Source organism: Papaver somniferum, chromosome 1, assembly GCF_003573695.1.
Source record: "Papaver somniferum cultivar HN1 chromosome 1, ASM357369v1, whole genome shotgun sequence".
Taxonomy (NCBI): Eukaryota; Viridiplantae; Streptophyta; class Magnoliopsida; order Ranunculales; family Papaveraceae; genus Papaver; species Papaver somniferum.
In genome coordinates this window covers 186,483,179-186,555,267 of record NC_039358.1, presented here as the reverse complement: position 1 = coordinate 186,555,267, position 72,089 = coordinate 186,483,179, and the positions used below count along the sequence as shown (strand labels likewise).

Genomic DNA, 72,089 nt, shown 5'->3' with positions numbered 1-72,089 from the left:
TAGTTCATCCTCGAAGGGACGGAAAACTTAAACCAACTTGTTTTCGAGGTCGTGGCCAAGTAATAGTGGTAATGGCCTAGTCCATATAGGTCGTTCCGTCTTAATATATCCCAGTGATGCATGTTTGGTCCGCAATATGGCATAATGATGCCTAAGAATCAAATACCCTCCGCGCGAGGCTACGCAATTATAAATGATCCGGCCAAGCTATGAAGCTTACTTGGTACATGTCCCGCATATGTACCTTCAACCAACTACACCTCCCTATATATGTTAACTTGACATTTTTAAAACTTATATTGGGGGAGAAAAAATCATTCATCAACTCCAGAGGCCGTGATGGCTGTACCTTTCCACCCTGGCCAACTGCGATATCCGGTCGTAATGGCTGAATACTTCCTGAGCCAGGTCCTGTGAAGGGTCGTGATGGCTGTAATTCCGTCTTTGGCCCATAGGCCACTCCAATGTCCAGCCGTGATGGCTGTACATCTCTAAGGCTATCTCACTTGTGCATGGTCTGTATATGCACCTTCAACCAAGTATCCATCCCTATATATGTCTTAATGGAATTTCTACAAGTATGGAAAGGGGAGCATATTGACATGCTTGCTTAACTATTCATGGTCGTTGCCATGAATTTCTGAATGAACGGACAAGATGGCTGCTCACTGCCGTTGCCAACACGATGTCCAGCCATGTTAGCTGTTCACTGCCAACCCGATGTCCATCCATGTTGGTTGTCCGTTGCCAACCCGATGTCCAGCCATGTAGGATGTACATTACCAGCTCGGTGTCCATCCATGTTGGTTGTCCGCTGCTAACCTGATGTCCAGCCATGTTGGCTATACACTGCCAGCCCGATGTCCATCCATGTTGGTTGTCCACTGCCAACCCGATGTCCAGCCATGTTGGTTGTACATTACCAGCTCGATGTCCATCCATGTTGGTTGTCTGCTGCCAACCCGATGTTCAGCCAGGTTGGCTGTAAATTACCAGCTCGGTGTCTAGCCATGCTGGATGTCAACTGCCAACCCAATGGCCATCCATATTGGATGTACATTACCAGGGACATCTACCCAACTGGCCTAATGTACCATTTGATGCGAGATTGGCTCTTGTCCAATGTGACTACCAACTATTGCTATATTGGCCTTAGCCAATATGTCTACGCGATGTGCCTTACGTGGCACCAAATATGGCCCTTGTCCAAATGCATCTTACTATGCAAAGGAAGCTTTGGATGAAGCTTCATCTCAGGCCACGACGCATCTTTTAGCATGCGCCATGCTAAAAACATTGGTGTTACAATCTTCACCCCTTTAAAGAATTAAGTCCTCGAAATTCAAAACAAAAACTATTGTGGACAATCTCTTCGGTTTGGATTTCCTGAGCAAAAGTCTCATACCAGATGCTCAGAAATCACGGGTTTCTTCAAATTGTCGTGAACATCATTTTAGACCTTCTGAGCATACGTCCCATACCGCATACTCAGGAATCCAAAAGGAGTCCACAACATTAACAAGAATCTCAATTGGCCAGTGCGAAAAAGATATCTCAACAAGGTATCCTAAATGTGCATCCCATACTGCACACTCAGGAGTCCCTAAAGTTCACAAGGTTGAAGAATGTCATTAGAATGATAAGGTCTCGGCGCAGTACTGTGTGGAAAAGATTCCAATTTCCCACCGTTCCTGACGGTCATCCAGGTTTCCACTCGTAAGTGGGATGCTAGTCGGACTTGACAACGCACACCGTTGGCCAGTTTCCAACGTGTGGGGATGATCACTCCCATTGTCTACCTACCGTCCCAGACGGTCTTCCGGATATCCAATCGTAAGTAGGGTGCCACTTAGGACAGGAAAACTCACAGCACTCAAACAAGCTCAACTCGATTCGCACAGTAACTGGCATAGCAGTTACAAACTCCTTTCCGCGCAAAAGTTGGCCAACTCTCCAACTTTATTTCCTTTAGAAGAAAACAATGCTCGTTTGACGAGTCCACTCCGCACAAGTCTCTAGAGTTTTCTCGGAACTTTCTATGATAGCAACTGTGACGGACCGGCAAATTACGCCTTGGGCGCGTTGCTCCGCAGGCCGAAATTTCCCCGATGCGCCATGATGAAGCTACGATCCGGGCCTTAAAGCTAGGCAAATGCACGTCCATTTGCCCTTGAAAGCATGCTCGTGGAGCATGATGCAGCTAACTTAGCTTCCACACCGTTCCAACTTAACCTTGTTCCGCGAAGTGTGTATTAAGAAAACAAAAACTTTCCTAAAACGACAAAAACGGCCTTTTGGGGCCCTAAACGATGGAATTTGGTTAAATTCTGGTAACCATGTGGATCTATAGATCAATATGTCTTGATATTGGGTCGTTTCCCATCAAAATGGAGTCATCTTGATCTAAATTACGACACTCGGGTTTTTAGCCTATGTCGAACACCTTGATAGGAAGTATGAGCATCCAGTGAATGGAATGCAACTTGCCTCATCAAGTTTGGCCACAATCATCTCTTGCGTCGAGCTACCGAGCTAGATGATATGAGAATGCCGCAATCATCTCACAATTAGATGAGATGAGCGACAAAGTGCTGGACCGGAAATGATGCAACTCATTGCGGCTTCCTACGTACCCTTCCCTACTCTAAAGGGATCAAGCACAGACCGTAGTTCATCCTCGAAGGGACAGAAAACATAAACCAACTTGTTTGCGAGGTCGTGGCCAAGCAATAGTGGTAATTGCCTAGTCTGTATAGGTCGTTCCGTCAAAATACATCCAAGTGATGCATCTTTGGTCCGCAATATGGCATAACAATGCCTAATAATCAAATACACTCCTCGCGAGGCTACGCAACTATAAATTAGCCTTATGCATCATTTATACTCTTCCGGTTAAGCTATGAAGCTTACTTGGTACATGACCCGCATATGTACCTTCAACCAACTACCCCTCCCTATATATGTTAACTTGACATTTTTACAACTTAAATTGGGGGAGAAAAAATCATTCATCAACTCCACAGGCCGTGATGGCTGCACCTTTCCACCCTGGCCAACTGCGATATCCGGTCGTAACAGTTGAATACTTCCTGAGCCAGGTCCTGTGAAGGGTCGTGATGGCTGTAATTCCGTCTTTGGCCCATAGGCCACTCCAATGTCCAGCCGTGATGGCTTTACATCTCTAAGGCTATCTTACTTGTGCATGGTCCGTATATGCACCTTCAACCAAGTACCCCTCCCTATATATGTCTTAATGGAATTTGTACAAGTATAGAAAGGGGAGCATGTTGACATGCTTGCTTCACTATTCATGGTCGTTGCCATGAATTTATGAATGAATGGACAAGATGGCTGCTCACTGCCGTTGCCAACCCGATGTCCAGCCATGTTGGTTGTTCACAGCCAACCCGATGTCCAGCCATGTTGGTTGTTCACTTCCAACCCGATGTCAAGCCATGTTGGTTGTCCGTTGCCAACACGATGTCCAGCCATGTTGGTTGTACATTACCATATCGGTGTCCATCCATGTTGGCTGTCCGCTGCTAACCCGATGTCCAGCCATGTTGGCTATACACTGCCAGCCCGATGTCCAGCCATGTTGGTTGTCCGCTGCCAACCCGATGTCCAGCCATGTTCGTTGTACATTACCAACTCGGTGTCCATCCATGTTGGCTGTCTGCTGCCAACCCGATGTCCAGCCATGTTGGCTGTAAATTACCAGCTCGGTGTCTAGCCATGCTGGCTGTCCACTGCCAACACGATGGCCATCCATGTTGGATGTACATTACCAGAGACACCTGCCCAACTAGCCTAATATACCATTTGATGCTAGATTGGCTCTTGTCCAATGTGACTTCCAACTATTGCTATATTGGCCTTAGCCAATATGTCTACGCGATGTGCCTTACGTGGCACCAAATATGGCCCTGGACAAATGCATCTTACTATGCAAAGGAATCTTTGGATGAAGCTTCATCTCAGGCCGCGGCGCATCTTTTAGCATGTGTCATGCTAAAACACTAGTTTTACAATCTTGACCCCATTAAAGAATTTCGTCCCCGAAATTCAAAATAAAAACTATTGTGGACAGTCTCTTCGGTTTGGATTTCCTGAGCAAAAGTCTCATACCAGATGCTCAGAAATCACGGGTTTCTTCAAATTGTATTGAACATCATTTTAGACCTTCTGAGCAAACGTCCCATACCGCATAATCAGGAATCCAAAAGGAGTCCACAACATTAACAAGAATCTCAATTGGCCAGTGCCAAAAAGATATCTCAACAAGGTATCCTAAATGTGCATCCCATACTACACACTCAGGAGTCCCTAAAGTTCACAAGGTTGAAGAATGTCATTAGAGTGACAAGGTCTCGGCGCAGTACTGTGTGGAGCAGATTCCAATTTCCCACCGTCCCTGACGGTCATCCAGGTTGCCACTCGTAAGTGGGATGCTAGTCGGGCCTGACAACGCACACCGTTGGCAAGTTTCCAACGTGTGGGGATGATCAGTCCCGTTGTCTACCCACCGTCCCAGACGGTCTTACGGATATCCATTCGTAAGTGGGGTGCCACTTAGGCCAGGCAAACTCACAGCACTCAAACAAGCTCAACTCGATTCGCACAGTAACTGGCATAGCAGTTACAAACTCCTTTCCGCGCAAAAGTTGGCCTACTCTCCAACTTTATTTCTTTTAGAAGGAAACAGTGCTCGTTTGACGAGTCCACTCCTCACAAGTTTCTAGAGTTTTCTCGGAAATTTCTCAGATAACAACTGTAACGGACCAGCAAATTACGCCTTTGGGGCGTTGCCCCGCAGGCCGAAACTTCCATGATCTGCCATGATGAAGCTACGATCCGGGCCTTAAAGCTAGGAAAATGCACTTCCATTTTCCCTTGAAAGCATGCTTGTGGAGCTTGATGCAGCTAACTTATCTTCCACACCATTCCAACTTACCCTTGTTCCGTGAAGGGTGTATTAAGAAAACAAAAACTTTCCTAAAACGGCAAAAACGGCTTTTTGGGGCCCTAAACGATGGAATTTGGCTAAATTCTGGTAAGTATGTGGATCTATAGATCAAAATGTCTTGATATTGGGTCGTTTCCCATCAAAATGGACTCCTCTTGATCTAAATTACAACACTCGGGTTTTTAGCCTATGTCGAACACCTTGATAGGAAGTATGAGCATCCAGTGAATGGAATGCAACTTCCCTCATCAAGTTTGGCTACAATCATCTCTTGCGTCGAGCTACCGATCCAGATGATATGATTGGATAGAATACCACAATCATCTCACAATTATATGAGATGAGCGACAAAGTGCTGGGCCGGTAATGCTGCAACTCATTGCGGCTGCCTACGTACCCTTCCCTACTCTAAAGGGATCAAGCACAGACCGTACTTTATCCTCGAAGGGACGAAAAACTTAAACCAACTTGTTTGCGATTTCGTGGCCAAGCAATAATGGTAATGGCCAAGTCTGTATAGGTCGTTCCGTCAAAATACGTCCAAGTGATGCATGTTTGGTCCGCAATATGGCATAACAATTCCTAATAATAAAATACCCTCCTCGCGAGGCTACGCAACTATAAATGAGCCTTATGTATCATTTATACTCTTCCGGCTAAGCTGTGAAGCTTAGTTGGTAAATGGCCCGCATATGTACCTTCAACCAACTACCCCTCCCTATATATGTTAACTTGACAATTTTACAACTTAAATTGGGGGAGAAAAAATCATTCATCAACTCCCCAGGCCGTGATGGATGCACCTTTCCACCCTGGACAACTGCGATGTCTAGTCGCAATGGCTAAATACTTCCTGATCCAGGTCCTGTGAAGGGTCGTGATGGCTTCAATTCCGTCTTTGGCCCATAGGCCACTCCAATGTCCAGCCGTGATGGTTGTTCATTTCTAAGGCTATTACACTTGTGCATGGTCTGTATATGCACCTTCAACCAAGTACCCCTCCATATATATGTCTTAATGGAATTTCTACAAGTATGGAAAGGGGAGCATATTGACATGCTTGCTTCACTATTCATGGTCGTTGCCATGAATTTATGAATGACCGGACAAGATGGCTGCTCACTGCCGTTGCCAACCCGATTTCCAGCCATGTTGGTTGTTCAAAGCCAAACCGATTTCCAGCCATGTTGGTTGTCCGTTGCCAACCCGATGTCTATCCATGTTGGTTTTACATTACCAGCTCGGTGTCCAGCCATGTTGGTTGTCTGCTGCTAATCCGATGTCCAGCCATGTTGGTTATACACTGCTAGACCGATGTCCAACCATGTTGGATGTCCGCTGCCAACCCGATGTCCATCCATGTTGGTTGTACATTACCAGCTCGGTGTCCAGCCATGTTGGTTGTCCGCTGCCAACCCGATGTCCAACCATGCTGGATAAACATTACCAGCTCGGTGTCCAGCCATGCTGGCTGTCCGCTGCCAACCCGATGTCCATCCATGTTGGTTGTGCATTACCAGCTCGGTGTCTAGCCATGCTGGCTGTCCACTGCCAACCTGATGGCCATCCATGTTGGATGTACATTACAAAGGACATCTACCCAACTGGCCTAATGTACCATTTGATGCGAGATTGGCTCTTTTCCAATGTGACTTCCAACTATTGATATATTGGCCTTATCCAATATGTCTACGCGATGTGCCTTACTTGGCACCAAATATGTCCCCTGGCCAAATGCATCTTACTATGCTAAGGAAGCTTTGGATGAAGCTTCGTCTCAGGCCGCGGCGCATCTTTTAGCATGCGCCATGCTAAAAACACTGGTGTTACAATCTTCACCCCTTTAAAGAATTTCGTCCCAGAAATTCAAAACAAAAACTATTGTGGACAATCTTTTCGATTTGGATTTCCTTAGAAAAAGTCTCATACCAAATGCTCAGAAATCACGGGTTTCTTCAAATTGTCGTGAACATCATTTTAGACCTTCTAAGAAAACGTCCCATACCGCATACTCAGGAATCCAAAAGGAGTCCACAACATTAACAAGAATCTCAATTGGCCAGTGCCAAAAAGATATCTCAACAAGGTATCCTAAATGTGCATCCCATACTACACACTCAGGAGTCCCTAAAGTTCACAAGGTTGAAGAATGTCCTTAGAGTGACAAGGTCTCAGCGCAGTACTGTGTAGAACAGATTCCATTTTCCCACTGTCCCTGATGGTCATCCAGGTTGGCACTCTTAAGTGGGATGCTAGTCAGGCCTGACAACACACACCGTTGGCCAATTTCCAACGTGTGGGGATGATCAGTCCCATTGTCTACCCACAGTCCCAGACGGTCTTCCGGATATCCACTCGTAAGTGGGGTGCCACATAGGCCAGGAAAACTCACATCACTCAAACAAGCTCAACTCGATTCGCATAGTAACTGGCATAGCAGTTACAAACTCATTTCCGTGCAAAATTTGGCCTACTCTCCAACTTTATTTCCTTTAGAAGGAAACACTGCTCGTTTGACGAGTCCACTCCGCACAAGTCTCTAGAGTTTTCTCGGAACTATCTCTGATTCCAATTGTGACGGACCGGCAATTACGCCTTTGGCGTGTTGCCCCGCAGGCCGAAACTTCCCCGATGCGCCATGATGAAGCTACGATCCGGGCCTTAAAGCTAGGCAAATGCACGTCCATTTTCCCTTGCAAGCATGCTCGTAGAGCATGATGTAACTAACTTAGCTTCCACACTGTTCCAACTTACTCTTGTTTCGCGAAGGGTGTATGAAGAAAACAAAAACTTTCCTAAAACAGAAAAAACGGCCTTTTGGGGCCCTAAACAATGGAATTTGGCTAAATTTTGTTAACCATGTTGATCAATAGATCAATATGTCTTGATCTTTGGGACGTTTCCCATCAAAATGGACTCCTCTTGATCTAAATTACGACACTCAGGTTTTTAGCCTATGTCGAACACCTTGATAGGAAGTATGAGCATCTAGTGAATGGAATGCAACTTTCCTCATCAAGTTTGGCCACAATCATCTCTTACGTCGAGCTACCAAGACAGATGATATGAGAGGCCAGAATGTCGCAATCATCTCAATATTAGATGAGATGAGCGACAAAGTGCTAGACCGACAATGTTGCAACTCACTGCGGCTGCCTACGTACCATTCCCTACTCTAAACGGATCAAGCACAGACCGTAGTTCATCCTCGAAGGGACAGAAAACTTAAACCAACTTCTTTGCGAGGCCGTGTCCAAGCAATAGTGGTAATGGTCTAGTCAGTATAGTTCGTTCCGTCAAAATACATCCAAGTGATGCATGTTTGGTCCGCAATATGGCATAACGATGCCTAAGAATCAAATACCCTCCTCGCGAGGCTACGCAAATATAAATAAGCCTTTTGCGTCATTTATACTCTTCCGGCTAAGCTATGAAGCTTACTTGGTACATTGCCCGCATATGTACCTTCAACCAACTACCTCTCCCTCTATATGTTAACTTGACATTTTTACAACTAAAATTTGGGGAGAAAAAATCATTCATCAACTCCCCACGCGTGATGGATTCACCTTTCTACCCCGGCCAACTGCGATGTCCGGCCGTAATGGCTGAATACTTTCTGAGCCAAGTCCTGTGAAGGGTCGTGATGGCTGTAATTCCGTCTTTGGCCCATAGGCAACTCCAATGTGCAGCCGTAATGGTTGTACATCTCTAAGGCTATCTCACTTGTGCATGGTCCGTATATGCACCTTCAACCAAGTACCCCTCCTTATATATGTCTTAATGGAATTTCTACAAGTACGGAAAGGGGAGCATATTGACATGCTTGCTTCACTATTCATGGCCGCCGCCATGAATTTCTGAATGACCGGACAAGATGGCTGCTCACTGCCTGTAGGATCAGAATCTCGCAACAATAATATCTTAGCGAAATTATCAATAACACAACACAACAACGTCGCAGAACAATTTCAGAAATGATATAATGAACAACGTCAGCTAAAATCATGAGAAAGATGTGATGGTCCTGCGAAAATTAGAGAGTTTGCGAGATTAAGCTTTGTAAGGTTGCAAGAATGTCAAAAGTCATATTCGAAAATAAAGGAAAGATTAGCTGTCATCCACTATGTATTTCTCTATAAATAGTCGTTCAGTTGTAAAGGAAGGAGAGAGATCTTTTTTGAGTAAGAAACAAGTAAATAGGAGAGAGAAAGTCTAGAGCAGAGGTCATTCTTGATTCCTTTATCTTTTCTTGTAAGAATATTCAAAGATTGATCAATAAAATTAAGAGTGTAAATCTAAAAATGAGTTGAGTAATAATGAAATCATATGAGGGGTGTAGTGTAGGATTTCCTGCAACTACATAATGGCGCTAGAAACAGGGAATTGAAGATCGGAAGTTGAAAATTGTTGTTGAGAATGTTCAAATCAAGAAAGTGATTAAATAAATCAGTGAACCGGTTAAAAGAAAGATGATTAGAATTAATGAAGATGACAAAAGATGGAGTGTAATATGATAACAAAAACGATGGTTAATGAATTCCATGAAAACATCAAAGGAAGAATACATAAACGAAATTTTGAAGGAAGGAAGGTTATGGCGGTAGAAAAGACATCACCCTTGAAAGATTGGGAAAAGCAAAAAATTACATTCATGGCGGCAGAAATACCAAAAGAAATTTTGAACCACACATCTCCATTGGTTATTACAGTGCCTATTACGCCAAAAGAGAAGGAGACAACAAGAAAATCCACGGGAGAATGGATATTGAACAGAACTTTAATCGATACAGGAAGTTTGGTGGATATAATATTTTATCATGCATTCCGGAAAATGGGATTTAAAGATGAATAAATGTCCAGTTCAACATATTTTATTCACGGCTTTGAAAAATCCACAACAAAACCTAAAGGAGAAATAGTGGTACGAATTCCACTTGGATAGATCGAAACACACGTAACACTGTGCGTAGTGGATATGGAATCGCCATATAGTATGTTATTAGGAAGACCATGGATACATGCGATAAAAGCTGTAGTATCAACGTTGTATCAATGTATTAAATTCCCCACACCAAATGGAATAGGTGAAATCAGAGGAGATGTTGACAATGCGAAATTATGTCATCAAATTGAAGTAAAGCATTATGAAGGACAAGCAAAAAAGAAACAATTTCGCAGAAAGTTGGCAAAGGAAGCAAAGAAAGAAGAAGAATTTAGAGTATATATGATAAGGGCAAAAGAAGGCAAAGGAATACCCAGCGAAATTTCGGAAGAAGGAGAAGGACCTGTGAAAACAATAAAAGAACCAACACCAATGGGAGAACCAAAACCTAGTTACACTGCCGCAGAACCAACAAAAGAAATAAACGTTGGGACTATAGAAGAACCTCTAATATTGAGAATTGGAACCAAAATGGATGTGGAAGAAGAAGAAAGAACTTTTAACCTTTTGCGAGAATATAAAGATGTTTTCGCAGGAAGCATGGATGAGATACCGGGAATAGATCCATCAATTGCATGCCACAAGTTGGAGATTAACAAAAATGTGAGACCATTTAAACATAGAATAAGAAAAATTGCAACAACTTACCATTCCCAAATAGAAGAAGAACTACAGAAAATGCTTGATGCGGGAATCATAAGAGAAGCTAAATACCCAGAATGGATAGCGAATATGGTCATTATCCCAAAGAAAAACAGAGGAATCAGTATTTGCATAGATTTCACTGATTTAAACAAAGCTTGCCCCAAAGATAGTTTTTCGTTACCAGATATTCCTCAAATGGTGGAATCCGCAGCGGGAAATGATAAAGTATCGTCTTTAGATGGGTACAAAGGGTATAACCAAATCCCTCTCGCTGAAGAATATCAAGAACATACTGCTTTCTTCGCCCCTAGAGGTTTATATTGTTACACGAAAATGCCATTTGGTTTGCGAAATGCGGGAGCGACATACCAAAGAATGATAGAGAAAGTGTTCGCAAAATGGATACACAAAACATTAGAAGTATACGTGGATGACATGTTAGTAAAGAGTAAAGAAGCTAAAGACCATGTACAAGACCTGAGGGAGATTTTTGAACAAATGCGACAGTATAACCTTAAATTGAATCCTGAGAAGTGTACTATTGGAGTTGCATCGGGAAAAAGTTTTAGGCTACATTGTATCAAAGGAAGGAATACAGGTTGATCCAGAAAAAGTGCAAGCAGTTCGTGACATGCCAACACCAGCAACAATAAAAGATGTACAGAAGTTGAATGGGCTTCTAGCTTCGCTGGGGAGATTCACTTCGCGATCATCAAACAAATGCAAATATTTTTTCGATATACTCAAGAAAGGTGCGAAATTTAAATGGATTGATGAATGTGAAAAAGCTTTTCAAGGGATCAAAGAACATCTTATAAATACAACTATTTTACAAAAAGAAGAATCAGGAGAAGAATTATTGATCTATCTTGCGACGACGTCGCATGCATTAAGTGTTGTGTTATTGCGAGTAGACGCAGGAGTGGAGAAACCCATTTATTACATTAGCAAAACTTTTAATACTGCCGAGAAAAATTACTCAAAGATTGAGAAGTTAATCTTAGCATTAGTTTATGCATCATTTAAGCTCCGCATATATTTTCAGGCGCATAAGATAAAGGTATTAACAAAAGTACCAATTGAATCAGTGATGAAGAATTCTAAAAGATCAGGAAGAGTGGAGAGATGGAATGCACAAGTAGGCCACTTTGATATTAAATATGAAATTTTGTCTTCACCAAAGTCACAAGTTGTTCAGATTTCTTGGCAGAATTTCCTTTAGAAGAAGATGAAGCAGTAGAAGAAATGATGGATATAGAAGAAGAACATGGAGATCCAAAAGATTTATTAACAAAACCAAATAGATGGGAGATATTGGTAGATGGATCATCAAATGGAGAAGTAAATGGAGTTGGAATTGTTTTAATTTCGCCAGAAGGAATAAAGATGGCTTTTTCATTCAGATTGGAATTCGCATCCACTAATAATGAAACTGAATATGAAGCTGTGATACATGCCTTAAAATTCGCAATAGAAATGAAACTAGAAAATGCCAGGATCACTAGTGATTCGCAGCTAGTTATTCGCCAAATAAAGGAAGAGTATACTACAAATGAACCATCCTTGAAGAAATACAAGAAGCTCGTTGAAGAATTGTCAGCCAAAATCCCAAAAATAAAATGGAGGCACATTTCAAGAAAGGATAACAGACTCGCAGACGCTTTTGCTTTCATCTCAAGCATGATGACAGATCCAACTGCGAGATGCATAAAAATACAAACACTTCTATCACCATCAATCAATAAAGAAGAAGAAGAAGTGGATGTGATGATAATAGACAATGAAGAAGAAGAACAAACGAACAATATCGCAGACTGGAGAATGGAACTTCATGCATATTTGGCGAAAGGAGAAACACCAAGAAATAGATTAGAAATACACAAGTTAAAAAGACGCACAACGAATTATGAATTAAGAGATGGGTTGTTATACCGAAAATCCTTTAACGGACCTTCACTCAGATGTTTGACACGAGAGGAAGGAGAAAAAGTGTTAAAAATGTTACATAGTGGGGATGCTTCCAATCATAGCGGGGGAAGATATTTGGCACATAGAGCAAAAATGCAAGGCTATTACTGGCCGTACATGCACGAAGATGCAAAAAAAATATCAAGGCGCTGTGAAGATTGTTAGCGGCATGGAAAGAAAATACATGCACCTGGAGCACCATTATCATCTTCAACCAGTGTGTGGTTGGAAAGTGGGGCTTAGATATTGTGGGGCCATTTTTACCAGGTTCTGGACAAAGAAGATATTTAATAGTCGCAACATATTATTTCACAAAATGGACAGAAGTGAAAGCAGTACAACATATTCGCGACAAAGATATCTTTACATTCATATTCGAAAATATCATTTGCAGATTTGGAAAGTATATGATAATGGGAAACAATTTGAAGGACATAATATAGAAATGCTACTTAATGCATTCAAGATAAAATGTGGAAAGTATACTCCTTTGTATCCACAAGCTAATGGGAAGGTAGAAGCAACAAACAAAACAATTGCAGATATATTAAAGAAGAAATTGGAAGGACATCACAGAGCATGGTGCGAACAAGTACATAATGCAGTATGGGCTTATAATACAACTAGAAGAGAAGTTACTGGAATGTCACCTTTTTGTTTAACATACGGAGTTGAAGCGGTGTTATCAACAGAAGTTGTTATTCCGACAATAAAAAGAGAAGCTTGGGAGAAAAATCTTAGTGCGGGTTTGATCTTAAATAAACTTGATGAATTAGAAGAAAGAAGAGAAAAAGCTTTACAACATATGGAGAATTATCAGCGAAGATTAGCCCGAGAATATAATAAACGTGTCAAAGTACGCAAATTCCAACCAGGAGATTTAGTTCTGCGAGAGACACCAATATATCAGCGAGAAAATGATGGAAAATTAGAGAAAAATGGGATGGACCTTACATCATTAAGGAGATAGTTGGAAAAAGAGCTTATAGATTAATGTATCCAGAAGGTAGAGATGTTGGTCATAGACTTGACAAACCATGGAATAGGTTGTACTTAAAAAGATATTATCCATAAGAAGCTTTGAGAAGTTATGGATTCTGAAAGAATAGTTGCAAGATTATTCATATCAAAACAAGATCATGATGTGCGAAATTTTCGCAGAGATAATCACAGAACAATGACATAAAAGAAATGGGTGAACCTTTATGGCGTACACCCTAGTTCGCGAATAAAATTTCGCAAGAGGCAAATGTAAGACCTAAAGTACGTCATATTAGGGGGTACCTGTTGCATGGCTCAGGGAAAGGCTACACCGCCACCGGAACCTGAGTCATGGAGACTTGGGGTCAATAAAGCCCATCCGGGAGAGGCACCTTGGATTCCCAGCTTAAGCATATGACTTTGGTTAGGCGACTAAGGTAATAAGGACTCTCCCAAGGAGTGTAGATCTGATCAAGGCGCCGAGGTAAACGGTTAAGTCAAGAGTGCCAGGGAAGTTTGAAGCGTACCTTGCTTTCCTTGACAAGTCTTGTCTTATACTGCACTCGGCCCGAAGAAAACCCCACTTAGGGTGCAGTCTCGTAACCATAAGCGCTATAGGTAAAAGGGATAAGAGCCTGCAAAAACAACTGGTTGTTGTTAAGACTGGATGGGAGGAGTTAACCTTGTATGGTAGAAGTACGCCTCCTTGAAGGGGAAACCAGGGGGAGATAAGGGCGGCACCGTCCATTAGGGAGCCGATAAGTGTCTTAAGATACAAATGTCATGAGGCTTTTTATTCGCAAGGGTATTAAGGCTTGTCATATTTGTTCAACAACCCTGAAGAGGCAATAATACAAAAGAAAAAGATAAGACGAGATCAATGGGTTTTCGCATGAAAGTGCGAAGACGTCCTGCGATTTCGTTGCAAGACGACAATGTCATGGGGCTTTATTTTCGCAAGAATATTTAGGCCTGTCATATTGTCGCAACATTCCTGAAGAGGCCATAATACAAAAGAAAAAGTTTAGGCAAGATCAATGGGTTTTTGCACGAAAGTGCAAGGACATCCTGCGATTTTGTCGCAATGACAAGAGGTGGCATAATAAGACCTTTAATTAGGAAGGAAAAATAAGACCACATGATAAAAAAAAATATTTATAAGTATTCGTAACAGATTATTTTTTGCAAAAAAGATAATGAGAGGCAAGTATGGGAATCAATAAACAAGAAGCATTATCTTTCTCATCATCAAAATACTAAAAGGAAAAATTGATTCCAAAGTTGGTTGAAGAATATTATTCGCAAAAGTGATAAAAGTAAGACAATTCAAGAAGATAAAACTAGATAAGAAGCTTAAGCTTCAGTATTAATTCCAGTAGCAGGAGATAACAAACGTTCTTCGCCAATGTTCTCATTATCGCAAGCCTCTCCTTCATTTCGGTTCTGATCTTCGCCTTGACTAGCACCTTGATTATCGCCAGCAATTACTTCTTCAGGAGATTACTTTCTCATTTTGATTAACACCAGCAGATGCTTCCTTAGAAGGAATTTCTTCTTCATCTTCCAAGAAATTATCCTCTGCACCACTTTCATAATCATAATCACTATCAGCAGGACGAGGAACTTCATCATCATCTACTTCCAAAGGTTCAATTGATGTAGGAGGAAGAGATTTGGACAATAAAATATCATTTACAAGGACTTCAGCCCGGAGATGAACTTGACGAAGAAGTGCTCTCTGATGATTCCTATCTTGAATATCCTTAAAAAAGCAAGATAATCAAGTCTTCTTTCTGCTCGGTCGCGAGAACCAGTAAGGGAAGAACGAGCAATGCATTTTCTTTGCGAATTTTGGCATATTTAGCCTCCAAAACAGAAATGGAGGAATGAAGATTCTTCTCAGACTCTGCGAAAGGTAGAATACAAAATTTCATAAGATGAAGAACTCAGAAAATATGACAAAGAAAAGATAGTTAAGGCAGTCAAACTATTATGACTACCTTTTTTGCGAAATAAGGTGTTGAATCAAGGACAGACAACTATTCTCCCAACGGTCCATTGCGTCATCAAATTTATCTCCAACTAAACCTTTAAGTCGAGACTGAAGATTTTTCTCTTTAGAAATAAGAAAGGCATTTTTCTTCGCAAGAGAAGAATAAGATTCTTCTAATTTGGAATATTGTTCTTTAAGTTGATTCGCCTTTACACTTAAAGCTATTCTACCTTGAATGAGTGTATCTCTTTCAGCGATAGATGACTCTGTTACTTCTTTAAGTTCATTTCTCAAAGAGCGAAGAGATTGCTCTTGGTCATCACATACTTTCTGAAGAATGCTAAGTTGTTGCGAAGATATCGCCATCTTGTTTAAACAAGTTCGCTTCTCTTGAGATAAGGTTTTATTCTCATCTGATAAAGTTTCCATCCCTAAATTATCTTTAGTTAAAGAATAAGAAAGGCGAGATACTTCATTACTTAATAAATCTTGTCTCTGAACTAATTGGGTATTTTCATTGGTAAGATTATTTATATGATCAAGAGAATATGAATAGAGGTTATCTAATTGGTTATATTGATCCATCAAAATTTCTTTATCAACACGGGCTTCTTCAACAACAGATTCAAATTGATATCTCTCCATTATTCGTTTCTGGTTTAAGGCATAACATGCGAAAGAGGGGTTTCAAGGATAATTAAATATGGGAAGGATAAAACCATTAAAAAGGAAAATTGAAGACACAGATAAGAAAATCATACCTCTCAATTCATCATTCTTCTTGCGAAGATTGTCACGATTCAACAAAACATTCTGAAGCTTTTGATTTTCGAGACGAAGAGCATTACACTCTTTTCCCAAAGCTGTCTGCGAAGCAGCTCTGTCAGAACCTAAATGCTTGCTCAGAATTTCGCAAACATTAGACTTGACAGGATCAATAGAGGACTTCTTTCCATCATCCAGGACTTCAGATAAAACTTTGAAAGCAATATCTATTCCTTCCACGGTTTCTTTCGAAAGGGGAAGAGACTCAGGTAGAGAACTGGCAATGATAGAAGGTTGAGAAACATTCTCAATAGGAAGAGAAGAAGTTTCATTCACAGAAGGATCAACAAAGGGGGTTTCAATCATTGAAAGATCAGTTGAAGAAATGAAGTTTGAGGCAGCTTTTTCGCGAATTGGAGATAAGGGTTTATCTTGTGAAGATGTCGCAGGATATTTAGAAGAGATAAGTAAGTGGAATGGAACAGAAGTTTGAACAGTTTTAAAGTGGCGAGACTTCTTGAGAGGTTTATTGACATCCTTATCACCCTGCGAATTACAATCTAGATAAGAAACAGAGGAAACAATATTGTTATTAGAAAAGGATAATGTTTCTTACTACCTTCTCATTCGCAGACTTTCTTTTATGCGCAACAACTTTATGCTGCGGTTTGGGAATGTTAGGGTTCTGAACCGTAAACTTAGTGTTGGAAGCGCTTTTGCTGAAATAACAACAGTATGGGAATCACATAAACAACATCAAATAAGGCAGTAAACAAGATCAATTTCAGCAAAACCCATAAAAAAGAAAAAAAATTAACCTTGATGAATCCGTGGAAAACATTAGCAGGAAGATTATTTTGAAGAAAATTACGAATGATGAAGATCTGCAGAAGAAATAGTATGAAGATGAAGAAGAACTTAAAAAGATTGAAGAATAAAGAAGAAGAGTTGCAATAACGAAATTTGCAGAAGAATGATGAAGTTGCAGAGAAAATAAAAAGAAAGAAAAAGAGAGTGAGAAAGAATATATATATAGAGGGAATTTTTCCTCGAGAAGATAAACATGATTAATACGGGAAGATATAAGCGGTTACAAAAGACGTGTCAAGAAACGGATGGAAGAAAGAATACGTGTGATAAATGCAGAATATGAAGAGAGGAACACTGCGGTGTTTCTCACATCATTCTCTACTTCGCAGAAAAGATATGATAAGAGGCAAGATGTAGGATCAGAATATCGCAACAATAATATCTTAGCGAAATTATCAACAACACAACACAACAGCGTCGCAGAACAATTTCAGAAATGATATAATAAACGACGTCAGCTAAAATCATGAGAAAGATGTGATGGTCCTGCGAAAATTAGAGAGTTTGCGAGATTAAGATTTGTAAGGTTGCGAGAATGTCGCAAGTCATATTCGAAAATAAAGGACAGATTAGCTGTCATCCACTATGTATTTCCCTATAAATTGTCGTTCAGTTGTAAATGAATGGAGAGATCTTTTTTGAGTAAGAAACAACTAAATAGGAGAGAGAAAGTCTAGAGCAGAGGTCATTCTTGATTCCTTTATCTTTTCTTGTAAAAATATTCAAAGATTGATCAATAAAATTAAGAGTGTAAATTTAAAAATGAGTTGAGTAATAATGAAATCATATGAGGGGTGTAGTGTAGGATTTTCTGCAACTACACTGTCGTTGCCAACCCGATGTCCAGCCATGTTGGTTGTTCACTGCCAACCCGATGTCCAGCCATGTTGGTTGTCTGTGTCCAACCCGATGTCCATCCATGTTGGTTGTACATTACCAGCTCGGTGTCCAACCATGTTGGTTGTCCGCTGCTAACTCGATGTCCATCCATGTTGGCTATTCACTGCCATCCCGGTGTCCAGCCATGTTGGCTGTCCGCTGCTAACCCGATGTCCATCCATGTTGGTTGTACATTACCGGCTCGGTGTCCAGCCATATTGGTTGTCCGCTGCCAACCCGATGTCCAGCCATGTTCGTTGTACATTACCAGCTCGGTGTCCATCCATGCTTCCTGTCCACTGCCAACCCGATGTCCAGCCATGTTGGTTGTACATTACCAGCTCGGTGTCCAGCCATGCTGTCTGTCCACTGCCAACCCGATGGCCATCCATGTTGGATGTACATTACCAGGGACATCTACCTAACTGGCCTAATGCACCATTTGATGCGAGATTGGCTCTTGGCCAATGTGACTTCCAACTATTGTTATATTTTCCTTAGCCAATATGCATACGCGATGTGCCTAACTTGGCACCAAATATGGCCCCTGGACAAATGCATCTTACTATGCAAAGGAAGCTTTGGATGAAACTTCATCATAGGCCACGGCGCATCTTTTAGCACGCGCCATGCTAAAAACACTGGGTGTTACAAACTTCACCCCTTTAAAGACTTTTGTCCCCTAAATGTAAAACAAAAACTATTGTGGACAATCTCTTCGGTTTGGATTTCCTGAGCAAACGTCTCCTACCAGATGCTCAGAAATCACGAGTTTTTTCAAATTGTCGAGAACATCATTTTAGACCTTCTGAGCAAACGTCCCATACCGCATACTCAGGAATCCAAAAGGAGTCCACAACATTAACAAGAATCTCATTGGCCAGTGCCAAATAGATATCTCAACAAGGTGTCCTAAATGTGCATCCCATACTACACACTCAGGAATCCCTAAAGTTCACAAGGTTGAAGAATGTCATTAAAGTGACAAGGTCTCGAGGCAGTATAGTGTGGAACAGATTCCAATTGCCCACCGTCCCTGACGGTCATCCAGGTTGCCACTCGTAAGTGGGATGCTAGCTGGGCCTGACAACGCACACATTTGGCCAGTTTCCAACGTGTGAGGATGATCAGTACCATTGTCTACCTACCATCCCAGACGGTCTTCCGGATATCCACTCGTAAGTGGAGTGCCACTTAGGCCAGGAAAACTCATAGCACTCAAACAAGCTCAACTCGATTCGCAGGCCGAAACTTCCCCGATGCGCCATGATGAAGTTACGATCTGGTCCTTAAATCTAGGCAAATGCACGTCCATTTTCCCTTACAAGCATGCTTGTGGAGCATGATGCAGCTAACTTAGCTTCCACACCGTTACAACTTACCTTTGTTCCGCGAAGGGTGTATTAAGAAAACAAAAACTTTCCTAAAACAGCAAAAACGACCTTTTGGGGCCCTAAATATGGCATAACGATTCCTAAGAATCAAATTCCCTCCTCGCGAGGATACACAACTATAAATGAGCCTTAGGCATCATTTATACTCTTCCGGCTAAGATATGAAGCTTACTTGGTACATGGCTCGCATATGTACCTTCAACCAACTACCCCTCCCTATATATGTTAACTTGAGATTTTTACAACTAAAATTGGGGGAGAAAAAATCATTCATCAACTCCCCAGGCCGTGATGGATGCACCTTTCCATCCTGGCCAACTGCGATGTCCGGTCGTAATGGATGAATAGTTCCTGAGCCAGGTCCTGTGAAGGGTCGTGATGGTTGAAATTCCGTCTTTGGCCCATAGGCCACTCCAATATCCATCCGTCATGGATGTACATCTCTAAGGCTATCTCACTTGTGCATGGTTCGTATATGCACCTTCAACCAAGTATCCCTCCCTATATATGTCTTAATGGAATTTCTACAAGTATGGAAACGGGAGCATATTGACATGCTTGCTTCACTATTCATGGTCGTTGCCATGAATTTCTGAATGACCGGACAAGATGGCTTCTCACTGCCATTGCCAACCCTATGTCCAGCCATGTTGGCTGTTCACTGCCAACCCAATGTCCAACCATGTTGGTTGTCCGTTGCCAACCCGATGTCCAACCATGTTGGTTGTACATTACCAGCTCGGTGTCCATCCATGTTGACTGTCTGCTGCTAACCCGATGCCCATCCATGTTGTCTATACACTGCCAGCCCGGTGTCCAGACACGTTGGATGTCCGCTGCCAACCCGATGTCCATCCATGTTGGTTGTACATTACCGGCTCGTTGTCCATCCATGTTGGCTGTCCGCTGCCAACCCGATGTCCAGCCATGTTGGCTGTACATTACCATCTCGGTCTCCAGCCATGTTGGTTGTCCACTGCCAACCCGATGGCCATCCATGTTGGATGTACATTACCAGGGACATCTACCCAACTGGCCTAATGCACCATTTCGTGCGAGATTGGCTCTTGGTCAATGTGACTTCCAACTATTGCTATATTGTCCTTAGCCAATATGCATACGCGATGTGCCTTACTTGGCACCAAATATGGCCACTGGCCAAATGCATCTTACTATGCAAAGGAAGCTTTGGATGAAGCTTCATCTCAGGCCACGACGCATCTTTTAGCATGCGCCATGCTAAAAACACTGGGTGTTACAATATTCACCCCTTTAAAGAATTTCGTCCCCGAAATTCAAAACAAAAACTATTGTGGACAATCTTTTCGGTTTGGATTTCCTGAGCAAAAGTTCCATACCAGATGCTCAGAAATCACGGGTTTCTTCAAATTGTCGTGAACATCATTTTATACCTTCTGAGCAAACGTCCCATACCGCATACTCTGTAATCCAAACGGAGTCTACAACATTAACAAGAATCTCAATTGGCCAGTGCCAAAAATATATCTCAACAAGGTATCCTAAATGTGCATCCCATATTACACACTCAGGAGTCCCTAAAGTTCACAAGGTTGAACAATGTCATTAGAGTGACAAGGTCTCGGCGCAGTACTGTGTGGAACATATTCCAATTGCCCACCGTCCCTGACGGTCATCGAGGTTGTCATTCGTAAGTGGGATACTAGCCGGGCCTAACAACGCACACCGTTGGCCAGTTTCCAATGTGTGGGGATGATCAGTCCCATTGTCTACCCACCGTCCCAGACGGTCTTCCTGATATCCACTCGTAAGTGGGGTGCCACTTCGTCCAGGAAAACTCAAAGCACTCAAACAAGATCAACTCGATTCGCACAGTTACTGGCATAGCAGTTACAAACTCCTTTCCGCGCAAAAGTTGGCCTACTCTCCAACTTTATTTCCTTTAGAAGGAAACAATGCTCGTTTGATGAGTCCACTCCGCACAAGTCCCTAGAGTTCTCTCGGAACTTGCTCTGATACCAACTGTGACATACCGGCAAATTACGCCTTTGACATGTTGCCCCGTAGGCCGAAACTTACCTGATGCGCCATGATGAAGCTACGATCCGGGACTTAAAGTTAGGAAAATGCACGTCCATTTTCCCTTGCAAGCATGCTCGTGGAGCATGATACAGCTAACTTAGCTTCCACACTGTTCCAACTTACCCTTGTTCCGCGAAGGGTGCATTAAGAAAACAAAAACTTTCCTAAAACGGCAAAAACAACTTTTGGGGTCCGAAACAATGGAATTTGGATAAATTCTGGTAACCATGTAGATCAATAGATCAACATGTTTTGATCTTTGGGTCGTTTCCCTTCAAAATGGACTCCTCTTGATCTAAATTACGGCACTCGGGTTTTTAGACTATGTCAAACACCTTGATAGGAAATATGAGCATCTAGTGAATGGAATGTAACTTTCCTCATCAAGTTTGGCCGCAATCATCTCTTGCGTCAAGCTACCAAGCCAGATGATATGAGAGGACCGAATGCCGCAATCATCTCACAATTAGATGAGATGAGCGACAAAGTGCTGGACCGGCAATGCTGCAACTCATTGCGTCTGCCTACGTACCCTTCCCTACTCTAAAGGGATCAAACACAGACCGTAGTTCATCCTCGAAGGGACAAAAAACTTAAACCAACTTGTTTGCGAGGCCGTGGCCAAGCAATAGTGGTAATGGCCTAGTCCGTATAGGCCGTTCCGTCAAAATACATCCAAGTGATGCATGTTTGGTCCCCAATATGGCATAACGATGCCTAAGAATCAAATACCCTCCTCGTGAGGCTACGCAACTATAAATGATCCTTAGGCATCATTTATACTCTTCCGGCTAAGCTATGAAGCTTACTTGGTACATGGACCGCATATGTACCTTCAACCAACTACCCCTCCCTATATATGTTAACTTGACATTTTTACAACTAAAATTGGGAGAGCAAAAATCATTCATCAACTCCCCAGGACGTGATGGCTGCACCTTTCCACCCTGGCCTACTGCGATGCCTGACCGTAATGGCTGAATAGTTCCTGAGCCAGGTCATGTGAAGGGTCGTGATGGCTGTAATTCCGTCTTTGGCCCATAGGCCACTCCAATATCCAGACGTGATGGATTTACATCTCTAAGGCTATCTCACTTGTGCATGGTCTGTATATGCACCTTCAACCAAGTACCTCTCCCTATATATGTCTTATTGGAATTTCTACAAGTATCGAAAGGGGAGCATATTTACATGCTTGCTTCAATATTCATGGTCGTTGCCATGAATTTATGAATGACCGGACAAGATGTCTGATCATTGCCGTTGCCAACCCTATGTCCAGCCATGTTGGATGTTCACTGCCAACCCGATGTCCAGCCATGTTGGTTGTCCGTTGCCAACCCGATGTCCATCCATGTTGGTTGTACATTACCAGCTCGGTATCCATCCATGTTGACTGTCCGCTGCTAACCCGATGTCTATCCATGTTGACTATACACTGCCAGCCCGGTGTCCAGACACGTTGGATGTCCGCTGCCAACCCGATGTCCAGTCATGTTGGTTGTACATTACCGGCTCGGTGTCCAGCCATTTTGGCTGTCCGCTTCCAACCCGATGTCCATCCATGTTGGCTGTACATTACCAGCTCGGTGTCCAGCCATGCTGGATGTCCACTGTGAACCCGATGTCCGGCCATGTTGGTTGTACGTTAACAGCTCGGCGTCCAGCCATGCTGGGTGTCCACTACCAAACCGATGGCCATCCATGTCGGATGTACATTACTAGGGACATCTACCCAACTGGCCTAATTCACCATTTGGTGCGAGATTGGCTCTTGGCCAATGTGACTTCCAACTATTGCTATATTGTCCTTAGCCAATATGCATACGCGGTGTGCCTTACTTGGCACCAAATATGGTCCCTGGCCAAATGCATCTTACTATGCAAAGGAAGCTTTGGATGAAGCTTCATCTCAGGACACGACGCATATTTTAGCATGCGCCATGCTAAAAACACTGGGTTTTACAATCTTCACCCCTTTAAAGAATTTCTTCCCCGAAATTCAAAACAAAAACTATTGTGGACAATCTCTTCGGTTTGGATTTACTGAAAAAAAGTTTCATACCAGATGCTCAGAAATCACGGGTTTTTTCAAATTGTCGTGAACATCATTTTAGACCTTCTGAGAAAACTTCCCATACCGCATACTCAGGAATCCAAAAGGAGTCCACAACATTAACAAGAATCTCAATTATCCAGTGCCAAAAAGATATCTCAACAAGGTATCCTAAATGTGCATCCCATACTACACACTCAGGAGTCCCTAAAGTTCACAAGGTTGAAGAATGTCATTAGAGTGACATGGTCTCGGCGCAGTATGGTGTGGAACATATTCCAATTGCCCACCGTCCCTGACGGTCATCCAGGTTGCCACTCGTAAGTGGGATGTTAGCCGGGCCTGACAACGCACACCGTTGGCCAGTTTCCAACGTGTGGGGATGATCAGTCCCATTGTCTAACCACCGTCCCAGACGGTCTTCCGGATATCCACCCGTAAGTGAGGTGCCACTTAGGCCAGGAAAACTCACAACACTCAAACAAGCTCAACTCGATTCGCACAGTGACTGGCATAACAATTAAAAACTCCTTTCCGCGCAAAAGCTGGCCTACTCTCCAACTTTATTTTCTTTAGAAGGAAACAATGCTTGTTTGACGAGTCCACTTCGCACAAGTCCCAAGAGTTTTCTCGGAACTTGCGTTGATACCAACTGTGACAGACCGGCAAATTACGCCTTTGGCACGTTGCTCCGTAGGCCGAAACTTCTCCGATGCGCAATGATGAAGCTACGATCCGGGCCTTAAATCTAGGAAAATGCACGTCCATTTGCCCTTGCAAACATGCTCGTGGAGCATGATGCATATAACTTAGCTTCCACACCGTTCCAACTTACCCTTGTTCCGCATAGGGTGTATTAAGAAATCAAAAACTTTCCTAAAACGGCAAAAACGACCTTTTGGGTTCCTAAACAATGAAATTTGGATAAATTCTGGTAACCATGTGGATCAATAGATCAACATGTCTTGATCTTTGGGTCGTTTCCCATCAAAATGGACTCCTCTTGATCTAAATTACGACACTCGGGTTTTTAGCCTATGTCGAAAACCTTGATAGGAAGTATGAGCATCCAGTGAAAGTAATGCAACTTGCCTCATCAAGTTTGGCCACAATCATCTCTTGCGTCGAGCTACCGATCCAGATGATATGAGAGGCCAGAATGCCGCAATAATCTCACAATTAGATGAGATGAGCGACAAAGTGTTGGACCGGAAATGTGGCAACTCACTGCGGCTGCCTACGTACCCTTCCCTAGTCTAAAGGGATCAAGCACAGACCGTCGTTCTTCCTCGAAGGGAAAGAAAAATTAAACCAACTTGTTTGCGAGGTCGTGTCCAAGCAATAGTGGTAATGTCCTAGTCCGTATAGGTCGTTCCGTCAAAATACATCCAAGTGATGCATGTTTGGTACGAAATATGGCATAACGATGCCTAAGAATCAAATACCCTCCTCGCGAGGCTACGCAACTATAAATGAGCCTTAGGCATCATTTATACTCTTCCGGCTAAGTTATGAAGCTTAGTTGGTACATTGACCGCATATGTACCTTCAACCAACTACCCCTCCCTATATATATTAACTTGACATTTTTACAACTTAAATTGGGGGAGCAAAAATCATTCATCAACTCCCCAGGCCGTGATGGCTGCACCTTTCCATCCTGGCCAACTGCGATGTCCGGCCGTAATGGCTGAATAGTTCCTGAGCCAGGTCATGTGAAGGGTCCTGATGGTTGTAATTCCGTCTTTGGCCCATAGGCCACTCCAATATCCAGCCGTGATGGATGTACATCTCTAAGGCTATCTCACTTGTGCATGGTCCGTATATGCACCTTCAACCAAGTACCCCTCCCTATATATGTCTTAATGGAATTTCTACAAGTATGGAAAGGGGAGCATATTGACATTCTTGCTTCACTATTCATGGTCGTTGCCATGAATTTCTGAATAACCGGACAAGATGGCTGCTCACTGCCGTTGCCAACACTATGTCCAGTCATTTTGGTTGTTCACTGCCAACCCGATGTTCAGCCATGTTGGTTGTCCGTTTCCAACCCGATGTCCATCCATGTTGGTTGTACATTACCAGCTCGGTGTCCAGCCATGTTGACTGTCCAATGCTAACCCGATGTTGATCCATGTTGGCTATGAACTGCCATCCCGGTGTCCAGACACGTTGGATGTCCGCTGCCAACCCGATGTCCAGCCATGTTGGTTGTACATTACCGGATCGGTGTCCAGCCATGTTGGTTGTCCGCTGCCAACCCGATGTCCAGCCATGTTGGTTGTACATTACCAGCTTGGTGTCCATCCATGCTGGCTGTCCACTGCCTACCCGATGGCCATCCATGTTGGATGTACATTACCAGGGACAACTACCCAACTGGCCTAATGCACCATTTGGTGCGAGATTGGCTCTTGACCAATGTGACTTCCAACTATTGCTATATTGGCCTTAGCCAGTATGAATACGCGATGTGCCTTACTGATCACCAAATTTGGCCCCTTACCAAATGCATCTTACTATGCAAAGGAAGATTTGGATGAAGCTTCATCTCAGGCCACGACGCATCTTTTAGCATGTGCCATGCTAAAAACACTGGGTGTTATAATCTTCATCCCTTTAAAGAATTTCGTCCCCGAAATTCAAAACAAAAACTATTATGGACAATCTCTTCGGTTTGGATTTCCTGAGAAAAAGTTCCATTCCAGATGCTCAGAAATCACGGGTTTCTTCAAATTGTCGTGAACATCATTTTAGACCTTCTGAGCAAACGTCTCATACCGCATACTCAGGAATCCAAAAGTAGTCCATAACATTAACAAGAATCTCAATTGGCCAGTGCCAAAAAGATATCTCAACAAGGTATCCTAAATGTGCATCCCATACTACACACTCAGGAGTCCCTAAAGTTCACAAGGTTGAAGAATGTCATTAGAGTGACATGGTCTCGGCGCAGTACAGTGTAGAACATATTCCAATTGACCACCGTCCCTGACGGTCATCCAAGTTTCCACTCGTAAGTGGGATGTTAGCCGGGCCTGAAAACGCACATCGTAGGCCAGTTTCCAACGTGTGGGGATGATCAGTCCCATTGTCTACCCCCCGTCCCAGATGGTCTTCCGGAAATCCACTCGTAAGTGGGGTGCCACTTAGGCCAGGAAAACTCACAGCACTCAAACAAGCTCAACTCGATTCGCACAGTGACTGGCATAACAGTTACAAACTCCTTTCCGCGCAAAAGTTAGCCTACTCTCCAACTTTATTTCCTTTAGAAGGAAACTGTGCTCGTTTGACGAGTCAACTCCGCACAAGTCCCTAGAGTTTTCTCGGAACTTGGTCTGATACTAACTGTGACAGACTGGAAAATTACGTCTTTGGCACGTTGTCCCGCAAGCCGAAACTTCCCCGATGTGCCATGATGAAGCTACGATCCAGGCCTTAAAGCTAGGAAAATGCACGTCCATTTGCCCTTGCAAACATGCTCGTGGAGCATGATGCATCTAACTTAGCTTCCACACCGTTCCAACTTACCCTTGTTCCGCATAGGGTGTATTAAGAAATCAAAAACTTTCCTAAAACGGCAAAAACGACCTTTTGGGTCCCTAAACAATGGAATTTGGATAAATTCTGGTAACCATGTGGATCAAAAGATCAACATGTCTTGATCTTTGCGTCGTTTTCCATCAAAATGGATTCCTCTTGACCTACATTATGACACTCGGGTTTTTAGCCTATGTCGAAAACTTTGATAGGAAGTATGAGCATCCAGTGAATGGAATGCAACTTGCCTCATCAAGTTTGGCCACAATCATCTCTTGCGTCTAGCTACCGAGCCAGATGATATGAGAGGCCAAAATGCCGCAATCATCTCACAATTAGATGAGATGAGCGACAAAGTGCTGGACCGGCAATGTTGCAACTCATTGCGGCTGCCTACGTACCCTTCCCTACTCTAAAGGGATCAAGCACAGACCGTCGTTCTTCCTCGAAGGGACAGAAAACTTAAACCAACTTGTTTGCGAGGCCGTGTCCAAGCAATAGTGGTAATGGCCTAGTCCGTATAGGTTGTTCCGTCAAAATACATCAAAGTGATGCATGTTTGGTCCGCAATTTGGCATAACGATGCCTAAGAATCAAATACCCTCCTCGCGATGCTACGCAACTATAAATGAGCCTTAGGCATCATTTATACTCTTTCAGCTAAGCTGTGAAGCTTAGTTGGTACATTGACCGCATATGTACCTTCAACCAACTACCCCTCCCTATATATGTTAACTTGACATTTTTACAACTTAAATTGGGGGAGAAAAATCATTCATCAACTCCCCAGGCCGTGATTGCTGCACCTTTCCACCCTTGCCAACAGCAATGTCCGGCCGTAATGGCTGAATAGTTCCTGAGCCAGGTCCTGTGAAGGGTCGTGATGGTTGTAATTTCGTCTTTGGCCCATAGGCCACTCCAATATCCATCCGTGATGGATGTACATCTCTAAGGCTATCTCACTTGTGCATGGTCCGTATATGTACCTTACACTAAGTACCCCTCCCTATATATGTCTTAATGGAATTTCTACAAGTATGCAAAGGTGAGAAAATTGACATGCTTGCTTCACTATTCATGGTCGTTGCTATGAATTTCTGAATGACCGGACAAGATGGCTGCTCACTGTCGTTGCCAACCCTATGTCCAGCCACGTTGGATGTTCACTGCCAACCCGATGTCCAGCCATGTTGGTTGTCCGTTGCCAACCCGATGTCCATCCATGTTGGTTGTACATTACCAGCTCGGTGTCCAGCCATGTTGACTGTCCGTTGCTAACCCGATGTCGATCCATGTTGGCTATACACTTCCAGCCCGGTGTCTAGACACATTGGATGTCCGCTGCCAACCCGATGTCCAGCCATGTTGGTTGTACATTACCGGCGGCTCGGTGTCCACCCATGTTAGCTATCCGCTGCCAACCCGATGTCCATCCATGTTGGTTGTACATTACCAGCTCAGTGTCCAGCCATGTTGGCTGTCCACTGCCAACCCGATGTCCATCCATGTTGGTTGTACATTACCACCTCGGTGTCCAGCCATGCTGGTTATCCACTGCCAACCCGATAGCCATCCATGTTGGATGTACATTACCAGGGACATCTACCCAACTGGCCTAATGGGCCATTTGGTGCGAGATTGGCTCTTGGACAATGTGACTTCCAACTATTGCTATATTGGCCTTAGCCAATATGCATACATGATGTGCCTTACTTGGCACTAAATATGGCCCCTTGCCAAATGCATTTTACTATCCAAAGGAAGCTTTGGATGAAGCTTCATATCAGGCCACGGCGCATCTTTTAGCATGTGCCATGCTAAAAACACTGGGTGTTACAATCTTCACCCCATTAAAGAATTTCGTCCCCGAAATTCAAAACAAAAACTATTATGGACAATCTCTTCGGTTTGGATTTCTTGAGAAAAAGTTCCATACCAGATGCTCAGAAATCACGGGTTTCTTCAAATTGTCATGAACATCATTTTAGACCTTCTGAGCAAACGTCCCATACCACATACTCAGGAATCCAAAAGGAGTCCAAAACATTAACAAGAATCTCAATTGGCCAGTGTCAAAAAGATATCTCAACAAGGTATCCTAAATGTACATCTCATACTACACACTCAGGAGTCCCTAAAGTTCACAAGGTTGAAGAATGTCATTAAAGTGACAAGGTCTCGGCGCAGTACTGTATGGAACATATTCCAATTGCCCACCGTCCCTGATGGTCATCCAGGTTTCCACTCGTAAGTGGGATGCTAGACGGGCCTGACAACGCACATCGTTGGCCAGTTTCGAACGTGTGGGGATGATCAGTCCCATTGTCTACACACCGTCCCAGACGGTCTTCCGGATATCCACTCGTAAGTGGGGTGCCACTTTTGTCCATAAAAACTCACAACACTCAAACAAGCTCAACTCGATTCGCGCAGTGACTGGTATAGCAGTTAAAAACTCCTTTCCGTGCAAATGTTGTCCTACTCTCCAACTTTATTTCCTTTAGAAGGAAACAGTGCTCGTTTGACGAGTCCACTCCGCACAAGTCCCTGGAATTTTCTCGGAACTTGCTCTGATACCAATTGTGGCGGACCGGCAAATTACGCCTTTGGCACGTTTTCCCGCAGGCCGAACCTTCCCCGATGCGCCATGATGAAGCTACGAACCGGGCCTTAAAGCTAGGCAGATGCACGTACATTTTCCCTTGCAAGCATGCTCGTGGAGCATAATGCAGCTAACTTAGCTTCCACATCGTTCCAACTTACCCTTGTTCCGCGAAGGGTGTATTAAGAAAACAAAAACTTTCCTAAAACGGAAAAGATGACCTTTTGGGGCCCTAAACAATGGAATTCGGATAAATTATGGTAACCATGTGGATTAATAGATCAACATGTCTTGATCTTTGGGACGTTTCCCATCAAAATGGACTTCTCTTGATCTAAATTACGACACTCGGGTTTTTAGCCTATGTCGAAAACCTTGATAGGAAGTATGAGCATCTAGTGAATGGAATGCAACTTGCCTCATCAAGTTTGGCCATAATCTTCTCTTGTGTCGAGCTACCGAGCCAGATGATATGAGAGGCCAGAATGCTGCAATCATCTCACAACTAGATGAGATGAGCGACAAAGTGTTGTACCGGAAATGCTGCAACTCATTGCGGCTTCCTACGTACCCTTCCCTACTCTAAAGGGATCAAGCACAGACCGTTGTTCTTCCTCGAAGGGACAGAAAACTTAAACCAACTTGTTTGCGAGGCAGTGTCCAAGCAATAATGGTAATGGCATAGTCCGTATAGGTAGTTCCATCAAAATACATCCAAGTGATGCATGTTTGGTCCGCAATATGGCATAAAGATGCCTAAGAATCAAATACCCTCCTTACGAGGCTACACAACTATAAATGAGCCTTAGGCATCATTTATACTCTTCCGGCTAAGCTATGGAGCTTAGTTGGTACATTGCCCGTATATGTACCTTCAACCAACTACCCCTCCCTATATATGTTAACTTGACATTTTTACAACTTAAATTGGGGGAGCAAAAAATCATTCATCAACTCCCCAGGCCGTGATGGCTGCACCTTTCCACCCTGGCCGACTGCGATGTCCGGCCGTAATGGCTGAATACTTCCTGAGCCAGGTCCTGTGAAGGGTCGTGATGGCTGTAATTTCGTCTTTGGCCCATAGGGCACTCCAATATCCAGCCGTGATGGGTGTACATCTCTAAGGATATCTCACTTGTGCATGGTCCGTATATGCACCTTCAACCAAGTACCCCTCCCTAAATATGTCTTAATAGAAATTCTACAAGTTTGGGAAGGGGAGCATATTGACATGCTTGCTTCACTATTCATGGTCGTTGCCATGAATTTCTGAATGACCGGACAAGATGGCTTCTCACTGCCGTTTCCATCCCTATGTCCATCCATGTTGGTTGTTCACTGCCAACCTGATGTCCAGCTATGTTGGTTGTCTGTTGCCAACCCGATGTCCAGCCATGTTGGTTGTACATTACCAGCTCGGTGTCCAGCCATGTTGACTGTCCGCTGCTAACCCGATGTCCATCCATGTTGGCTATACACTGCCAGCCCGGTGTCCGGACACGTTGGATGTCCGCTACCAACCCGATGTCCAGCCATGTTGGTTGTACATTACAGGCTCGGTGTCCAGCCATGTTGGTTGTCCGCTGCCAACCCGATGTCCAGCCATGTTGGATGTACATTACCAGCTCGGTGTCCAACCATGCTGGCTTTCCACTGCCAACCCGATGTCCAGCCATGTTGGTTGTACACTACCAGTTCGGTGTCCAGCCATGCTGGCTGTCCACTGCCAACCCGATGGCCATCCATGTTGGATGTACATTACCAGGGACATCTACCCAACTGGCCTAATGCACCATTTGGTGCGAGATTGGCTCTTGGCCAATGTGACTTCCAACTATTGATATATTGGCCTTGGCCAATATGCATACACGATGTGCCTTACTTGGCACCAAATATGGCCCCTGGCCAAATGCATCTTACTATGCAAATGAAGATTTGGATGAAGCTTCATCTCAGGCAACGACGCATCTTTTAGCATGCGTCATGCTAAAAACACTGGGTGTTACAATCTTCACCCCATTAAAGAATTTCATCCCTGAAATTCAAAACAAAAAATATTATGGACAATCTCTTCGGTTTGGATTTCCTAAGCAAAAGTTCCATACCAAATGCTCAGAAATCACGGGTTTCTTCAAATTGTCGTGAACATCATTTTAGACCTTCTGAGCAAACTTCCCATACCGCATACTCAGGAATCCAAAAGGAGTCCACAACATTAACAAGAATCTCAATTGTCCAGTGCCAAAAAGATATCTCCACAAGGTATCCTAAATGTGCATCCCATACTACACACTCAGGAGTCCCTAAAGTTCACAAGGTTGAAGAATGTCATTAGAGTGACAAGGTCTCGGCGCATTACTTTGTGGAACATATTCCAATTGCCCACCGTCCCTGACGATCGTCCAGGTTGCCAATCGTAAGTGGGATACTATCCGGGCCTGCCAACGCATACCGTTGGCTAGTTTCCAACTTGTGGGGATGATCAGTCCAATTGTCTACCCACCGTCCCGGACGGACTTACGGCTATCCACTCGTAAGTGGGGTGCCACTTAGGCCAGGAAAACTCACAGCGCTCAAACAAACTCAACTCGATTCGCACAGTAACTTGCATAGCAGTTACAAACTCCTTTCCGCGCAAAAGTTGGCCTAGTCTCCAACTTTATTTCCTTTAGAAGGAAAAGTGCTCATTTGACGAGTCCACTCCTAACAAGTCCCTAGACTTTTCTCGGTACTTGCTCTGATACCAACTGTGACGGACCGGAAAATTACGCCCTTGGCGCGTTGCCCTGCAGGCAGAAACTTCCCCGACGCGCCATGATGAAGCTACGAGCCGGGCCTTAAAGCTAGGCAAATGCACGTCCATTTGCCCTTGCAAGCATGCTCGTGGAGCATGATGCAGCTAACTTAGCTTCCACACCATTCCAACTTACCCTTGCTCCGCGAAGGGTGTATTAAGAAGACAAAAACTTTCCTAAAACGGCAAAAACGGCCTTTTGGGCCCTAAACGATGGAATTTGGCTAAATTTCTGTAATCAGGTGGATCTATAGATCAACATGTCTTGATCTTTGGGTTGTTTCCCATCAAAATGGACTCCGCTTGATCTAAATTACGACACTCGGGTTTTTAGCCTATGTCAAACACCTTGATAGGAAGTATGAGCATCCAGTGAATGGAATGCAACTTTCCTCATCAAGTTTGGCCACAATCATCTCTTGCGTCGAGCTACCGAGACAGATGATATGAGAGGCCAGAATGCCGCAATCATCACACAATTAGATGAGATGAGCGACAAAGTGTTGGACCGGCAATGCTGCAACTCATTGCGGCTTCCTAGTACCCTTACCTACTCTAAAAGGATCAAGCACAAACCGTAATTCATCCTCGAAAGGACAGAAAACTTAAACAAACTTGTTTGCGAGGCCGTGGCCAAGCAACAGTGGTAATGGACTAGTACGTATAGGTCGTTCCGTCAAAATACATCCAAGTGATGCATGTTTGATCCGCAATATGGCATAACAATGCCTAAGAATCAAATACCTTCCTCGCGAGGCTACACAACTATAAATGAACGTTAGACATCATTTATACTCTTCCGGATAAGCTATGAAGCTTACTTGGTACATGGCCCGCATATGTACCTTCAACCAACTACCCTTCCCTATATATGTTAATTTGACATTTTTACAACTTAAATTGGGGGAGCAAAAATCATTCATCAACTCCTCAGGCCGTGATGGCTGCACCTTACCTCCCTGGACAACTGCGATGTCCGGCCGTAATGGCTGAATACTTTCTGAGCTAGGTCCTGTGAAGGGTCGTGATAGTTGTAATTTCGTCTTTGGACCATAGGCCACTCCAATGTCCAGCCATGATGGCTGTACATCTCTAAGGCTATCTCGCTTGTGCATGGTCCGTATATGCACCTTCAACCAAATACCCCTCCCTATATATGTCTTAATAGAATTTCTACAAGTATGGAAAGGGGAGCATATTGACATGCTTGCTTCACTATTCATGGCCGTTGCCATGAATTTCTGAATGACCAGACAAGATGGATGCTCACTGCCGTTTCCAACCTGATGTCCAGCCATGTTGGTTGTTCACTGCCAACCCGATGTCCAGCCATGTTGGTTGTACATTACCAGCTCGGTTTCCGGCCATGTTGGTTGTCCGCTGCTAACCCGATGTCTAGCCATGTTGGCTATACACTGCCAGCCCGATGTCCAGCCATGTTGGTTGTCCGATGCCAACCATGTTGGTTAGACATTACCAGTACGATGTCCAGCCATGATGGTTATCTGCTACCAACCCGATGGCCATCCATATTGGATTTCATTACTAGGGACATCTACCCAACTGGCCTAATGCACCATTTGATGCGAGATTGGATCTTGGCCAATGTGACGTCCAACTATTGTTATATTGGCCTTAGCCAATATGCATACGCGATGTGCCTTTTCTTGGCACCAAATATGGCCCCTGGCCAAATCCATCTTACTATGAAAAGGAAGCTTTGGATGAAGCTTCATCTCAGGCCACGGCGCATATTTTAGCATGCACCATGCTAAAAGCACTGGGTGTTTCAATCTTCACCCCATTAAAGAATTTCGTCCCCGAAATTCAAAACTAAAACTATTGTGGACATTCTCTTCGGTTTGGATTTCCTGAGAAAAAGTTCCATACCAGATGCTCAGAAATCACGGGTTTCTTCAAATTGTCGTGAACATCATTTTAGACCTTCTGAGAAAACGTCCCATACCGCATACTCAGAAATCCAAAAGGAGTCCACAACATTAACAAGAATCTCAATTGGCCAGTGCCAAAAAGATATCTCAACAAGGTATCCTAAATGTGCATATCATACTACACACTAAGGAGTCCCTAAAGTTCACAAGGTTGAAGAATGTCATTAGAGTGACAAGGTCTCGGCGCAGTACTGTGTGGAACAGATTCCAATTGCCCACCGTCCTTGACGGTCATCCAGGTTACCACTCGTAAGTGGGATGCTAGCCGCGGCTGACAACGCACACCGTTGGCCAGTTTCCAACGTGTGGGGATGATCAGTCCCATTGTCTACCCACTATTCCAGACGGTCTTCCGGATATCCACTCGTAAGTGGGGTGGCACTTAGGCCAGGAAAACTCACAGCACTCAAACAAGCTCAACTCGATTCGCACAGTAACTGCCATAGCAGTTACAAACTCCTTTCCGCGCAAAAGTTGTCCTACTCTCCAACTTTATTTCCTTTAGAAGGAAAAGTGCTCATTTGACGAGTCCACTCCGTACAAGTCCCTATACTTTTCTCGGTACTTGCTCTGATACCAACTGTGACGGACCGGAAAATTACGCCCATGGCGCGTTGCCCTGCAGGCAGAAACTTCCCCGACGCGCCATGATGAAGCTACGAGCCGGGCCTTAAAGCTAGGAAAATGCACGTCCATTTGACCTTGCAAGCATGCTCGTGGATCATGATGCAGGTAACTTAGCTTCCACACCATTCCAACTTACCCTTGCTCCGCGAAGGGTGTATTAAGAAGACAAAAACTTTCCCAAAACGGCAAAAACGGCCTTTTGGGCCCTAAACGATGGAATTTGGCTAAATTTCTGTGACCAGGTGGATCTATAGATCAACATGTCTTGATATTTGGGTTGTTTCCCATCAAAATGGACTCCGCTTGATCTAAATTACGACACTCGGGTTTTTAGCCTATGTCGAACACCTTGATAGGAAGTATGAGCATCCAGTGAATGGAATGCAACTTGCCTCATCAAGTTTGGCCACAATCATCTCTTGCGTCGAGCTACCGAGCCAGATGATATGAGAGACCAGAATGCCGCAATTATCTCACAATTAGATGAGATGAGCGACAAAGTGTTGGACCGGCAATGCTGCAACTCATTGCGGCTTCCTAGTACCCTTCCCTACTCTAAAGGGATCAATCACAAACCGTAATTCATCCTCGAAAGGACGGAAAACTTAAACCAACTTGTTTGCGAGGCCGTGGCCAAGCAATAGTGGTAATGGCCTAGTACGTATAGGTCGTTCCGTCAAAATACATCCAAGTGATGCATGTTTGATCCGCAATATGGCATAACAATGCCTAAGAATCAAAACCCTCCTCGCGAGGCTACATAACTATAAATAAGCCTTAGGCATCATTTATGTTCTTCCGGCTAAGCTATGAAAATTACTTGGTACATGGCCCGCATATGTACCTTTAACCCACTACCCTTCCCTATATATGTTAATTTGACATTTTTACAACTTAAATTGGGGGAGCAAAAATAATTCATCAACTCCCCAGGCCATGATGGCTGCACCTTACCTACCTCACCAACTGCGATGTCCGGCCGTAATGGTTGAATACCTCCTGGGCCAGGTCCTGTGAAGGGTCCTGATGGTTGTAATTCCTTCTTTGGCCCATAGGCCACTCCAATGTCCAGTCGTGATGGTTGTACATCTCTAAGGCTATCTCACTTGTGCATGGTCCATATATGCACCTTCAATCAAGTACCCCACCCTATATATGTCTTAATAAAATTTCTACAAGTATGGAAAGGGGAGCATATTGACATGCTTGATTCACTATTCATGGCCGTTGCCATGAATTTCTGAATGACCGGACAAGATGGATGCTCACTGCCGTTGCCAACCTGATGTCCAGCCATGTTGGTTATTCACTGCCAACCCGATGTCCAGTCATGTTGGTTGTACATTACCAGCTCGGTGTCCGGCCATGTTGGTTTCCGCTGCTAACCTGATGTCCAGCCATGTTGGATATACACTGCCAGCCCGATGTCCATCCATGTTGGTTGTCCGCTGCCATCCATGTTGGTTGTAGATTACCAGCTCGGTGTCCATCCATGCTGGCTGTCTGCTACCAACCCGATGTCCAGCCTTTTGGCTGTACATTACCAGCTCGGTGTCCAGCCATGCTGGCTGTCCACTGCCAACCCGATGGCCATCCATATTGGATTTCATTACTAGGGACATCTACCCAACTGGCCTAATGCACCATTTGATGCGAGATTGGATCTTGGCCAATGTGACGTCCAACTATTGTTATATTGGCCTTAGCCAATATGCATACGCGATGTGCCTTTTCTTGGCACCAAATATGGCCCCTGGCCAAATGCATCTTACTATGCAAAGGAAGCTTTGGATGAAGCTTCATCTCAGGCCACGACGCATATTTTAGCATGCGCCATGCTAAAACACTTGGTGTTTCAATCTTCACCCCTTTAAAGAATTTCGTCCCCGAAATTCAGAACAAAAACTATTGTGGACAATCTCTTCAGTTTGGATTTTCTGAGCAAAAGTCCCATACCAGATTCTCAGAAATCAAGCGTTTCTTCAAATTGTCGTGAACATCATTTTAGACCTTCTGAGCAAACGTCCCATATCGCATACTCAGGAATCCAAAAGGAGTCCACAACATTAACAAGAATCCCAATTGGCCGGTTCCAAAAAGATATCTCAACAAGGTATTCTAAATGTGCATCCCATACTACACACTCAGGAGTCCCTAAAGTTCAAAAGGTTGAAGAATTTCATTAGAGTGACAAGGTCTCCGCGCAGTACTGTGTGGAACATATTCCAATTTCCCACCGTCCCAAACGGTCATCCAGGTTGCCACTCGTAAGTGGGATGCTAGCCGGGGCTGACAACGCACACCGTTGGCCAGTTTCCAACATGTGGTATGATCAGTTTCATTGTCTACCCATTGTTCCAGACGGTCTTCTGGATATCCACTCGTAAGTGGGGTGCCACTTAGGCCAGGAAAACTTACAGCACTCAAACAAGCTCAATTCGATTCGCACAGTAACTGGCATAGCAGTTACAAACTCCTTTCCGCGTAAAAGTTGGCCTACTCCCCAACTTTATTTCCTTTAGAAGGAAACAATGCTCGTTTGACGAGTCCACTCTGTACAAGTCCCTAGACTTTTCTCGGAACTTGCTCTGATACCAACTGTGACGGACCGGAAAATTACGCCCTTGGCGCGTTGCCTCGCAGGCAGAAACTTCCCCGATGCGCCATGATGAAGCTACGATCCGGGCCTTAAAGCTAGGAAAATGCACGTCCATTTTCCCTTGCAAGCATGCTCGTGGAGCATGATGCAGCTAACTTATCTTCACACCATTCCAACTTACCCTTGCTCCGCGAAGGGTGTATTAATAAAACAAAAACTTTCCTTAAACGGCAAAAACGGCCTTTTGGGACCTAAACGATGGAATTTGGCTAAATTATGGTAACCAAGTGGATCTATATATCAACATGTCTTGATCTTTGGGCCATTTCCCATCAAAATGGACTCTTCTTGATCTAAATTACGACACTCGGGTTTTTATCCCATGTCGAACACCTTGATAGGAAGTATGAGCATCCAGTGAATGGAATGCAACTTGCCTCATCAAGTTTGGCCACAATCATCTCTTGCGTCGAGCTACCGAGCCAGATGATATGAGAGGCCAGAATGCCGCAATCATCTCACAATTAGATGAGATGAGCGACAAAGTGTTGGACTGGCAATGCTGCAACTCATTGCGGCTGCCTAGTACCCTTGCCTACTCTAAAGGGATCAATCACAAACCGTAATTCATCCTCGAAAGTACAATAAACTTAAACCAACTTGTTTGCGAGGCCGTGTCCAAGCAATAGTGGCAATGGCCTAGTACGTATAGGTCGTTCCGTCAAAATACATCCAAGTGATGCATGTTTGGTCCGCAATATGCCATAAAGATGCCTAAGAATCAATTACCCTCCTCGCGAGGCTACGCAACTATAAATGATCCTTAGGCATCATTTATACTCTTCCGGCTAAGCTATGAAGCTTACTTGGTACATAGCCCGCATATGTACCTTCAACCAAGTACCCTTCCCTATATATGTTAATTTGACATTTTTACAACTTAAATATGGGGAGCAAAAATCATTCATGAACTCCCAAGGCCGTGATGGTTGCACCTTACCACCCTGAATACTTCCTGAGCCAGGTCCTGTGAAGGGTCGTGATGGCTGTAATTCCGTCTTTGGACCATAGGCCACTCCAATGTCCAGCTGTGATGGATGTACATCTCTAAGGCTATCTCACTTGTGCATGGTCCGTATATGCACCTTCAACCAAGTACCCCTCCCTATATATGTCTTAATAGAATTTCTACAAGTATGGAAAGGGGAGCATATTTACATGATTGCTTCACGATTCATGGTCGTTTCCATGAATTTATGAATGACCAGACAGGATGGATGCCACTGCCTTTGCCAACCCGATGTCCATCCATGTTGGTTGTTCACTGCCAACCCGATGTCAAGCCAAGTTGGTTGTACATTACCAGCTCGGTGTCCAGCCATGTTGGTTGTCCGCTTCTAACCTGATGTCCAGCCATGTTGGATATACACATCCAGCCCGATGTCCAGCCATGTTGGTTGTCCGCTGTCAACCCGATGTCCAACCATGTTGGTTGTAGAATACCAGCTTGGTGTACAACCATGATGGTTGTCCGCTGCCAACCCGAAGTCCAGCCATGTTGGTTGTACATTACCAGCTCGGTGTCCAGCCATGTTGGTTGTCCGCTGCTAACCCGATGTCTAGCCATGTTGGTTGTCCGTTGCAACCCGATGTCCAGCCATGTTGGTTGTACATTACCAGCTCAGTGTCCATCTATGTTGGTTGTCCGCTTCTAACCCGATGTACAGCCATGTTGTCTATACACTGGAAGCCCGATGTCCAGACATGTTGGCTGTCCGCTGCCAAACCGATGTCCAGCAATGTTGGATGTCTATTACCATCTCAGTGTCCAACCATGTTGGTTGTCCGCTGCCAACCTGATGTCCAGCCATGTTGACTGTACATTACCAGCTCGGTGTCCAGCCATGTTCGTTGTCCGCTGCCAACCCGATGTCCAGCCATGTTGGTTGTACATTACCAGCTCGGTGTCCATCCATGCTGGTTGTCCACTTCCAACCCGATGGCCATCCATGTTGGATGTACATTACGAGGGACATCTACCCAACTAGCCTAATGCACCATTTGATGCGAGATTGGATCTTGGCCAATGTGACTTCCAACTATTGCCATATTGGCCTTAGCCTATATGCCTACGCGATGTGCCTTACTTGGCACCAAATATGGCCCCTGGCCAAATGCATCTTACTATGCAAAGGAAGCTTTGGATGAAGCTTCATCTTAGGCCACGACGCATCTTTTAGCATGCGCCATACTAAAAACACCGGGTGTTACAATCTTCACCCCTTTAAAGAATTTCGTCCCCGAAATTCAAAACAAAAACTATTGTGCACAATCTCTTCGGTTTGGATTTCCTGAGAAAAAGTCCCATACCAGATGCTCAGAAATCACGGGTTTCTTCAAATTATCGCGAACATCAATTTAGACCTTATGAGCAAACGTCACATACCGCATACTCAGGAATCCAAAACGAGTCCACAACATTAACAAGAATCTTAATTGGCCAGTGCCAAAAAGATATCTCAACAAGGTATCCAAAATGTGCATCCCATACTACACACTCAGGAGTCCCTAAAGTTCACAAGGTTGAAGAATGTCGTTAGAGTGATAAGGTCTCGGTGCAGTACTGCGTGGAACAGATTCCAATTGCCCACCGTCCCTGACGGTCATTCAGGTTGCCACTCGTAAGTGGGATGCTAGACGGGGCTGACAACGCACACCGTTGGACAATTTCCAACGTGTGGGGATGATCAGTCCCATTGTCTACCCACCATCCCAGACGGTCTTCCGGATATCCACTCGTAATGGGGAGCCACTTAGGCCAGGAAAACTCACAGCACTCAATCAAGCTCAACTCGATTCGCACAGTAACTGGCATAGTAGTTACAAATTCATTTCCGCGCAAAAGTTGGCATACTCTCCAACTTTATTTCCTTTAGAAGGAATCAGTGCTCGTTTGACAAGTCCACTCCGTACAAGTCCCTAGACTTTTCTCAGAACTTGCTCTGATACCAACTGTGACAGACCGGCAAATTACGCCTTTGGCGCGTTGCCTCGCAGGAAGAAACTTCCCCGATGTGCCATGATGAAGCTACGATCCGGGCCTTAAATCTAGGCAAATGCACGTCCATTTTCCCTTGCAAGCATGCTCGTGGATCATGACGCATATAACTTAGCTTCCACACCTTTCCAACTTACCCTTTTTCCGCGAAGGGTATATTAAGAAAACAAAAACTTTCCTAAAACGGCCTTTTGGGGCCCTAAACGATGGAATTTGACAAAATTCTGGTAACCAGGTGGATCTATAGATCAACATGTCTTGATCTTTGGGCCGTTTCCCATCAAAATGGACTCCTCTTGATCTAAATTACGACACTCGGGTTTGTAGCCTATGTCGAACACCTAGATAGGAAGTATGAGCATCCAGTGAATGGAATGCAACTTGCCTCATCAAGTTTGGCCATAATAATCTCACAATTAGATGATATGAGTGAAAAAGTGATGGACCGTCAATGCTGCAACTCATTGCGGGTGCCTACGTACCCTTCCCTACTCTAAAGGGATCAAGCACAAACCGTAGTTCATCCTCGAAGGGACAGAAAACTTAAACCAACTTGTTTGCGAGGCCGTGGACAAGCAATAGTGGTAATGGCCTAGTACGTATAGGTCGTTCCGTCAAAATACATCCAAGTGGTGCATGTTTGGTCCGCAATATGGCATAACGATGCCTAAGAATCAAATACCCTCCTCGCGAGGCTACGCAACTATAAATGAGCGTTAGGCATCATTTATACTCTTCCGGCTAAGCTATGAAGCTTACTTGGTACATGGCCCTCGTATGTACCTTCAAACAACTACCCTTCCTTATATATGTTAATTTGACATTTTTACAACTTAAATTGGGGGAGCAAAAATTATTCATCAACTCCCCAGGCCGTGATGGTTGCACCTTACCACCCTGGCCAACTGCGATGTCCGGCCGTAATGGCTGAATACTTCTTGAGCCAGGTCCTGTGAAGGGTCGTAATGGCTGTAATTCCGTCTTTGGCACATAGGTCACTCCAATGTCAAGTCGTGATGGTTGTACGTCTCTAAGGCTATCTCACTTGTGCATGGTCCGTATATGCACCTTCAACCAAGTACCCATCCCTATATATGTCTTAATGGAATTTCTACAAGTATGGAAAAGGGAGCATATTGACATGCTTGCTTCATTATTCATGGTCGTTTCCATGAATTTCTGAATGACCGGACAAGATGGATGCTCACTGTCGTTTCCAGCCCGATGTCCAGCCATGTTGGTTGTTCACTGCCAACCCGATGTCCATCCATGTTGGTGGTACATTACCAGCTCAGTGTCCAGCCATGTTGGTTGTCCGCTGCTAACCCGATGTCCAGCCATGTTGGCTATACACTGTCAGCCCGATGTCCAGCCATGTTGCTTGTCCGCTGCCAACCTGATGTCCAACCATGTTGGATGTACATTACCATCTCGGTGTCCAGCCATGTTGGTTATCCGCTGCCAACCCGATGTCCAGCCATGTTGGTTGTACATTACCAGCTCGGTGTCCATCCATGCTGGCTGTCCGCTGCCAACCCGATGGCCATCCATGTTGGATTTACATTACCAGGGACATCTACCCAACTGGCCTAATGCACCATTTGATGCGAGATTGGCTCTTGGCCAATGTGACTTCCAACTATTGCTATATTGGCCTTAGCCAATATGCCTACGCGATGTGCCTTTTCTTGGCACCAAATATGGCCCCTGGAAAAATGCATCTTACTATGAAAAGGAAGCTTTGGATGAAGCTTCATCTCAGGCCACGACGCATCTTTTAGCATACGTCATGCTAAAAACTTTGGGTTTTACAATCTTCACCCATTTAAAGAATTTCGTCCCCGAAATACAATACAAAAACTATTGTGGACAATCTCTTCTGTTTGGATTTCCTGAGCAAAAGTCTCATACTAGATGCCCAGAAATCACGGGTTTCTTCAAATTGTCGTGAACATCATTTTAGACCTTCTGAGCAAACGTCCCATACCGCATACTCAGGAATCCAAAATGAGTCCACAACATTAAAAAGAATCTCAGTTCGCCAGTGCCAAAAAGATATTTCAACAAGGTATCTTAAATGTGCATCCTATACTACACACTCAGGAGTTCCTAAAGTTCACAAGGTTGAAGAATGTCATTAGAGTGACAAGGTCTCGGCGCAGTACTGTGTGGAACAGAATCCAATTGCCCACCGTCCCTGACGGTCATCCAGGTTGCCACTTGTAAGTGGGATGCTAGCCGGTACTGACAACGCACACTGTTGACCAGTTTCCAACGTGTGGGAATGATCAGTCCCATTGTCTACCCACCGTCCCAGACGGTCTTCCGGATATCCACTCTTAAGTGGGGTGCCACTTAGGCCAGGCAAACTCACAGCACTCAATCAAGCTCAACTCGATACGCACAGTAACTGGCATAGAAATTACAAACTCCTTTCCACGCAAAAGTTGGCCTACTCTCCAACTTTATTTCCTTTAGAAGGAAATAGTGCTCGTTTGACGAGTCCACTACGCACAAGTCCCTAGAGTTTTCTCGGAACTTGCTCTGATACCAACTGTGATGGACCGGCAAATTACGCCTTTGGCGCGTTGCCCCTCAGACCGAAACTTCCCCGATGCGCCATGATGAAGCTACGATCCGGGCCTTAAAGCTAGGCAAATGCACGTCCATTTGCCCTTGCAAGCATGCTCGTGGAGCATGATGCATCTAACTTAGCTTCCACACCATTCCTACTTACCCTTGTTCCGCGAAGGGTGTATTAAGAAAACAAAAACTTTCCTAAAAAGGCAAAAACAGCCTTTTGGGACCCTAAACGATGGAATTTGGCTAAATTATGGTAACCATTTGGATCTATAGATCAACATGTCTTGATCTTTGGGTCGTTTCCCATCAAATTGGACTCCTCTTGATCTAAATTACGACACTCGGGTTTGTAGCCTATGTCGAACACCTTGATAGGAAGTATGAGCATCCAGTGAATGGAATGAAACTTTCCTCATCAAGTTTGGCCACAATCATCTCACAATTAGATGAGATGAGCGACAAAGTGCTGGACCGAAAATGCTGCAACTCATTGCGGCTGCCTACGTACCCTTCCCTACTCTAAAGGGATCAAGCACAAACCGTAGTTCATCCTCGAAGGGACAGAAAAGTTAAACCAACTTGTTTGCGAGGCCATGGCCAAGAAATAGTGGTAATGGCCTAATACGTATAGGTCGTTCCGTCAAAATACATAAAAGTGATGCATGTTTGGTCCGCAATATGGCATAACGATGCCTAAGAATCAAACACCCTCCTCTCGAGGCTACGCAACTATAAATGAGCGTTAGGCATCATTTATACTCTTCCGGCTAAGCTATGAAGCTTACTTGGTACATGGCCCGCATATGTACCTTCAACCAACTACCCTTCCTTATATATGTTAATTGCCATTTTTACAACTTAAATTGGGGGAACAAAAATTATTCATCAACTCCCCAGGACGTGATGGTTGCATCTTACCACCCTGGCCAACTGCGATGTCCGGCCGTAATGGATGAATACTTTCTGAGCCAGGTCCTGTGAAGGGTCGTGATGGTTGTAATTCCGTCTTTGGCACATAGGCCACTCCAATGTTCAGCCGTGATGGTTGTACGTCTCTAAGGCTATCTCACTTGTGCATGGTCCGTATATGCACCTTCAACCAAGTACCCATCCCTATATATGTCTTAATGGAATTTCTACAAGTATGGAAAGGGGAGCATATTGACATGCTTGCTTCACTATTCATGGTCGTTGTCATGAATTTCTGAATGAACGTACAAGATGGATGCTCACTGCCGTTGCCCGCCTGATGTCCAGCCATGTTGGTTGTTCACTGCCAACCCGATGTCCAGCCATGTTGGTTGTACATTACCAGCTCGGTGTCCATCCATGTTGGTTGTCCGTTGCTAACCCGATGTACAGCCATGTTGGCTATATACTGCCAGCCAGATGTCCAGCCATGTTGGTTGTCCGCTGCCAACCTGATGTCCAGCCATGTTGACTGTACATTACCAGCTCGGTGTCCAGCCATGTTCGTTGTCCGCTGCCAACCCGATGTCCAGCCATGTTGGTTGTACATTACCAGCTCGGTGTCCATCCATGCTGGTTGTCCACTTCCAACCCGATGGCCATCCATGTTGGATGTACATTACTAGGGACATCTACCCAACTGGCCTAATGGACCATTTGATGCGAGATTGGCTCTTTGCCAATGTGACTTCCAACTATTGCTATATTGGCCTTAGCCAATATGCCTACGCGATGTGCCTTTTCTTGGCACCAAATATAGCCCCTGCCAAATGCATCTTACTATGCAAAGGAAGCTTTGGATGAAGCTTCATCTCAGGCCACGGCGCATCTTTTAGCATGCGCCAAGCTAAAAACAATGGGTGTTACAATCTTCACCCCTTTAAAGAATTTCTTCCCCGAAATTCAAAACAAAAACTATTGTGGACAATCTCTTCGGTTTGGATTTCCTGAGCAAAAATCCCATACTAGATGCCCAGAAATCACGGGTTTCTTCATAATGTCGTGAACATCATTTTATACCTTCTGAGCAAACGTCACATACCGCATACTCAGGAATCCAAAAGGAGTCCACAACATTAACAAGAATCTCAATTGGCCAGTTCCAAAAAGATATCTCAACAAGGTATCTTAAATGTGCATCCCATACTTCACACTCAGGAGTCCCTAAAGTTCACAAGGTTGAAGAATGTCATTAGAGTGACAAGGTCTCGGAGCAGTACTGTGTGGAACAGATTCCAATTGCCCACCGTCCCTGACGGTCATCCAGGTTTCCACTCGTAAGTGGGATGCTACCCGGTCCTGACAACGCACACCGTTTGCCAGTTTCCAACATGTGGGGATGATCAGTCCCATTGTCTACCCCCCGTCCCAGACGGTCTTCCGGATATCCACTCGTAAGTGGGGTGCCACTTAGGCCAGGCAAACTCAAAACACTCAATCAAGCTCAACTCGATACGCACATTAACTGGCATAGCAGTTACAAACTCCTTTCCGCGCAAAATTTGGCTTACTCTCCAACTTTATTTCCTTTAGAAGGAAACAGTGCTCGTTTGACGAGTCCACTCCGCACAAGTCCCTAGAGTTTTCTCGGAACTTGCTCTGATACCAACGGTGACGTACCGGCAAATTACGCCTTTGGCGCATTGCCCCGTAGGCCGAAACTTCCCCGATGCGCCATGATGAAGCTACGATCCGGGCCTTAAAGCTAGGCAAATGCACGTCCATTTTCCCTTGCAAGCATGCTCGTGGAGCATGATGCATCTAACTTAGCTTCCACACCGTTCCCACTTACCCTTGTTCCGCGAAGGGTGTATTAAGAAAACAAAAACTTTCCTAAAACGGTAAAAACGGCCTTTTGGGGCTCTAAACGATCGAATTTGGCTGAATTCTGGTAACCATTTGGATCTATAGATCAACATGTCTTGATATTTGGGCCGTTTCCCATCAAAATGGACTCCTCTTGATCTAAATTAAGACACTCGGATTTTTAGCCTATGTCGAACACCTTGATAGGAAGTATGAGCATCCAGTGAATGGAATGCAACTTGCCTCATCAAGTTTGGCCACAATCATCTCTTGCGTCGAGCTACCGAGACAGATGATATGAGAGGCCAGAATGCCGCAATCATCTCACAATTAGATGAGATGAGCGACAAAGTGTTGGACCGGCAATGCTGCAACTCATTGCGGCTGCCTACGTACCCTTCCCTACTCTAAGGGAATCAAGCACAAACCGTAGTTCATCCTCTAAGGGACAGAAAATTGAAACCAACATGTTTGCTAGGCCGTGGCCAAGCAATAGTGGTAATGTCCAAGTCCGTATAGGTGGTTCCGTCAAAATACATCCAAGTGATGCATGTTTGGTCCGCAATATGGCATAACGATGTGTAAGAATCAAATAACCTCCTCGCAAGGCTACACAACTATAAATGAGCCTTAGGCATCATTTATACTCTTCCGGCTAAGCTATGAAGCTTACTTGGTACATGGCCCGCATATGTACCTTCAACCAAATACCCCTCCCTATATATGTTAACTTGACATTTTTACAACTTAAATTGGGGGAGCAAAAATCATTCATCAACTCCCCAGGCCGTGATGGTTGCACCTTAACACCCTGGCCAACTGCGATGTCCGGCCGTAATGGCTGAATACTTCCTGAGCCAGGTCCTGTGAAGGGTTGTGATGGCTGTAATTCCGTCTTTGGCTCATAGGCCACTCCAATGTCCAGCCGTGATGGTTGTGCATCTCTAAGGATATCTCACTTGTGCATGGTTTGTATATGCACCTTCAACCAAGTACCCTCCCTATATATGTCTTAATGGAATTTCTACAAGTATGGAAAGGGGAGCATATTTACATGCTTGCTTCACTATTCATGGTCGTTTTCATGAAATTATGAATGCCCGGACAAGATGGATTCTCACTGCCGTTGTCAACCTGATGTCCAGCCATGTTGGCTTTACACTGCCAACCCGATGTCAAGCCATGTTGGTTGTCCGTTGCCAACCCGATGTCCAGCCATGTTGGTTGTACATTACCAACTCGGTGTCATCCATGTTGGTTGTCCGCTGCTAACCCGATGTCCAACCATGTTGGCTATACACTGCCATCCCGATGTCCAGACATGTTGGTTGTCCGCTGCCAACCCGATGTCCAGCCATGTTGGATGTACATTACCAGCTCGGTGTCCAGCCATGTTGGTTGTCCGCTGCCAACCCGATGTCCAGCCATGTTGGTTGTACATTACCAGCTCGGTGTCCAGCCATGATGGTTGTCCACTGCCAACCCGATGTCCAGCCGTGTCGGCTGTAAATTACCAGCTCGGTGTCCAGCCATGCTGGCTATCCACTTCCAACCCGATGGCCATCCATGTTGGATGTACATTACCAGGGACATCTACCTAACTGGCCTAATGCACCATTTGATGCGAGATTGTCTCTTGGCCAATGTGACTTCCAACTATTGCCATATTGGCCTTAGACAATATGCCTACGCGATGTGCCTTACTTGGCACCAAATATGGCCCCTGGACAAATGCATCTTACTATGCAAAGGAAGCTTTGGATGAAGCTTCATCTCAGGCCAGGACGCATCTTTTAGCATGCGCCATGCTAAAAACACTGGGTGTTACAAAAAGTGTCTTCACGATTTTGAGTACCCGAACTTTCATCACGACTAGGTCTCTTCCTAGAACTCATATTGAAGTACTATCACACAAAGAAAAGTTAAGAAACTTACTTGGTACGCGAATTTCCACCAATGGTAAAATTCCAAAACTATGATCAAAACGAAAATAGTTCTTGACCCAACATACACGAGCTTCTCTTGAATTCAATGGTGAAAACCAAACACAAAATGGTGATTAAATGAGATGGAGGAGAAGGGGGTATGTGAACATATGGTTTTTCTCATTCGTACACGAACAGAAGAGATGAAGGAGTAGAATAAAACGAAGAGATTATTCCTCTTTTAATATGTCAAAAGGTAGACCTGTGTTGGTTCGAATCCGTTCAGGAACAGGATTCACACACGTACAAGAACCGGGTTCAAGGTGTGTGAACCTCACGTGTGCAAGTAAGTACTTGTTTGGTTACGCAACTAAACAAAGTGTTTGGAGCAACAACTCAACAAATATTTTTCCTTGAGTAATTTCTTGTATAGTCAGAATGACACAATAAGAAATAGTCTTGCAAGCCATGATACCAAGAGAGAGTTTCTTTCCAGCAACTCTTACATCTTTCAGTATGGAGAGAAGTCCAAGACATTGTTTTTATAATATTTTCAAAGAACTTCCAGAGAGCACAGAAAAAATTGTGCTTCTGATTTCTCCGTTTCCAACTTATAGCACACAGTTTCTGCAGATAATGTTTAGTCTTGCACAGGGAGACTATTTTGATAAAAAGAGACATCCTGACTTTCTAATAAGAGACAACAGTATTATTATCTTGAGAAGGAGTATCAGGGTTTGACTGATGAACAGAGTCAAGTTCTGAGATGGAACTGACTGATAGATGAGGTTTGGATACTTCTTGTATTATATCCAATTTATCTGAGACACAGGAGACAAAGGAAATACCCTTACTAATAAGAAGATCAATATCAACCTCAATATGAATATTATTCTTCATAACTTGATTTAGCTTATCAAGAGATTCTTGCTATTTCTGGAGATATAACTCAACATCATGAGACAAGCTCTCAAGCCTTTTCTCAAGCCCTAAGAACACTTCAAGGGATTTTAAACCTGTAGGAGGTTTAGAAAGAATTTCTTCAACAAATTTTATTAAATCAGTCATGGAAGAGAATTCTGGAATCCCTGGATCAGGTGGTGCATTTATTGAGATAACACTTCTGTCCATAGAGTCAGACCGCTACAAACACAGACTTATGAGGTCTTAAATGTGTTTGCCTGCTCGGATACCAATTGAAAAAGTGGGGGTCTAACAACCACACCCAATATTTCTCTTAGCAATCTGCATGGACAAAATCCAATATATTTCCAAGGGAATTAACTAGACAGTCAGACCCAATCAATGAAAATATAACCAAGAGTAGTATCTCTGTTTCACAATGCAATCAGCAAATCAAACAAATAAAAATCCGCGAGCCTGATTATTATGTGAAACAACTTAAACGGTACAAAGACCAATGTTCAAGTGTCAATCAGTTTATATCAACAACCAAAGGTTGAATTATCTAATTGATTGAACTACGCACAACCTGTGATATTTCAATTATATAAACAAATATAATGCGGAAAAGAAATAATACAGACACCAGAAATTTTGTCAACAAGGAAACCGCAAATGCAGAAAAACCCCGGGACCTAGTCCATATTTGAACACCACACTGTATTAAGCCCCTACAGACACTAGCCTACTACCAGTTAACTTCGGACTGGAATGTAGTTGAGCCATAACCAATCTCACACTTATCAAGGTAAAGTTGCGTTCCTTACACCTCTTGAACCATGTCGGATTCTGCGTACTTGATTCCCTTAGCAGATCTCACCCACAACTAAGAGTTGCTACGACCCAAAGTCGAAGACTTGATAAACAAATCTGTATCACACAGAAAAGTCAATTGAATAGATAAATCTGTCTCTCACAGATATACCTACGAGTTTTGTTCCATCTTTTGATAAATCAACTAATTGATAAACCAGACTTATATCCCGAAGAACAACCTAGTATTATCAATCACCTCACAATAATCTTAATCGATTAATGAAACAAGATATTGTGGAATCACAAACGATGAGACGAAAATGTTTGTGACTACTTTTCAATATTTCCTGTCGGAGAATAAATTTCGATCAAATCATAAAGAAGATAGTACTCAACCACAATAGAAAACAGCAAGATCAGAACACGCAACTACAGAGAAATAGTTGGGTCTGGCTTCACAATCCCAATGAAATCTTTAAGTCATTAATCTACTGGGTTTTGGAAAAACCTAAGGTTAAAGGAGAATCAACTCTAGTCGCAACTAGTATCACACAGGAGGTGCAGGGATTAGGTTTCTCAGTTGCTAGAGTTCTCCTTTATATAGTCTCCAAATCAGGGTTTGCAATCAATGTTACCTTGGTAACAAAGCATTCAATATTCACCGTTAGATGAAAAACCTGATTAGATTCAAGCTAATATCTTTCAACCGCTAGATCAAACTTAGCTTGTTATACACAAATGAAATGTACCATCATTTAGATAAAGATGACCGTACCTAAACGTGTACACTTAGTTGGTTCAATAGTAGTTAACCAATGGTTTACCATATGAGCACTTTCATATCAACCTTATTCATCTTTATCACAACTAGTTCAAATGACTCAAATGAAACTAGTTAGAGAGTTGTTCAATTGTTTATATTCTCATAGAAGTATACAAGACACAATTGAAGCAAAACCGATTTTGATTCACTCGAATCATTTCATGAACATTCTAGCCACGGTTTGCAAAATATTGCATTCCTTATTATATAAATGTATTAGTTCATGAACAAGCCAATGTTATAACATAACCTACTTAAGTATGCAAACGGGTACGCATACCTAAGTAGTCGGACTAAGTTTGGTTACGCCAGTACGCGTACGGGTATGCATACCATATTACACTTCCAAACTCCAACAGAAATTCACGGAACTTGAACTTCTCCTTTATATAGTCTCCAAATCAGGGTTTGCAATCAATGTTACCTTGGTAACAAAGCATTCAATATTCACCGTTAGACGAAAAACCTGATTAGGTTCAAGCTAATATCTTTCAACCGCTAGATCGAACTTAGCTTGTTATACACAAATGAAATGTACCATCATTTAGATAAAGATGACCGTACCTAAACGTGTATACTTAGTTGGTTCAATAGTAGTTAACCAATGGTTTGCCATATGACCACTTTCATATCAACCTTATTTATCTTTATCACAACTAGTTCAAATGACTCAAATGAAACTAGTTAGAGAGTTGTTCAATTGTTTATATTCTCATAGAAGTATACAAGACACAATTGAAGCAAAATCGATTTTGATTCACTCGAATCATTTCATGAACATTATAGCCACGGTTTGCAAAAGATTGCATTCCTTATTATATAAATGTATTAGTTCATGAACAAACCGATTTTATAACATAACCTACTTAAGTACGCAAACGGGTACGCATACCTAAGTAGTCGGACTGAATTTGGTTACGCCGGTACGCGTACGGGTACGGGTACGCATACCATATTACACTTCCAAACTCCAACATAAATTCACGGAACTTGAACTTCCGCCAGTATGCGTACGGGTACGCATACTTAGTTCCCGGACTTCCAACAACCAACCAGTACGCATACGGGTACGCATACCATGGTTCCCGATTTTGGACTTTACACAAATGTGAATACACACTATGTTTATATCCAATCATGGTTACATGTTCTAGACCCTCATTTGAATCATTGAAACATTCTTGGAAGACGACAATATCTGTCTCACACAAACTATTAGCTTCAAAGCAATTTTCAAGTGATCGAATGATCAATACGAAACATTCCGAGTCTACATCAAATGACTGTCTCACACAAATCATGTAAGAAGTTACAAGGCGATTTTCACATGATCATCTTTTGACTTTCGTCAAGAATAAAATATGAACTTGGTTAAATCGAAAGCTTACCAACACATATTTCGAGATATAGATAAGTGAGATAAATTCGGCTCGAAATATCAAATGTGTATAATTAAAGTCTATATAGCAATACGACTTTTATCTCAAATAGGAGATAGAGTAGATAGACGTTTGAGTGATAGATGAGTTCAAGTCTCCACATACCTTTTGTTGATGAAGTTCCACAAGTTCCCTTGAGTAGTTCTTCGTCTTCATTCGATGAACATCGTGAAGTCTAAAGCTCAACTACACTTACTATCCTAATCGGAGACTTATCTATAAGTAGAATAGAAATCAAGACTTATAGTTTTGGCAACTAAACTTGACAAACAAGCTTTAGATAGCAACGCTTGCGAGTTCGACCGAGCAGTGCTCTAACAATTTCAATGTATTACATAATTACAGTACTACTCAAAAAATGATAACAAAATGTGACTTGTGTAGAAGAAAGGATTCAATATGAACTCACTGAGTTGTAAAAGGAAGCAACATACACACACCTTCAACGTGAATAATACACAAATAAAACGTCAATAAAACTATGATTGCTCAGCAATAATTGCCAAATTCAGACAATAAAAAATAGACGAATCGGATGATAAATGAATCTCGAAATGAAAATAAAACACATGCACAAACACACACACACACACACAAATCAAGTTCAGATACACAATTAAAATGAAAGCAATTAGGTATTAGGTATAATTTGTGATACATACCCATATCCAAGACAGGAAACAGGTTCATGAACAAAGAAAGTTCTAGAGATAGGTAGATTAACATGACACAATTATAGATCTAAACTCTTATATAATCATTAAATAATTAGGTTTTTAAAACCGTAAAAAATTCCTAAAATCAATAATTTAACAATGGATATCAAATTAAATGATAAGAACATATGCAACTTATCTTTCAAATCGCTTTCGACGATGAAATCTCAAGTTAATTTGGTGTAATTGAATCTCCCCAACTTTTCATCTAAATTTCGAGTTAATCTTCACAAATATGAACCGCTGATAGAAGGTTTAGGTTTATCAAGCTGAAACGAACATTTCTTTGATTATCATATTTAGGTTTGGTGATTGAATTTTCACTGAGAAGAGGAAAGTAGATTTTCTAATTTTTTTCTTCGCTCTGAAAGGTGTTTAAATGAAAATAAAAAAATGGAAACTGAAGAAGGTCGATATCCAATGAAGAAGTAGTTGATGAGTATTTTTGTCATAATAAAAGATGATTTTGGACTAAATCGTTTAGGAAAGGACCTGGCTCATTCCAGATTTGGTAAATTTGGACTTCCTAGCACTAGGCTTGAGGGAGCAGGACTAAACAGTATAAAACCCACAAAATATGGGACTAAATGTAAATATATACGTGTATTTTCCATATTTTAAATAACTTTTGGACAAAAGCGTACCTAGTTAACTCAGGATGGACTATTCCATCCTTTTTGATGCGTTTTTGGACTAAACTCTCACCATCGAAGTGTCAAGTAGTTTTCTTCTTTCTTGTAACCCGTCAACCCGTCACAAAGAAAAAGAAAAATGAAAAGAGAATCTCCGAATAAAAAGGGAAGCCAAAACTGGGACAATGTGCACCCATTGAAATAAAAAACTAAACTCCTTTGCGACCCATGTTAGGCAACACATCAATCAAAGCTAAACCAATGAAGAGTGAACAACCAATTTTACCAACCTCATAATGATTTTGTCACAATTTGGCGAGCTCCCAAGGGGCTATTTCATCTAGAATTGCATTTATTTTTAACGTAGCACCATTTAACCAATTGTGATGGTATCAAAACCTCACTTGTTATGCTTCAAACAAACAAAAAAAGTCACTTGTCATTAGGAGGATAACAGAAACAAGAGAACTATCGAGCTACAAAAATCTGGACAAGAAAGATCTTCGTCATGGCAAGGACTAATAAAAGCGTCCCTCCCAATAGGCATATTTTCAGAACCTGTCTCCTCCTCCTAGGGTTGAGCATAGTGAAGTACCCAAATATCACCTCCAAAATGGACTCACCGTCCAGATAGTAAACCTGAAATAATTTATTTGTGTGCCATAGTTGTTAGTAAACATGTTGTAGTTACTACTATTCAAGAAGCATGCAGTAGACAGAATGCTATACATGACCAGTTGTTTGTTCTTAGTGAACAAATCGAAACAAATCCAAGCTCCAATTTGATATTTTATGTTATTTTACTTTTTTTTGGTGCATACTGATTTATATCTGAGATAAAAGACAAAGACCCAATAAAAATCCTATTGGTGTCCATCTCTAGCTTAAATTTTTATGTTACTATTCAACAACACATGCTAATAGGACCTAAATAAGGGCGAATTCATTCTTACAAACACGTGCTGGCTAGGATACATGCATGGTGCACTAGAAAATCCTGCCGGACTAAAAAAATTACAACACACAACAGACATTGCAAATTTGACATTTTAAGGTCACGAAGAATAACATACCGGAAGACTGTTGAGTAAGGCCAGTGCTAAAGATACATGGAATGTGCACGTTATCATCCTCTCCAGCCTATTTGGAAGAGATAGACCCAAACTGAATGTTGAGCGAGGCCGATATGCAGTTAACTTAATTGAATTAGCCATAGGAAGTGCATCTCCAAAGAAAACAAAGGTCCCACCACAATTTGTTTCTCCACTATCAAGACTCACAAAATCTGCTGATAAGTTTCTCCATACAGACAAGCACTCAGACAAATAAGGACGTGAGTAAGCAATTTGAATCCAGGTCAGGCCTGGCGACAGGACTGGTCCCACGCACGTCTCGTCCTATAGAAGACGTGAAAATGAATCATTTAGTTAAGCTCAACATAATCAGGTGCAATTGCACAACATACAAGAGCGTTTTAAACTGTCCCATAATCCAAATCATTAAGTTGTAGTCCAACATGGGAGACAGACGCTTCCATAGTTCCTCTTTGGTGAGAGGTTCGAGCGTAGTAGTACAATTTTTAATTCTGTAAGCGGCAATCAAATAACGCGCTAGTTTAACATGTGGACGATTAGCCATCTACTTTAGGACAGTGATAGTAGTTAAACAATAAGAAAGTGCTAAAGTCCCACCTGTGAACATTCGCATCTGCTTGTGTTCTTTTCAGTTGCAGACCATCCATTGCCGCATTTTTTAAGATCAACGATGTCCTTAGCCCTCAAGCAGGCATTGTTCTCTTTTCCTTGACCATCCTCGCTGCTTCTACCCTCTAACACGCTCATATTAAAGCAAGGAATAGTTGAGAGTAATGTGAGATCATCAGCACATGTAGACTGATGATCCACCACTTGAGCGTTCCCATTATCTCGTAACCAAGAACTAGAGATACAATAACCTTTTCTTCTATCAGCTTTCTGGACATTTGCAGAATCTTTATAGAGATGAGATCCTTGAAGTCCCAGGTCATTCATCAGAACTATAAGATCCATCCAGTCTTGGGGGCTGTGAACTTTTATCCCATCAACTGATATAACAACATCACCAGGAGACAGATAACCAGATAATGGTGACATTGATGTCACATCCAAAACCTGATCCAACGTTAATATATACTGCTTATAAACGCTTTCAAAGTAAGGCAAGAGAGAAATACAAGTTCATTGAGATTCGAGAGAAATAGTACCATAGGGTTCTCCCCGTGAATGTAAAAAGGATATAATACTGAAGGCAGAAGAAGCAAAGCCAGTGCACAAACTGCACAAAACTAGATATGAGGTTACAAGTTAGCCAACTTCTGTGTACGTATATATGTACAGATATAAATCAAAGCTTTCAGAACATAAAACATGATTCAATTCGTTTTTTGAAATGCGAAAGGAAACACCATCTTATTTGATGTTTGCTTCAAGCAAGGTCCACAGGGATCTCGTAGCAATTTACAATAGGAATATGCAACCATCATGAACAATGGGTAATTGGTGAATGCTATGAGATCATTAAGGCACGGATGGTTTTGTTTGTGAATAGTCGTATTTCAGAATTTTGTGATTCTTAGTAAAACAGTAACAGCTGCCAAAAGTTATTCAAAGCAGTTTCCTTCAACTGCTCTCAGAACCCACAACTAGTTACCTAACAGATATTTTAGTTAGACAAAACACTTGACTGAACAAGGTCCGACACTTTAATCCTGATTATACTACAGATTTCTGCCAGTACATGCATGTTATATAAGTCATGGTTTCCAAGCATGTTTTGCGGTGTATACAACTGATGTCAATGCATGTTACAGTAAGCGTCCAACAGTTGAGTTGGTCAGACACTCGGTGATTGTACCAAGAGGTCTGGGGTTTGAATCCCACTTACATCGGGGTGGGGGGATATTTTCTTTCTTTGCCTAGCTACCTGCGGTTGTAGCTAGCATGCCTCTTCTTATAAAAGAAGTTATTAAATAAAATAATAAAATAATAAAATAATAAAAAAAAGAAAGAAAGAAACTCACCACTGCATTATGCCAAATTCCAGCACAGTAGATACGAAGAACAGCGAATTGAGGTAAGCTTTGCAGCATTTCATAGTTGAAAGCGACCAGAGCCCCAGGAAAGAGCGTTGCAAGAAATATGGCAATAAATTCGATATGAACGCCCTCACTGTTCTCCATTGAAGTTGTGCCTACAATACCAACAATGAGAAACTAGCTTTCCGAAATCCAGGAATAAAATCTTGGGATGTACTACTGACATGACAAGCCAGTTTCATACTTGGGTCTCCCACTAGGAGCAAGACCAAAGGAGTGAGTCTTCCATCTTGGCATGGTACCTAGAATTGTCGGGATAATACTCCTTTATGTCATGCTCAGTGTAATCCACCATTAGGATAGCAACAACCAATCAAGAGTGATGTTACCATAGGATAGGCACGATGACATCACATCTACAATGATATCAGGAAATAAAATCTCTGAGCACCAATGAACTAACCATAAAGAAGGTAAAAGCTAGTCAAAACTACACAGGTCAACAAATAATCCAGATTAGAACAGTTCTTCAAATCTGAGCTGGTCGCCATGTCAGGTCAAAACTTCATCATTATCTCAATGACCAAACCAGAAAACATTAGATATTTGACGACGCCACTGTTGTTGTCTAACTCCAAGTGTTAGGACTCATTTGTGGTTGCCCCAAATTTCCAAATATGGCAGCATTGCATACCCTGATATTGAAAGATTATGTTATAGAGTACTGTTATTTGATGTAAGTATCTAATACTGAGCGCATTCATACATTTATGTTTAGGCTTTAGCCATGTGAATTTTCCTTGTGACCAGGAGAACCAGAGTGTAGAGATTGCAATTGTTAACATTAATAATTGAAGGGTGTGTCCATCAAAATTCACCATAAAACCAATTAATGATTCCAAAGGTATTAGCACGCCGTTCGAGTTTATATTCCTTACTAGTATAAAAAGAGTTCTAGTCTACAAATTCTGTGCTAGTTGTTACACATAGAAAGGACAGATTTCTACTAGAAGGATGAAGAGAGATTGCATCGCATAAAGTAAAGTAACCTTGAAAGGTATAATTGTTCACGTCTTTCGTCAATTAAAAAACCTTTACGCTTCTTTGAGCAATCATTTAGTTCTGACAGTTCTCTTTTTCTTCTACTGTTTACTGGAGGTCTAGGCTGATCACTAGCACATCTGAACGGCGACTTCCAAAAGCTAACAAAGCAACATCGTTTGAAAATTTTGCTTCTGACTTCAGGGAAAGCAACTTTTTCGTCACGTCCCGTGTTACATAGTTATATTTTTCGTTTTTACCACTTCCAAATCTAAGGAAACTGTTCACCATACAAAGTTCTCAGGATTATTTCTAATTCTACTCATAGTAGACGAACTTCTACGTTCAACTATTTAACTCGCAAGTCGAAAAGCCACATCTAAAGTGATATCAACCTTCTAAATCTACTTTAAAATAGCTTTGTTAACAAATCTGACTCATCCAGATTTTCTCCGAACAAGATCCAGAATCTTAAGGTTTTCCTTTTGATTTTTTATTCCATGTTTGGCTGTTCATAATCCAAGCTTTCATTGACATGGAAACAGAAGCTGATGCATACATTAAATGACCTATTTATTAATGTTGTTCAGTCAAGTGATATGGGTGAGGCGGTGAGCATCACAGATTAAGCATAATACATCAAAGTTTCCATATTTAAGTTGCTTAACTTAAGCTATCTGTGAGACAATGCACACATCAGTAGTTTCCTGATTACTGTACTGATCCAAGATGGTAAGAACATTGGAGGTTACTCATAAATAAGAAGGTGACTACGAATACGAACCTAGCGGCAGAAATAGCATGCCCGAATTCATGAACAGCTACGGATATTAAGGTAGAGAAGATAATGTATGCTCCATCAATAAGTGACACGCCCAAACTAGGAACTTTTAGCACCTGTTAAGTAGAAATTCACAAAGAAATTCAGCTTATCATATAGCCGAATTTAGTAAATAAAAAGTTTGACAGCAGGGTAAGCCAAATACAGAAAGCGGCGGCAAAGAGAAGAAGCCGAATACTAGATCATTTGAAATGTCAACATTGCCATTGTATAGGCGCACTATAGAGGTTGAATTCCAAAGCAGAACCTTCATGAGAGAACAAAGAGAACATGAGAGTCCAACTCAAATTTTTTCTAATTTGAAGAAAAAAGCAATCAAATTAAAATTGCTTCTTAGTCTAACCAGAGTAGCACCAAGCAATGCAGCAACGCTAAAAGTAATCCCCATGGAGAACCAAATTCTCAAGAATCTTGAATATTTACGACCAAATGAAAAGAGGAAGTCATTAAAAGCAGAGATCTTGTAATCACAGTACCTACAAAAACAACAATCAAACAATCAATGAACTTAGGTAAACTGATGCACACAGATATAAAAACGAGAATTAATTTCACAATGAACGAATTTAACTAGACTTAAATAAATGCATCAAATACGAATCTTTTATACTCATGGAATTACACGCTATATAACATGATAGATAAACATTAGCAGGCTACTCCTTAAAAGAGTAGCACGGTGCTAAAGTCAAGTTAAATTCGGGTGAAAATTGTTATACTACGATCTGAATTTAGGGTTTCTACTTTAGTTTTCTTGTACTACCAACAAAAAGAAATCTAGTTAATTCGGGTCAATATTGAATAGCGAAATGATAACTAACAAAGATCAAAAACTAAACCAAGAGAGGGTTATTTTTAGAGAGATTACCAACAAGTAATTGTGTGCGACAGAGGATGATGGTACTGATTCACTGATGACAGTAGAGGTAAGGGAGTGTTACCCCTACCGAACCTTCTCACTCGCCGTCCGCCGCCGCCTATCATCTCTCAGTTACTCATTCCATCAGAGTCTAACTCAAATGCAGCTGGGAATTACCATTGAACCCTATTATTGGAATTACTATTGAACCCTATTACTCATTCCATTATTATTGTTTGTAATGGCAAAATTGTCCTCGATTAATTAGATTATTATTGTTTGTAATGGCAAAATTGTCCTCCATTAATTAGTGTTTGAACTCATTTGGTTTACTCCCTCCGTTATCCTCGAGATATTTGTCAATAAAAGAAGTGAAGTGAAATGGTCCCCATGACACTTGTCAGTAAAAGAAGTAAAGTGAAATGTTCCACATGACACTTGTCATAAAAAAAGGTTAAGAGAAAAGTGGTCCCACAAAACCAAAGTAACATTTGATTTTCCCAATTAGAAAACCAAGCTATATTTTTGAAACATTTATTTATAGAAACCAGCCTATTAAAAAGTAACGGAGGAAGTAGTTATTAAGGATTAGATAAAATAAATGGAAATGGTCAATAATTTTTCTTTTTTTCTTTTTTGCAGTTTATAGCTGGGAACTCATAATTTTTAGCAGTAAACAATTTTTCAGGCTAGGAGTTTAAGAGTACCCAGTCGTATAATGATTTTATTTTAGCAGTAAACAGCTTTTTACGTCTAGGAGTTTAAGAGTACCCAATTGTATAATGATTTTACGTTGTAGAATTCATGAACTCCGCAAATTTCAGACTCACTTGTGGCTAGCAGTCAAGGTACGAGCTAGTCGTAAACAAGTTTGCGGTTAGCAAATCCTAATATGAATTGAAAATTTTAGTTTTCTACAAATTTTATGAGCAAAGGTCAAGGAAATTTGGTTTTCCTTGGAAAGGTGCACTCACGGTCGAACTCTGCAACAAGGTAACAACCATGTGCGAGTTCGACTCAGCTTGACTCAGTGAGTTTTCCAAACATGTTTTTCCCAAATATACCCCTGGTCAGGTTAGTGTAACTACTCTGGGTTAGTTTAGGTCTACCTTCACTGTTCGTCTTCTTTCTCAGTTCCATCTCTACGAGTCTGTTCTTTTTTCTATTACATACAAAGTATTGCCATTCTTCATTGTTGCATCAGTATGATGATTTTTTGATTGACTGGTTGATGTCTACAACATCTAAATTCTAACAGAGTTTTTTACCCAGTCTTTGTAAATCTACTCTTCTGATTCGTTAAAAAAATAAAGATTGAGGAATTTAGTGATGTAAGTAGGGGTTTCATAATCCAATCGCAAACTAGGTGTTTATGAAAATCACTTACGTTTGATTGTTATTTGCCAATATTTGTTGAAATTCAATAATGTGAAAACAAGGTGTTTGAAGAAATGCCAAGCCTAACAAATAATGTAGTACACATTTAGTTATTTGGCAATTAAATATAGGAAGGTTTGGTCCCATTTCCTCCATTGACTCTGATAATTTCCATTCAAAAAACTCTCTTCATCTTCCTCTAGTTCTCTATTCTTCTAGATTTTTCTGTTTTAAACCATGAAGTCAATATTGAGAATCTTTTGTCTTTGGTAAGAACCTACAATATGTTTATTTTTTGTTGTTCTAGTCATGTGTGGATCAATATTAACCAATGAGCATTTTGTTTATGCCAGAGTTGCAGAGTGTAGTTGAGCTTGTTCTATCTACGGCTAATCCACCATTCATCATCAACTTCATGACTTGAATTAAGGTAAGTGTTTAGTGTCTATACGAATGAATGCTAAAATATGGAACACACTAGATTAATTTCAATTAGCCACTTTGAAAACAACTTTGAAGTATGTTGAAGTTAACATATTGCAAATTGAGTTTGAAATTTTTGAATATTCTCTATAGTAGTTAGTTACCGACTGACAGTAGTTACACTCATACAAAGTCTTTGACATTTGTATATGTAGACCACAAAGAAGCATATCCCCATCCAAGGCCTCTTGCTAGTCGAAGTTGCACTTGTAACACAATTTTTGATGTGTGGTCAAAAAAAAAAATATTTGTCTTTTTATTTTGCCGTGTATTTTTTCCTTGCACCCCTTTTTCAAAATCCTAGCTCCGCCCCTGGCCTTATTATGCTTTCTTTTTTCTGTCTGTGTTGTAAAACGTTGTAGTTTTAATCTTTTTACGCTTTTTAGCCAAGGGAACACCACAGAGTAATAGAAGTATTTTTAGTTTCTCACCATCTTAATGCATGGGATTCATCTGTGAATACGTGAATACAAATCTCCATATAAAGCTTGTTCTAAAAATCTCTTAAATGGTTTGTTGGATCTTCGCGGTTTGCATATTCTTTGTAATCTTTGCAGAAGTTGCCATGGCGAATTGCATCTTAAACTGCCAGTGGTCAACAATTATAGAGTGAACTGATCAGGGTGAAAACTAGATGAGCCATTCCTGGTTATGGGTGTGTTTTAATTCCACATTGCAAAGAGATTTTCTTGTAACTAAAGGTACAACAGGGAAATGAGCTATACCTAGGTACTATAAATTATGACAGGTACTATAAAATAAATTGGGTAACTGGATAACACGGTCTTATAAATTTAAATGAGTACGTTATTTTTGAAGGTACTATAAATTATGACGGGTAACTCGGCTTGATGGCAGTATAAATTTGAACTAGGTGCCCGTATCAGTCTGAAGAATAATTTTTTTCGGGTACATTGTTGTAAGTTCCAATGGAATTGGTTTGTGCTTCATGTATATTTGTGCAACACGATTGATGGATGAGTAATAAACTATAATACATAAAGTTCTAGACAGAGATCCAGAAGTCGTTTCAATCAAAGACAAGAAGGGCACTGCACTTCATATGGCTGTAAAAGGTCAGGATCCGTCTATAGTAGAAGAATTATTGATTGTCGATCTCTCTATATTGAATGCACGTGATAAGGGAAATACTGTTGTTCATATGGCTATTAGGAAATGTCGACCACAGGTAGTTTTTGTCACTGCTCTATCTATATTGAGTTGGTGGTAACATGCCATGTTCTTTGCAGAAGTTTTTTATTCTCCGTTCAGTTTTCTCATTTTATTTTATTTTTCCATTGGCTCTTAGTATTTTGTTTCTCCGATCTCCTAGTCTTGCTTTCATTTCTGTAACTGCTCATTATCAGGGATTTTCCGTTCTCAGGGTTGGTAGTTTATAAAGTTTGTTGTTTCTGACGTAGTGCACTCTTGTAAGGGTTCTAGATAAATTGACTTAAAGCTTTTTTTCTTTATGTGATTTCAGATGGTGTGCCTTCTACTTAGTTATTATCTGTTGATGTCAATGCCATCAATAATCAAAAGGAAACTGCAATGGATTTAGCAGAAAAACTTCAACATGGAGAATCTGCATTTGAAATCAAGGAAGCTCTAACAGAAGCTGGTGTCAAGCATGCAAGAAATGTTGTTGTTCTCTTTGCTTCCATTGCTTTCATGGCTATATTCAATTTTCCAGGACAATATTTTCAGGTTGGGCCAGACGCTAGAAGCCAACATTGCAGATAATTTGGGGTTCAGGTTATTCTATCTTTTGAATGCTACTTCACTCACTGACAGTTGTGGTGGTCCAAATCACTTTGGTCGCATGGGATACTAGGGATCAAAAACAAGTTGTTTCAGTTGTTAACAAACTAATATGCGCAGCTTGTGTAAGTACCTGTGGTGTATTCATCTCACCATCTTTTGTTGTTGTGGGAAGGGGAGGATCATGGATGGCAATTATTATAACTGTAGTTGGAGTTCCCATCCTTGTTGGAACTCTCAACCTATTTAACCTAAACTAACCCGGAGTAGTTACACTAACCTGGCCATGGGGTATATTTGGGAAAAACCGGTTTGAGAAACTCATTGAGTCGAACTCGCACATGGCTGTTACCTTGTTGCAGAATTCGGCTGTGCTTTCCAAGGAAAACCAAATTTCCTTGACCTTTGCTCAAATTTTATGGCAAAGTTCATTTTTTTCAAATTAATATATGGCTAGGAATTCTTCATTTGCCAGCCTTAATAAGTTGATTAGACGATCGCTTGCATAGTGGGGGCCGACAAAAAGACACACAATATTTACTATCCTAATAATTAAATTTAACTGTGGTCATTAGATTATTAAGATTTTGGAACAAAAATTATGTGGCCATTAGATCATTCAGATTTCGAAATTATTATACCTTGTATTTGAAACGTGATATATGCTTCCCGTGTAACTGCCATGAATGCATGACAAACAAGTGGTTTAAAATTCTGAAGATATTGGGGGTAATCATGTATTAACCATTCACAATATACCCAATACTACGACTCTCGTTTTTCTCTCTTCCTTCCCTTTTTATCTTCTGCAACACCAAACACCCAGTATCAACCTCTCATACTCTGGGTTTCGGGAGACCCACTTTTGTTTCTCCTTTGCTGACTATACTACCCCATCTAGTCATATTTCTGTTTACATAACTTCAATATACAAAATATGGAGCAGAATTCAGAAAAAATAAAGTAGCCCTCATATAAAGTTGTACTCTAATAACTTTTTTTTTCTTCATTTCATTAAATTTTCCAATTTCGAAGCTGCATCAGTAGCTTTTGTTCGAGTATTTGTAACAAATCGAAGATCCAATTGTAAATTTTTGATCGATTTAATTGATTGAATGATTGTGGCAGAGGATTGGAAATTCATTTTATTTTGAATTTGAAGCAATTGATCATTACCTTTTATTGAAGATATGAAGATTTCAAAAGAATTGCAAGGTCAGTCGTTTCGTTAGATTTCTTTTTGTTGCGAATACAAAACGAATTTCTTCTTACTCTGGTCCAAAGTCGGTGCCTGAAACTCGTCGTCTTCAAAACTGGGTCAGATCCGAGTTACTGGTAGTGTTCTGTTTTTTCTTTTTGAGAAAACGGAATTTGGTTAGAGTTCGGATCATCCAATCGATCTAATGAATTTTTGGAATAAGTTTGAACTGGAAATCTGTTGTTTTGATTGTATATGAATGAATTCATGATCAATTTGTTTAATGGATTTGGATTTTAGTTTCATGAAATTGCAAACGGTTTATTTTTCTGTACAAAAAGTGTGACGGATAATTGCATTTAAGCAACCAAAAGCAAGAAAAAATAGTGTGTTTTTTCGAATGTTACCTAATAGAAGTCATTGTTGAAGGATTAACTGATGTTTGAACTTCTTGATCGATCAATTCTTCATTTTATTATGGGATTCATCGTCATTATCACTAATTAAGAAGAGAAGAAAAAGGAGGAAAAAAAAGAAAAAAAAATTGATTATAAGTATTACTTTTGTTTTTGACTAATTATTAGTTCCAGGTTTAATTACGGAGGAAGGACAATCAAGACATTTAATATGAGGTAGGAATCCCTATCCATACTTTGGGCATTTAAATCCTATGCAGGCCCAATAATAAGTTTTTCACCCTTTTTCTTTTGAAGCCCCAAAATTATGAGCCTTACATGCCCATATGATGGCTGGTCCACCCACTAAAATTATTTTTATACGAAGGTTTCCTTTTAAAATCTATTATTGGGGCTGTAGTTTTTCCTTGAGGGTTGTAGTAGGACTTGAATGTCCCGAATGTGGACAGAGAGGACCTAACACGTAATAAATGTTAAAATTACTCTTTGATCTTCCTTTTGCTCTTTTCTTCTTTATCATCACTATTTTTTCTCTCCTTTTATGTTTTTCTTCAAATGACGTTAATCGAAAAATCCATTTATTCTTTTTTTTTTGATTGCTTAAATACGTTAGATTTGATCACTCTAGAAAAAAAAATCAACTTCTGAACTACCTACGACTAGGATTTGAAGACTCTTAACCATAAACTACCCACTACCGTTGAAAAATGACTAACTTCCAGTTGTAAGAGAGTTGTTTTTCATTTATGGTTAGAAAATTGTAGACTACCGTCTAGAAAAATATGAACTCTCAACCGTTTAATTGTTTTATTTTTCAATTACGTACAGAAATGATGAGTCATGAGTTTGGACTTAGAAACCGCTAAAATTCGTACTAATACTCGGAAACTATTTATTGAGACTTATATATTGTACCCACGAGTCATGATTTGTACTAAAATTAAAATTTGAACTATCACGTAACCAAGGTCATAACATGTTTATATTTGAAAACTCTCATCTGAGGGGTTGTTAAAAAAAAAAAAAAAAACTTTTCTGATTTAGTGCATCCAAGGCCAGCTAGGAAATATCGAACTCGTTTTGCTTAAAAATCTGTCCAAATTGGAAAAATCTGCGATGATAGTGATCGGGCCTTAAAGCTTCATTTCTAGCTTCGCAAATGCACGTACTTTGACCTTTGCAAACATGCTTGGCAAGCATGATGCATCTTCAAATCGTTCTAACTTACCCTTGTTCTACGAAGGATATAGTGCCATAAAGGCTTATGCTGATGCATTCTTGCATGCATCACTGGCTTCCGAGTACTGTCTAGGCCTAAGGTATGCCTTGGAATTGACATAGGCCTTTCCAAGCCTATCTCCGTTGTCATATACTTTTCCTTGGAATTCAGTTGAATGCATGCACTTGTCTTGCTTGAGCCAAGGGTCCATCGGTCAGGCTCATGCAGTTAATTCCGTTCTATTTCCATGCCCAATTCGCCATTGTTTATGGGGTAAAAACTGTTTCTGCTGGTTTTGGTAAATTTGGGTGTTTTGATAAGAAACAAATTTAAACCTAAACAAATGCACTGCACGGGAGTACTTTAGATTCGAGAAATCAATCTGTACAATCCTAGTCTAAACCAAGAAATGGTCGTTCCAGTCTAGCTTCGGTCACAAAGTGAAGGAGAAAGGTTGGTCTTAGGGAGGGAAGCGAAGAAGGTGTTTGTAGATGGTGGATTTTCGACAAGGTAAAAATCGTAAAACCATAATTATGCATACTCCGGATCCGGCAATCGGATGAGTATTGAGACTCATGTCTCTCAACAAAGCGTGAAAGCTCATGCCATAAAATCTCTGACTGAGAAGGCTGTCTCTCAGAGTATCTGTAGATGTGTAGTCTCCCAGCTGAGGCCACGGCACATCTCATAAATACTGAGCAATTTCAGTAATTATTGATATATATAATCGAAAGATTGGACGGCTCCTAGATAGCATGCCTGCTAGTATAGAGCGACAACGTCTTCAGGATGCAACCAGGTTTTCCCTGACTATATTGGAGAAATATGATACTCCAGCAAGTTCATATTGCTCAAACTCTTACATAATTAATGCTCCTAAATAGGAAGCCCTGCTAGTATAGAGCCATCAGTTAATTATCTCTAATCGCCTGAATATCCAGCAATATTCTACGATTCTTCGTTATATTTCGTCATTTCAATTCGTGGTTCTTCCCAGCAGAATTCCACGGGTTAGTGATAAATATTCAACGAAACAGGCATCTGAGCATAGAATAAGCCCTGACTAAAATGGTACAAGTGTACTTAGCAATAATGCACAGACAACATTTGAATGCACAAACGAGCATTTCAAAAATACGAATGAACGATGGACCTATGCAAAATAGGAAGAAAAAAAAAAAAAAAAATAATAATAATAATAATAATAATAACAACGATGGACCTAGCCCCTAGGCTACCCACCATCTCTTGTAATATTGATTTTGATTAATAAATGCCTTAGTGGCTCCCTTTTATAATAATAATAATAATAATAATAATAATAATAATAATAATAATAATAAAATATTAGCAAAGGCGCCATGGACTGGGCTCACCAGCCGGCCGGTCATGCTGTGACCAGTCCCACGCCCAATTTTATATTTTATTATTTTTTCCTGATCTCATGAAAATTCTCTCGTTCGAGCAAATCTTCTTCGATTCAAGGAAGTTCTTTAATCTCATGATATTTCTTTATGTCAAGAAAATAATAAAATTAGGGAAATGTGTCACGGAACCGAGCACCAGCCGGCCGGATATGCCCTAGCCGTGGCCGGTCCCACACCTCACGACCTCATTATTTTATTATTTCTCTCAAACCATGAAAATTCCCTGATTTCATGAATTTTCCCTAAACCCATGAAAAATATTATAAAATTAAGAAAACTCGTGGGACCGGGCCCTAGCCGGACGGTCATGCCCTAACCGGCCCCACACGCCTCTTATTTTATTATTGTTATTTGTTTTGTTTTCCTCATTCCATGAAAATTCTCTGATTTTAACAAAATACCTTGGTTTCAACAAAATACCTTGGTTTCAACAAATCTCTCTGATTTTATGAAAATTCTCTAAAATCATGAAAATTACATAAAATTGGGAAGAGTGCCCTGGGACCGTGCCCGTTGGCCGGCCGGCCATGCCTTGGCCATTGCCGGTCCCATACTCCATCATTCCCTATTTTATTATTATTTTATTTCTCTCATCTCATGGAAGTTCCCTGATTTCATAAAACTCTCCGGTTTCATGGGATTTCCCTCAATTCAGAGAAAATACGCAAAATTACATAAAACTGGGAAAAGTGTGGGACCGTGCTTGTCAGCCGGCCGACCATGACCTAGCCATGGCCGGTCCTGCACCTTGCAATTCCCTGTTTTATTTATTATTTTTCATCATCTTATGTATTTTTCCTAGTTTCAGCAAAACCCTGGATTCTGCATATTTTCTCAAAATGTTGCTCAAAAGCGCATCGGAAAATATTGAAATTCTCAGGACTGAGAAACGGACACTATGGTGACGCGGGCACATCCCCTTGACCGACCAAGGGTGACCCTAAGGTTTGCAAACAGCCGGTCTCACACGTTTTAATGATTTTAACCTAATTTGCTCAATTGCTCATATTAGGTTCAAACTCTTTCCAAACAATTAGGGGTTTGCTCAAACGACCATCAATTGGTCCCACGGCCACCAAGAGCCGGTCCCATGACCTATTGGTCGGTCCCTCATCTTTTTCATGGCTAGGTTTTGTTATCTGTCGCTCACACGAGCATTATTTTAATAAATGATTAAACCAGCATTTAATCATTCTTTCACCAACTGGTCCTCAAGAGACTTTGGTATTTTGCTCATTCGAGCATCTGGGCGTTACATGGTGGAGTCATCATCCCATGTAGCCGGTCCCTGCTTCACTCGGCGGTTGATTTTGAATAAATCATCATTTCATTAAAATTAGGGTTTTTGAATCCAGGGCTCTGCAAAAACATGATTCTGAGCAGATTAAAAAACTGATAATTTTATGTTGATTCCATTATCAACATTTTTATTTATTATACTGGAAAGAGGAGGGCCGGTCGAGCAGCATGGGGGTGTGGCCATCTGCAAGTGGCGTCGTCTGGCCTATGACACGAGCACACCTCCCTTTGATGCTGCTCCTATTTTCCGCGGCTCCTCTTGTATCCCTTGTTTTCTGATTTTGGGTAGGATTTTGCGCCTACTAATCCATGGAAGATCAATTTCCTGGTTTGCCTTTCGACCAACATGGTCTAATATACTGCACAGGGCGCAAAACCCTGATTTTTGCAAATTAATCAGGTTGATATTTGAATCTTGTGAATTATCACAAAATTGATTGAATTCTGTGTGTCGACACAGAGTTCTTTAGATTTATTGTCAGAGAGCAGTATGCTTTCCGATTGAGTACTTTTATGCAAGGACCTTAACCTTGATATTTTGGGAAATTCATGCTACTCTGCTGCGAGTGAACACAAATTGTCATGTCATTTCAATATTAAGGGTTCAGCCGGGGAACATAGCACAGAAAGAATTCAAAGAAGCTTATATCAATTGGAGAATACAGGCAGGGTGCCGAAATTTGCAGAATATCTGGGATTGTTGCTACATGCACCATTCTGGATAAATTTCATGTGAAGATATTGAATTGCTCAATAAATGCGCCAGTGAAGAGGTTGGACACTCATCACTTTTACATGGGTCTGTCTCTTTGTAGAATGACAGCATATTAAATGCGAGGTTTTACAATTTTATCCCTGACCTAAAAACCACCATCAACAACCATTGGTGCATGGCTACCTCGAACGACTTGATAGTCAATATGAGCATCCAAATAATGGAATGCAATTACCTCATCAACTATGGACATAATCATTTCTTACCTCGTATTTACGAGACAGATGATATGACTTACCATAATGTTGCAATCATCTCACAATTAGATGATGAACGATAACATGTTGGATGATGCAACTCATTGCGGATGCTTAAGTACCTTGTAGAGAAGGGATCAAACATTGACCGTAGTTCATCTATGTCGGGACAAACAACTAAAGCCAACTCGTGTTGCAAGGACAAAACCAAGAAATTGCATAGTTTATATATGCCATAGGGTCCTTTGCAAGTAATGCGCAAGAATGTACATCATTAGCCTTTCCTTTGTGTTTCACCATGGTGGTGCAAACTGGGTTCGCACTTCGCAACAATAATGCCTAAGTATGACATGGCTGCAAGTGAGCATAATGATTATGCATCACAGAGTTGCAGGCCAAGTCAGTATCCATCCATAACGGCGCAACACAAAGATTGCGAAGCCATAATAGCGGTATATTGTATAGACTGTCAAGTGCTAAGGATGGCATAACCCTGCAGGGCCAGTGAAGCGCAAGAGTGGCGCTACACTGTAAAGACATTTGGCTAAGGAATGAAGCTTATTGGCCTACACAATGAAGCTTCATTGAGTGAAAGGCAATACAAGCCAAAGTGGCAAGATGCAACATGCAACATGCGATGTTGGCATTAAGGCATATCCGTGGAATTGGGTTGTGAAAAAGTGGGGGTCTAACAACACCACCCAATATTTCGCTTAGCAATCTGTATGGAAAAACTCGAATATACTTTTAAGAGAATCAACAAGACTCAATCAATTAAAAGTATATCAACGAGTTTATATCTCTCTCTTGATTTTATTTACTCAAGCAGGAACTGCGAGTTCTAATCAAATGAAAGGAATAACTTGGATGGTACCAAAGACCAATATCCAAGGTGAAAAAGTGTGGGTCTAACAACACCAACCAATATTTCGATTAGCAATCTGTATGGACTAACTCCGAAATACTTTGCTAGAGAATCAACTAGACAGTCAGACTCAATCTAGATAAAAAGTATCTCAAGGAGTTATTATCTCAATCTCTCGATTTGATCTTTACTCAAGCAAATAAAAATCTGCGAGTCTTTATCAAAGAGAGATAACTTGGACGGTACCAAAGACCAATTTCCAAGGATCAATCAACTACAATCAACAACCAAAGGTTGGATTAGAGAAGTTGATGATCTCAACGCACAACCTGTATTATTTCAATTATATAAAATATAATGCGGAAAAGAAATAACACAGACACCAAAAGTTTTGTTAACGAGGAAAACGCAAATGCAGAAAAACCCCGGGACCTAGTCCATATTGAATACACACTGTATTAAGCCGCTACATACACTAGCCTACTGCAAACTAACTTCGTACTGGACTATAGTTGAACCCCAATGAGTCTCCCACCGATCCAAGGTACAGTTGTACTCCTACGCCTCTGATCCCAGCAAGATACTGAGCACTTGATTCCCTTAGATGATCTCACCCACAACCAAGAGTTGCTGTAACCCAAAATCACAGACTTGATAATAAACAGATCTGTCTCACACAGAAAAGTCTATGAAAGGATAAATCTGTCTCCCACAGATAAACCCTAGGTTTTTTTCCGTCTTTTGATATGAAATCAAGGTGAGCATGAACCAATTGATAATCCGGTCTTATATTTCCGAAGAACATCCTAGATTAATCAATTACCTCTCTACAATCCTTCCTGACCACACAAGCGGATTGTCGAGGAATCACAAACAGTGAGACGAAGATGTTTGTGACTTCTTTATCTTGCCTATCGGAGAACTCTCACGATCTCAAGCCAATCAATCGATTGTACTCGTATGATAGAAGATGCAAGATCAGATTTTACAACTAGGATAAAGTAGTATCGGTCTGGCTTCACAATCCCAATGAAGTCTTTAAGTCGTTAACCTGATTTTAGAGAAGAAAATCGAAGGTTAATGGAGATCGACTCTAGCGGGCTCACTAGTAGCACACAGACGTGTGGGGATTAGTTTTCACAATGCTAGATGTCTCCTTTATATAGCCTTCAAATCAAGGTTTTGCCTTAGTTACAAAGCAATCCTTATTCATTGTTAGATGAAAACCTGATTTAGATTCAAGCTAATATTTCTCAACCGTTAGATCGAAAACTTAGCTTGTCACACACACTTGGGTAGACGTTTACTGGGTTCGTGAAAACCATGCCCAAACGTGTACGTGTATGTTGGTTCAACATAGTAACCCAAAAGGTTAACCATATGAGCATTTCATATTAACCTAGTTCTTCTTCACCATAACTAGTTCAATTGACTCAAATGAACTAGTTAGAGAGTTGTTCAATTGCTATGAGATCTTATGTAACTACGCAAGACACAATTGAAACAAAGATGATTCGATTCGATGAATCGGCTCATGAACTTTATAGCCACGGTTTGCATAAAGCATTCCTTAGTAATTTAAGTTTCATGTTCAGAGCACATCTTTAGATCATAACCACTTATGCTCACAAACAAGTTCGCGGATTTAATGAACCCGGCAGAGTTTTCCAAACTCAGCAGAAAATTTCGGCAAAGAGACTTCCGCCAGTTCGCGGACTAAACACGCAAACGAGTTTTTGGAAAATCCCAGCAGAAATTCTCGGCAAGAGAACTTCCATCAGTTCGCGGACTTGGCAAAGCCAATTTTTCCGGTTTCTCTCAATCAACAAAGTTGAAAACTTCGGATTAAGGAATACATGGTTATGTAATCTAAACTCTCATTCCAATCATTGAGACATTCTCAGAGGACGTTATATAGCCGTTATTCACAGACCGTTTCACGTCAGAG

General features: G+C 41.8%; 1 protein-coding gene and 2 long non-coding RNA genes across 7 annotated transcripts; 1 reads left to right on the top strand and 2 right to left on the bottom strand.

Moving 5' to 3' along the window:
- Nucleotides 1-53,572: 53,572 nt before the first annotated feature.
- Nucleotides 53,573-59,293, bottom strand: LOC113309963 (membrane-bound transcription factor site-2 protease homolog). Of its 2 annotated transcripts, none has more exons than XM_026558489.1 (9): nucleotides 59,134-59,293; nucleotides 58,609-58,741; nucleotides 58,411-58,512; nucleotides 58,209-58,321; nucleotides 56,369-56,516; nucleotides 55,553-55,633; nucleotides 55,002-55,460; nucleotides 54,384-54,707; nucleotides 53,573-53,949 (listed from the first exon to the last, which is right to left on the bottom strand). In XM_026558489.1, the coding sequence occupies exons 1-9, from the start codon at nucleotides 59,247-59,249 to the stop codon at nucleotides 53,779-53,781; spliced, it is 1,647 nt and encodes a 548-aa protein (XP_026414274.1). In that variant the 5' UTR covers nucleotides 59,250-59,293; the 3' UTR covers nucleotides 53,573-53,778. The 2 variants fall into 2 exon arrangements, with proteins under 2 accessions (XP_026414274.1, XP_026414281.1); XM_026558496.1 differs by having other exon boundaries at nucleotides 58,444-58,512.
- Nucleotides 59,294-60,259: 966 nt separating this feature from the next.
- On the top strand, nucleotides 60,260-63,024 carry LOC113334531. Of its 4 annotated transcripts, none has more exons than XR_003352862.1 (4): nucleotides 60,260-60,770; nucleotides 60,855-60,931; nucleotides 61,843-62,173; nucleotides 62,468-63,024. It is a non-coding gene; the product is annotated as an uncharacterized LOC113334531 (long non-coding RNA). The 4 variants fall into 4 exon arrangements; XR_003352860.1 differs by having other exon boundaries at nucleotides 61,804-62,173; XR_003352861.1 differs by having other exon boundaries at nucleotides 61,542-62,060.
- A 973-nt stretch (nucleotides 63,025-63,997) lies between these two features.
- LOC113334526 lies at nucleotides 63,998-64,733 on the bottom strand. The gene is made up of 2 exons (XR_003352858.1): nucleotides 64,351-64,733; nucleotides 63,998-64,097 (listed from the first exon to the last, which is right to left on the bottom strand). It is a non-coding gene; the product is annotated as an uncharacterized LOC113334526 (long non-coding RNA).
- Nucleotides 64,734-72,089: the final 7,356 nt, after the last annotated feature.

What these genes read in the sequence shown, in the direction of transcription:
- LOC113309963 (XM_026558489.1), bottom strand. Translation starts at nt 59,249, where the DNA reads ATGATAGGCGGCGGCGGACGGCGAGTGAGAAGGTTCGGTAGGGGTAAC. An exon ending in CATGCTATTTCTGCCGCTAG is followed by an intron (nt 56,517 to 58,208) that starts GTTCGTATTCGT and finishes AATGGAGAACAG; the next exon opens with TGAGGGCGTTCATATCGAAT. An exon ending in GCAGATGCGAATGTTCACAG is followed by an intron (nt 54,708 to 55,001) that starts GTGGGACTTTAG and finishes CGTCTTCTATAG; the next exon opens with GACGAGACGTGCGTGGGACC.